At 38.1% G+C, this 72,089-nt stretch overlaps 2 protein-coding genes across 3 annotated transcripts; one reads left to right on the top strand and one right to left on the bottom strand.

Annotated features, from left to right (window-relative positions):
• Positions 1-23,125: 23,125 nt before the first annotated feature.
• LOC107813213 (transcription factor RAX2-like) lies at positions 23,126-24,983 on the bottom strand. Its single transcript, NM_001325904.1, is given in 3 exon segments — positions 23,126-23,845; positions 24,484-24,613; positions 24,757-24,983. Coding segments are annotated over 3 exon segments (945 nt in total). The 5' UTR covers positions 24,893-24,983; the 3' UTR covers positions 23,126-23,166.
• Positions 24,984-36,506: 11,523 nt separating this feature from the next.
• LOC107786631 (protein PTST homolog 3, chloroplastic) lies at positions 36,507-67,059 on the top strand. 2 transcript variants are annotated; one of them, XM_075230386.1, is made up of 13 exons: positions 36,507-36,765; positions 38,232-38,393; positions 60,481-60,617; positions 60,707-60,916; positions 61,673-61,886; positions 62,272-62,335; positions 62,426-62,476; positions 62,615-62,668; positions 63,123-63,242; positions 63,568-63,734; positions 64,570-64,621; positions 65,736-65,869; positions 66,631-67,059. In XM_075230386.1, the coding sequence occupies exons 1-12, from the start codon at positions 36,635-36,637 to the stop codon at positions 65,832-65,834; spliced, it is 1,461 nt and encodes a 486-aa protein (XP_075086487.1). In that variant the 5' UTR covers positions 36,507-36,634; the 3' UTR covers positions 65,835-65,869; positions 66,631-67,059. The 2 variants fall into 2 exon arrangements, with proteins under 2 accessions (XP_075086487.1, XP_075086491.1); XM_075230390.1 differs by having other exon boundaries at positions 36,508-36,765; positions 38,274-38,393.
• Positions 67,060-72,089: the final 5,030 nt, after the last annotated feature.

Raw genomic sequence — 72,089 nt, 5'->3', positions numbered from 1 at the left:
GTACTTTAACTGCTTATTTGAACTTTGTGAAGCAAGCCTAGTTGATTTCCTACTTTTCCTTGTTTTTTATCGGTATAACTGTAGAAATCTTGATGTTAGATGTTGTATTTATCGGTTTGAGCTATGTGTTTACTTTTGAGACTATGAGGCGGTTCCTCGGGAGTTCTTCCTGCATGTTTACTTTTGAGACTACGAGGCGGTACCTCGGGAGTTCTCCCTGCATAATTACTTTTGAGGGCGGTACCTCGAGAGCTCTCCCTCCATATTTACTTTTGAGACTACGAGGCGGTACCTCGGGAGTTCTCCCTGCATATTTATTTTTGAGACTACGATGAGGTACCTCGAAAGATCTCTTTGCTTTTACTTTGGCACTACGAGATGGTATCTTGGGAGATCCCATCTGCAGACCTAGGAGTCCCCCTCTATTCTCCCTTATGTCATTTACCTTCCACACTTCCTTTATTAGACTTTGGTGTATAGAGATACTAGTTTCCTTCTGTAGCTTGTGACTTATGATGTTCCGGGTTTTGGGAAGATTGTGTATTTATAGAGTATTGGTTATTGTAAATGATGAGCGGCATTGATACTAGTTATTCAGTTATCCACTGTTGTTAGTTGCCAAGTTGTACTTTCGTTTTGTTATTTTCCGCAATTTGTTAGGCTTACCTAGTCGTAGAGACTAGGTGTCGTCACGACGATATACGGATGGAGTTTGGGTAATGAAAAGTTGGTATTAGAGCCCTAGGTTCATAGGTGTCGTGAGTCACAAGCCGATTTATTAGAGTCTCGCGGATCGGTACGGAGACGACTGTACTTATCTTCGGGAGGCTAAGGATCTGTTAGAAAAACAAAACTATACTTCTTTGATTAATTGTCGTGCAAAATTTGTTGACATCAAAAAATTCGAAACGTCTATATTCTATTCTTTCTCACAGATGGTGAGGACCCGTACCAGAGGATCTAACGACCACGCACCCGCGCCCCATGCTAGAGCCGCGAGAGGCCGGGGCTGGGTAGAGGTCAAGGGTATCCACGCAGTGTAGCCAGAGAACCCGTACGAGCTGCTACAGAGGAGCCCCCCATAGGTCCAGCTAGAGGGCAGGCACCTGAGGTACCTGTTGCTGTACCAACCCTCCAAGAGACTCTAGCCCAGCTTCTGAGCATATTCAACACCTTAACTCAGGCTGGATTGATTCCACTTGCTCCTGCCACATCCCAGGGCGGGGTAGGAGCATAGACTCCAATGGCCGGTAACCCATAGTAGCGAGTTCAGGTAGACCAGGATCCAGAGATCATACCAGTGCAGCCGGTAGCTCCAGTTCAACCCGAGGTTAAGGCAACAGTTTTTGAGGCAGAGCAGCTCAGACTTGAGAGGTACAAGAAGTACCACCCTCCTACCTTCAGTGGATTGGCGTCAGAGAATGCCCAGGGTTCTCTAGAGGAGTGTCACTGTATTCTCCGTACTATGGGCGTAGCAGAGTCGAGTGGGGTTTCTTTTCCTACATTCCATCTTAGAGGAGCATCCTATCAGTGGTGGCGTGCTTATGAGTTGAGTAGTCCGGCTGAGGCTGCTTCACTTACATGGACTCAGTTCTCGGACATATTTTTGAGAGAGAATGTCCCTCAGATCCTCAGGGACGCATGGGGCGCATAATTTGAGCAGCTATGCCAGGGTGCTATAACTGTGTCAGAGTATGCAATTCGTTTCAGTGATTTGGCCCGACATGCACCAGCCTTGGTTGCCATAGTTCGAGAGAGGGTTCGTCGGTTATCGAGGAACTCCACCCCAGTATCAGGCTTAGCATGGCCCAAGAGTTGGAGATAGATATTTCTTACCAGCAGGTTATGAGTATTTCTAGGAGATTGGAGGGCATGCTCGCTCGGGATAGAGAGGAGAGGGAGGCCAAGAAGTCTCGAGAGTCTGGAACTTACAGTGGTACTCGTGCCCCAGCTGCAGTTCACCATGGTAGGGCTTATGTGAGTCGCCCCGTTCATTCAGCTCTTCCATGCGCCAGTGGTATTCCGGATCCTTCGAGGCCACAGGAGCCTTATTATGCACCGCCAGAATCTAGTGTGCCTCCTACATATGGTGATTTTAGTGGTCAGTCTAGCAGACTTGGCCCGAGCCAGTCACAGCAGCCACGCTCTCTGAGAGCTTATTTTGAGTGTGGCGACACCCGCCATATGGTGAGGGATTGCCCCAAACTTAGGAGGGGTGCACCGTCACAGAATTCTCAGTCACCACGTGATCTACCGGGTCCTCAAGCTATGATTCCAGCACCAGCTATCACCCCACCTGCTCATCCAATTCGAGGTGGAGGTCGAGGAGGTCGAGGTCGCCCTAAAGGGGGAGGTCAGGCCAGGTATTATGCTCTTCCGTCTCGTACAGAGGTAGTTGCTTCTGACTCTGTCATTACAGGTATTGTTCTGGTCTGTCATAGAGATGCGTCGGTTTTATTTGATCCAAGCTCCATTTATTCCTACATGTCCTCTTATTTTGCTTCGTACTTAGGCGTATCTCGTGATTCCTTGAGTTTCCATGTTTATGTGTCTACTTCTATGGGAGATTCTCTTATTATGGACCACGTGTATCGGTCGTGTTTGATTACTCTTAGTGATTTTGAGACTAGAGCCGATTTATTATTGCTCAGTATGGTAGACTTTGATGTAATCTTGGGCATGGACTGGTTGTTGCCCCATTATGCTATTCTTGATTGTCACGCTAAGACCGTGATGATGGCTATGCAAGGATTACCATGATTAGAGTGGAGAGGTACCTTAGAGTATACTCCCAGCAGAGTTATTTCATTTCTTAAAGCCCAGCGAATGGTTGAGAAGGGGTGTGACGCGTATCTAGCTTATGTGAGAGATGTCAGTATTGATATCCCTACAGTTGAGTCAGTCCCAGTAGTGAGGGACTTTCCAAATGTGTTTCCAGCTGATCTTTCGGGCATGCCGCCCGACAGAGATATTGATTTTGGCATTGATTTGTTGCGGGGCACTCAGCCCATCTCTATTCCTCTATATCGTATAGCTCATCCTGAGTTGAAGGAGTTGAAGGAGAAGTTACAGGAGTTGCTTTATAAGGGCTTCATTCAGCCAAGTGTGTCACCTTGGGGTGCTCCTGTTTTATTTGTAAAGAAGAAGGATGGTTCTATGCGGATGTCTATTGATTACCGCCAGTTGAACAAAGTCACAGTGAAGAACAGGTATCCATTGCCTCGTATTGATGATTTATTTGATCAGCTAGAGGGTGCCAGGGTGTTTTCCAAGAATGATTTACATTCCGGCTATCATCAGTTGAAGATTCGGGAGCCAGATATCCCGAAGACTACTTTCAGGACTCGATATGGTCACTACGAGTTCCTTGTGATATCTTTTGGGCTTACCAATGCCCCATCAGCTTTTATGCACTTGATGCACAGTGTGTTCCAGTCCTATATTGACACATTCATCATTTTATTTATTGACGACATTCTGGTATACTCTCGAACTCGGGAGGATCATGAGCAGCACCTGAGGACTATGCTTCAGACCTTGAGAGAAAAGAAGTTATATGCAAAATTTTCAAAGTGTGAGTTTTTGCTAGACTTAGTGGCATTCTTGGGTCATGTAGTATCGAGTGATGGGATCAAGGTGGATCCGAAGAAGGTGGAAGTAGTGCAGAGTTGGCCTAGACCATCATCAGCTACGAAGATCTAGAGTTTTCTTGGTTTGGTCGGGTATTACTGTTGTGTTGTAGAGGGATTCTCATCTATTGCAGCACCTATGACCAGGCTGACCCAGAAAGGTGCTCTATTCAAGTGGACAGAGGAGTATGAGGAGAGATTTCAGAAACTCAAGACAGCTTTGACTACAGGCCCAGTATTGGTATTGCCTACAGGTTTGGGGTATTATACTGTATATTGTGATGCGTTGTGGATTGGTCTTGGTACGGTGTTGATGCAGGATGGTAGGGTGATTGCCTACGTGTCCAGACAACTGAAGGTGCATGAAAAGAACTATCATATCCACGACCTTGAGTTAGCAGCTATGGTTCATGCCTTGAAGATTTGGCGGCACTATTTATACAATGCCCCTTGTGAGATCTACACCGATCACCGGAATTTGCAGCATCTGTTCAAACAGAAGGATCTTAACTTGAATCAACGGAGGTGGTTGGAGCTGCTTAAGGATTATAATATTACCATTTTGTACCATCCGGGGAATGCCAATATGGTGGTCGATGCATTGAGTCATCGGGCAGAGAGTTTGGGAGTTTAGCATATCTACTAGCAGCAAAAAGTCCATTGGCGTTAGATGTTCAGGCCTTAGCCAGCCAGTTTGTGAGATTGGATATTTCTAAGCTAAGTCGAGTATTGGCTTGTGTGGTCTCTCGATCTTCTCTTTATGATCGTATCTGGGAGCGTCAGTATGATGATCCCTATATATTTTTCCTTAGAGACACGGTTCAGTACGGTGATGCTAAGGAGGTCATTATTGGGGATGATTGTGCATTAAGGATGCAGGGCAGGCTATGTGTGCCCAATGTAGATGGGTTGTGTGAGTTGATTCCCCATGAGGCTCACAGTTTGCGGTACTCCATTCATCCGAGTGCTACGAAGATGTACTAGAACTTGAGGCAGCATTACTGGTGTAGGAGGATGAAGAAGGACATAGTGGAGTATGTAGCTCGGTGTCTAAATTTCCAGCAGGTGAAGTATGAGCATCAGCGGCCAGGTGGGTTGCTTCAGAAGTTATAGATTCTAGAGTGTAAATGGGAGCGGATCACTATGGATTTCGTGGTTGTACTTCCACGGACCCAGCGGAAGTTTGATGCAATTTGGGTGATTGTGGATAGGCTCACCAAGTTAGCTTATTTCCTTCCTGCGATAACTACCTATTCTTCCGAGTAGCTGGCTCGAATTTATATTTGCGAGATCGTTAGGCTTCATGGAGTTTTTGTATCTATCATCTCTGATCGGGGTACGCATTTTACATCACAGTTCTGGAAGGGCGTACAGAATGAGTTAGGTACTCGCGTGGAGCTGAGAACAACATTTCACCCTCAGACGGACGGACAGTTCGAGCGCACTATTCAAATATTAGAGGATATGCTATATGCGTGTGTGATAGATTTTGGAGGTTCTTGGGATTAGTTCTTGCTACTTGCGAAGTTTTCCTACAATAACAACTAACAGTCGAGCATCCAGATGGCACTATATGAGGCTCTGTATGGTAGGCGGTATCGGTCTCCAGTGGGTTGGATCGAGCCAGGCGAGGCTACATTATTGGGTACAGACTTCGTTCAGGATGCTTTGGAAAAGGTTAAGGTGATTCGGGATTGACTTCGCATAGCCCAGTCCAGACAGAAGAGTTATGCGGATCGGAAGGTTTACGATATTGCATTCATGGTTGGGGAACGGGTCTTGCTCCGGGTATCACCTATGAAGGGTGTTATGAGTTTCGAAAAGAAGGACAAGCTAAGCCCAAGGTTTATCGGCCCATTTGAGGTGTTGCGACATCTTGGGGAGGTTTCTTATGAGTTTGCCTCCCAACCTAGCAGAATATCATCCAGTATTCCATGTTTTGATGCTCCGGAAGTATCACAACGATCCGTCTCACGAGTTAGTTTTCAGCTCTGTCTAGTTGGACAAGGATTTGACTTACGAGGAGGAGCCAGTGGCTATTCTAGCCCGGCAGGTTCGTCAGTTGAGGTCGAAGAGTAATCTTTCAGTCCGATTTCAATGGAGAGGTCAGCCCATCGAGGCAGCTACTTGGGAGTCCGAGTGAAACATGCGGAGTAGATATACCCACCTTTCACCAGCCCAGGTACTTTTCTATGTTCGTTCGAGGACGAATGATTATTTTAGAGGTAGAGAATGTGATGACCTGATAGGTCATCTTATTTTTTATAACCTAATTATGTGCTTTGAAGCCTTAAATACCTCATTTTTAGCTTTTTTCGATTTGCGTGCACAATCCGAGTATTTTTCCGGAAAAGCTTTTATGTTAAAAATTGAGAAGATATGAAATTTTTGCCTTAAAATCCATTTGAGTTGACTTCGGTCAACGTTTTGAGCAAACAGACCCGGATTCATATTTTGACGGTCTCCGTAAATCCGTATCGTGATGAGGGACTTGGACGTATGTTCGGAATCGAATTCGGAAGTCCCTAGCTCGAATTATCGCACTTTGTTGAAATTTAAAAGTTAAAGGCTTAATGACTTTGAAATGTTTGACCAATGTTTGACTTTTTGGATATCGGGTCAGTATTTTGGTTTCGGAACCTGGTAAAGGTCCAATACTATATTTATGACTTGTCTGTCAAATTTGGCGAGAGACGGAGTTGGTTTGATGTGATTCGAACGTATGGTTGTGAAAATAGAAGTTTCAAAGTTTTCTTGAAAACTTCCTTTGATTTTATGCTAAATTCGTAGTTCTAGGTGTGTGTTGTTTTGACGATTTGATCGCGCGAGCAAGTTCGTATGATATTTTTAGACTTGTGTGTATAATTGATTTAGAGCCCCGAGGGCTCGGGTGAGTTTCGGATAAGCTACGGAGTGGATTGGACTTAGAAAATATTGCTGGTGTGTCTCAATTCTGGTACAGGCCTCTGATCTCGCATTTGCGATATGGCAGCAAACCTGTCAATTTCACATTTGTGAACATAACCTTTGAGAAATTGCGACCAGATCTTCACTTTTGCGATGGGGACTCGGGTGGAGCTACTTCGCATTTGCGATCAATGGGTCGCATTTGCGATCAGGCAAGTTCGCATTTGCTAATAATTTATCGCATTTTCGATGGAAGCAAAGATGTGAAGATCTTCGCATTTGCGATTGATTCTTTGCATTTGCGAACCACAGGTCGCAAATGCGACATCTACAATTAATCAAAATGGGACTTAGACAGGATATTGGTTCATTCTCTCAAATTTTCAAAACAAGAAACCCTAGAGCGATTTTTCAAAGAACCTTTCTTCCCCAAATTATTGGTAAGTGATTCTAAACTAGTTTATTTCAATCTTTCACTACATTTCCTAAGATTTCAACCAAAACTCTTGTGTTTTCATGGTGAAAATTGGGGGTTTTGGATAGAATTAAGGATTTTTGTAAAATGGGGATTTAGACCTCAAATTGAGGTCGGATTCCAAAACAAATTACATAACTGGGCTCGTGAGTGAATGTGTGTTCATATTTTGTGACTTTTACCTAATTCCGAGACGTGGGCTCGGGGAGGCTTTTTGGGGAGATTTTCTAATTTCTTGCTTTAGCTTTGATTTCATTAATTAGATTAGTTTCTTATAGTTGTATTTATGGTATGTAATTGATTCTGGCTAGATTTGGACCATTCAGAGTCGGATATTAGTGAAAAAGGCATTGTTATCGATTGATTGAGCTTGGTTCGAGGAAAGTAGCTTGCCTAACCTTGTGTGGGGGGAATCCCCTTAGGATTTGGTACTGTTGTGATATGTGAGCGCCGTGTACGTGAGGTGACGAGTACGTACACGGGCTATTTATTGTAAAACCCAATTTATTTTACTGAGTATCAACTTGTGTTTTTCCTTTAATTTGAGTTATACCATTTAACTGAGTATTAGACTGTTTTCATTCTTAATTGAGCTATTCCAATATGTGTAGTTATCCTGTTTAGTCTAATGTCGCATGTCTACGTACTTTAACTGCTTATTTGAACTTTGTGAAGCATGCCTAGTTCATTTTCTACTTATCCTTGTTTCTTATTTGTATAACTGTAGAAATCTTGATGTTAGCTGTTGTATTTATCGGTTTGAGTTGTATGTTTACTTTTGAGACTACGAGGCGGTTCCTCGGGTGTTCTCCCTGCACGTTTACTTTTGAGACTATGAGGCGGTACCTTGGGAGTTCTCTCTACATATTTACTTTTGAGACTACGAGGCGGTACCTCGGGAGCTCTCCCTGCATATTTACTTTTGAGACTACGAGGTGGTACCTCGGGAGATCTCTTTGCTTATTTACTTTGGGACTACGAGACGGTATCTCGGGAGATCCCCTGTTATTTACCCCTGTATTGTACTACTATTTTTGCTGTGTTTTCCTTTTGTTAAATTCCAGTATCTTAATATACTGTTATATTCCCCTGCTTTATTTATTATATACCAGTGGGCCTGACCTGACCTCTTCACTACTCGATCGAGGTTAGGCTTGGCACCTACTGGTACCATTGTGGTGTACTCATGCTACTCTTCTGCACATATTTTCGTGTGCAGATCCAGGTTCATCATACCAGCCTTGCTATTAGTTGTGCATTTTCTATTGTTCTAGAGACTTCAAGGTACATCTGCTCGCGTCCGCAGACCTCAGAGTCCCCCTCTATTCTCCCCTATGTCATTTACCTTTCGCACTTCTTTTGTTAGACTCTAGTGTATAGAGATACTACTTTCCTTCTGTAGCTTGTGACTTATGATGTTTTGTGTTTTGGGAAGACTGTGTATTTATAGAGTATTGGTTATTGTACATGTCGGGGCATTATTACTAGTTATTCAGTTATCCACTGTTGTTAGTTGCCAAGTTTTACTTTCATTTTGTTATTCTCCGCAATTTGTTAGGCTTACCTAATCGTAGAGACTAGGTTTCATCACGACGTTATACGGAGGGAGTTTGGGTCGTGACAAGTTGGTATCAGAGCCCTAGGTTCATAGGTGTCGTGAGTCACAAGCCGGTTTATTAAAGTCTCGCGGATCGGTATGGAGACGTTTGTACGTATCTTCGGGAGGCTATGGAACTGTTAGGAAAAACACCTATACTTCTTTGATTCCTTGTAGTGCGAAACTTGTTGACATCAAAAAATTCTAAACTTATGTATTCTATTCTTTCTCACAGATGGTGAGGATCTGTACCAGAGGATCTGACGACCAGGCACCCACGCCCCCTGCTAGAGCCGGGAGAGGTCGGTGTCGGGGTAGAGGCCGAGGAAGTCCACGCGGTGTAGCCAAAGCACCCACACGAGCTACTACAGAGGATTCCAGTAGCTTCAACTGGAGGGCAAGCACCTGAGGTATTTGTTGCTGCACCAGCCCTCTAGGAGACTCTAGCCTAGTTTCTGAGCATGTTTGCACCTTAGCTTAGGCTAGATTGATTCCACTTGCTCCTACCACATCTCAGGCCGGGGGAGGAGCATGCACTCCTATCGTCGGTACCTCAGAGCTGCGAGTTCAGGTAGACTAGGAATCAGAGATCATCCAAGTGCATACGGTAGCTCCAATTCAACCTGAGGTTAGGGTAACAGTTTCTGAGGCCGAGCAGCTCAGACTTGAGAGGTACAAGAAGTACCACCCTCCTACCTTCAACGGATTGGAGTCAGAGAATGCCTAAGGTTTTCTGGAGGAGTGTCATCGTATTCTCCGTACTATGGGCGTAGCGGAGACGAGCAGGGTTTCTTTTACCACATTCCAGCTTAGAGGAGCAGCCTATCAGTGGTGGCATGCTTATGAGTTGAGTAGTTCGGCTGAGGCAGCTTCACTTACATGGACTCAGTTCTCAGACATGTTTTTGAGAGAGAATGTCCCTCAGAGCCTTAGGGACGCATGGCGCTCGGAGTTTGAGCAGCTATGCCAGGGTGCTATGATTGTGTCAGAGTATGCAGTTAGTTTCAGTGATTTGGCCCGACATGCACCAGCCTTGATTGCCATAGTTCGAGAGAGTGTTCGTCGGTTTATCGAGGGACTCCACCCCAGTATCAGGCTTAGCATTGCCCGGGATTTGGAGATGGATATTTCTTACCAGCATGTTGTGAGTATTGTTTGGAGATTGGAGGGCATGCTCGCTCGGGATAGATAGGAGAGGGAGGCCAAGAGGTCTCGAGAGTCTGGAACTTACAGTGGTACTCGTGCCCCAGCTGCAGTTCGCCATGGTAGGGGTTATGCGAGTCACCCCTTTCATTCCGCTCTTCTAGCCATCAGTGGCATTTCGGCCCCTTCGAGGCCCCAGGAGCCTTGTTATGCACCTCTACTGTCTAGTGTGCCTCCTACACTGGGTGCTTTTAGCGGTCAGTCCAGCAGACCTGGCCCGGGACAGTCACAGCAGCCACGCTCTTTGAGTATGGTGACACCTTCCATATGGTGAAGGATTACCCTAGACTTAGGAGGGGTGCACCTCCACAAACTTCTCACCCACCGTGTGCTCCACTGGGTCCTTTGGCTATGATTCCAGCATCTACTACCGCACCACCTGCTCAGCCAGCTCGAGGTGGAGGTCGAGGAAGTCGAGGTCGCCCTAGAGAGGGAGGCCAATCCAGGTACTATGCTCTTCTGGCTCGTACAGAGGCAGTTCTTTCTGACTCTGTCATTATAAGTATTGTTCCGATCTGTCATAGAGATGCGTCGGTTTTATTTGATCCAGGCTCCACTTATTCCTATGTGTCCTCTTCTTTTGCCCCATATTTGGGCGTATCTCGTGATTCCTTGAGTTACCTTATTTATGTGTCTACTCCTGTGGGAGATTCTCTTGTTGTAGACTATGTGTATCGGTCGTGTTTGATTGCTCTTAGTGGTTTTAAGACCACATCCAATTTATTATTGCTTAGTATGGTAGACTTTGTTGTGATCTTGGGCATGGACTCGTTGTCTCCCCATTATGCTATTATTGCTCAGTATTCTTTGATGTAATAACTTTGAAATGTTTGACTAATGTTTGACTTTTTGGATATCGGGTCTGTATTTTGGTTCCGGAACCCGGTATAGGTCCAATACTATATTTATGACTTGTCTATCAAATTTTGCGAGATTGATGTGATTCGGACGTCCGGTTGTGAAAATAAAAGTTTCAAATTTTTCTTGAAAATTTCCTTTGATTTGATGCTAAATTCATAGTTCTAGGTGTTATTTTGATGATTTGATCGCGCGAGCAAGTTCGTATGATATATTTAGACCTGTGTGCATAATTGGTTTAAAGCCCCGAGGGCTCGGGTGAGTTTCGGATAGGCTATGGAGTGGATTGGACTTAGAAAATATTGCTGGTGTGTCTCAGTTCTGGTGCAAGCCTCTGATCTCGCATTTGCGATATGGCAGCAAACCTTTCAATTTTGCATTTACGAACATAACCTTCGCATTTATGAAGAGACCCAGTTGTGCAATTGCGACCAGTCTTCGCTTTTGCGATGGGGACTGAAGGGAGCTACTTCGCATTTTCGATCAATGGGTCGCATTTGCGATCATGCCAATTCGCATTTGCAAACAATTTATCACATTTGCGATGAAAGCAGAGATGTGAAGATCTTCGCATTTGCGATTGATTCTTCGCATTTGTGTGGTTCGCATTTGCGATCGCAAATGCGACATCTGCAACTGATCAAAATGGGACTTAGACGGGATATTGGTTCATTCTCTCAAATTTTCAAAACAAGAAACCCTAGAGGCAATTTTTCAAAGAACCTTTCTTTCCCAAATCAATGGTAAGTGATTCTAAACTAGTTTCTTTCAAGCTTTCACTACATTTCCTAAGATTTCAACCAAAAATCTTGTGTATTCATGGTGGAAATTAGGATTTTTGGGTAGAATTAGGGATTTTTGTAAAATGGGGATTTAGACCTCAAATTGAGGTCGGATTCCAAACAAAATTACATAACCGGACTCGTGAGTGAATGGGTGTTCATATTTTGTAACTTTTACCTGATTCCCAAGGAGGCTTTTTGGGGCGATTTTCTAATTTCTTACTTTAGCTTTGATTTCATTAATTAGATTAGTTTCTTGTAGTTGTATTTATGGTATGTAATTGATTCTGGCTAGATTTGGGGCATTCGAAGTCGGGTAATTGAGGAAAGGGCATTCTTACGGATTGATTGAGCTTGGTTCGAGGTAAGTAGCTTGCCTAACCTTGTGTGGGGGGAAATCCCCTTAGGATTTGGTACTGTTGTGATATGTGAGCGTCGTGTACGTGAGATGACGAGTACGCATGTGGGCTATTTGTTGTAAAACTCGATTTATTTTACTGAGTAGCAACCTAATTTTTTCCTTTAATTTGAGTTATACCGTTTAAATGAGTATTAGTGTGTTTTCATTCTTAATTGAGCTATTTCAATATGTGTAGTTATCATGTTTAGTCTAAATATCGCATATCTACGTACTTTAACTGCTTATTTGAACTCTGTGAAGCATGCCTAGTTGATTTCCTACTTTTCCTTGTTTCTTATCAGTATAACTGTAGAAATCTTGCTGTTAACTACTGTATTTATCAGTTTGAGCTGTGTGTTTACTTTTGAGGCTACGAGGCGGTTCCTCGGGAGTTTGCCCTGTATATTTACTTTTGATACTACGAGGCGGTACCTCGGGAGTTCTCCCTGCATATTTACTTTTGAGACTACGAGGCGGTACCTAGGGAGCTCTCCCTGCATATTTACTTTTGAGACTACGAGGCGGTACCTCGGGAGTTCTTCCAGCACATTTACTTTTGAGACTACGAGGCGGTACCTCGGAAAATCTCTTTGCTTATTTACTTTGGGACTACGAGATGATATCTCAAAAAATACCCTACTGTTTACCCCTATGTTGTACTGCTATTTTTGCTGTGTTTTCCTTTTGTTAAATTCCAGTCTCTTAATATACTTTTATATTCCCCTGCTTTATTTATTATGTACCAGTGGGCCTGACCTGACCTCGTCACTACTCGACCGAGGTTAGTCTTGGTACTTACTGGGTACCATTGTGGTGTACTCATGCTACTCTTCTGCACATGTTTTCGTGTGTAGATCCAGGTTTATCATACCAGCCTCGCTATTAGTTGTGCATTTGCTATTGTTCCGTATACTTCAAGGTACATCTTCTCGCGTCTGCAAACCTCGGAGTCCCCCTCTATTCTCCCATATGTCATTTACCTTCCGCGCTTTTTTTATTAGACTCTGGTGTATAGAGATACTAGTTTCCTTCTGTAGCTTGTGACTTATGATGTTTCGGGTTTTGGGAAGACTGTGTATTTATAGAGTATTGGTTATTGTATATGTCGAGCGGCATTGTTACTAGTTATTCAGTTATCCATTGTTGTTAGTTGCCAAGTTTTACGTTTGTTTTGTTATTTTCCGCAATTTGTTAGGCTTACCTAGTCATAAAGACTAGGTGTCATCACGACATTATACAGATGGAGGTTGGGTCGTGATAAGTTGGTATCAGAGCCCTAGGTTCATAGGTGTCGTGAGTCACAAGCCGATTTATTGGAGTCTCACGGATCGGTATGGAGACGTCTGTACTTATCTTCGGGAGGTTATGGAACTGTTAGGAAAAAATATATACTTCTTTGATTCCTTGTCGTACGAAATTTGTTGACATCAAAAAATTCTAAATTTCTGTATTCTATTCTTTCTCACGGATGGTGAGGACTCATACCAGAGGATCTGACGACCAGGCACCCGCGCCCCCTGCTAGAGCCGCGAGAGGCCAGGGGAGCTGATCTCGAAGGCTAAAGACTCGCGTTTGGGACATGTTGGCATAAGCCATGTGGAGGGAGTCCTAGGCAAGTTTAGCTGTGGAGGCGCAGCCACAGTTGCAGCTATCATCAGATCGACAGAAGCCATTATGGCATTCTGGATCTGGATCAACTGATCTTGACGGAACCAAATGTTGTAGTTTGGATTCTCCACTTGTCTATCATTTTGTGTGATAGTTATCGAATGAGTGGGAGAAGAACCATCAAGATGACCAAACAGATTGTGCCCACGCATGAGCATGGAAATCTGGGCTTTCCATGTCGTAAAGTTATGGCTACCAACAAGCTTTATCGGCAGCTGCGACACGGGATTGAATTGAACAATAACACTAGAGTTGTTGCTAGTGGAGTCAGCATTTGTTACGTTAGGGGTCATTTTAAATGTGAACATGTGGTGGTAGTCAGAGGGTCGGAAAAAAACTCGTGAGAGTCAAGGAACTGCTCTGATACCATATAAGAGCAAGATGAACAAAAAAGATGATTTTATTGAATGATGATGAGCTGATTATATACACAAACAAGTTACAGAGTCCCTATGAGAAAGCTCATCCTACAGTGGTAATAAATCAGAAAACAAAAATAAAAAAAATAAAAAACTCCTCAACTGATGGAAACAAAATAACAATCTATGCAGTAGATACAGTCAATACATTAATGTTATAAGGTAGTAACGATAACTCCTAATAGTGGGAAATCTTGCTTATCGTACATGAATAGCCGTAATTTCAACAATGCTAACCTTAACAAGTTGGCATCTACGTTCTAGTTTATTTTGGATGGTATAATCTATTATAAATTAGAAGATTTATATTTTCTTCACTTAAACATTATTACCACTTTCCTTATTTTAAAATCAAAGTTCTATGATATTGTTAGATTTTGTTCCATAACTTGGCCTGGTTACATCATTTAATTGTACTTCCTTACGTTGTTTGAGTAAAAAAAGATGAAAGATTCCTACTTATCCAAGAATAGTTTGACTACCATGTAAATGACAAGTTTAGAACATCAACGAGAGAAAGGTGCATCTTAATCCAGGAGAAACTTTTGAAGGTATTCTTTTATTTATAGGTTTTTCATCATGTTCTTCTGATCTTTTTGTCTTGCAAATAATATTGTATGGTTGCTCTTAAAATAATAGCCAAAAAATATATATTTTTATATATTTTTTCGACTACCGAATATAAATATTTTATGTCGCATGCTAAAAGCCTAAAAGTGATAATACTCCATCTTTGTTTTGGGGACGACAATAACATACTCGGTGTATTCACAGAGTGTAGGGTCTCATGAGGTTAATATATACCCAAAGGCGGATCTAGGATTCCTAGTACATGTACTACTAAAAAAAAGAGACAAAAATTTATCTAGTGGGAATAGATCCTTATATCTCTTGGTAAATACTCAATCTTTAACCAGGTGCATCATTCAACTTTCTTGGAGCATGGATGCCAACAGTTAATATTAGACCAATTTTTAAAAATATATACATAAAATATCTGGTTTTTTGAGAGAACATGGGTTCACGTGCCCCATAATTAAATATATAAATCTGCCCTTGCTTACTCCCTATTTTGTGAAGTTAGAAAAGTTATTTTTGATAGATGACTAAAAGGTCCAAAATTAATTTTCTAACATGAATAAGACAAAAAGAAATTTGAAGCATTGACTCTAACTAAAGGAAAAGTCTTAAAGTAACAGCAGAAGGGTGTACATCGCCCTTTGTTTTTGTAAATTGTAACCATGGGGAAAGAGTGGCTTACTTTAGTCTCATAAGGCCTAAACTTTCTACCCATGCTTTTGAAAAAGAAAAACAAACATTGTGGAATTTTATGTATCAACTTTTAGGACTGCTTTTAATTACTCAAAAAGTTTTGCAAACACAAATGCTGCTTTACCATGGCATTATGTTGTATATATAATTATTACTTTACTTCAATAAAGTAGGTTTTTTAAAAGTCAAATTGTACTTTTGTTCAAATGCTTAGTTTGGATAAAAACTTATTTAGTTCTTGAAATTCTAAACATTTGCTTGAGACAGTTTACGCGGATAGTGATTAGCTATTGTATCATATTGTTATTTTAATTTAAATATAATATTTATTTTGATTGTTATTTAAATTTTATTGTATCATATTCATAAATCTGTCATTACGTAACGACGAAAAATGTCATTTTGTTAACGACCGATTTGTGTAGTCGCGTCGTTATATTATTTTGTTCTCTCATCTTGCCCTTTTTATTATTAAATAATCTTATTTTATTCTTTATCCTATTTTTTAATATAATAATTATACATCGTATCTTACTTTTTCTTTATAATATTAAAATTTATTCTTTATATTGTTGATGCATGATATCATGAAACGACGACAAACAATACAATCTATCCAAATATTATATCATCAAAACGATATAGTACAATACAATACAGTATAATACTATACAGTACAATATGGAACGATACATAACAACCATCCAAACAAGTTGTTATCTTTTCTTAATGACATCACGACCGAGCGACAAAATAGAAAAAATAACCGGAGACAATAAAAAGCTTATAAGGTTCTTTTTCATTAAAATTATTTACCGAAAAAATCGGATAACGTTAGATTTGTGGATGGATGGCTCTAAGGATATGCGATACAATTTGAAATAAATCGCGTAGAGAAATAAAAATATGTGTATTGTTGACTGTAAGAACGAAAATAATAAGCAAAAAGAATGAATAAGTAAAACAAGCACAAGGGGATTACTATCAATATAAGAAGTGATCTTTTTATATTTCGCCCCTCTAGCTTACAAGGATTCCCCTGTTTATAGAAGTGGGTCATTACCAAAAATAATAAAATAAAACATGTAGTAGAAGACCCATGATGACTTTTCTCTTCCTTGATTCCCGCCAAGATTCTCTTTCTTGGTGTGGTTGCAACGGCTCTTGTCTGTGAGCTCGATACTAGCTCGAACTCGTTACTGGGTCGGACCCTTCGGTCTTGGATCAAGTTCGACCTTCGAGATGGGCGTCGCGCATTTCCGACCTCGAAGCAGTGCCTTGCGGATCGATTCGGTCACGGGCTCGATAGGATTATCGAGCTGCCTCCTCGAGCGACCTTCGGGCTCGAGGTTCGTTAGTACCAACCTCAGAGCTCACTCCCAAAATCTCATTCCGACTTCTTAACACCCGAACTCGATCGAACGTAGGAAGGCCAAAATCTATTTCGACCGTATACAGATAGTCCCCTCGTTTCTCGAAAAAGGATGTGGCAAGAAATGATATGATTTTCCAGCAGCTCGATCAGATATACACTGATGTTTTTATCTGATGATTTCCCAGCAGCTCGATCAGATATACACTGATGTTTTTATCTGATGATTTCCCGACCATGACGTATGTAATGCTCGATCATCTTATGTGTCTTTATAGTCCCTGACTTTATCGAGGATACCCGAATTTTTTCTTCCCCGGTGGGAATTGCCAGTTACCTTCGGTCTTTGGTGACCGGAGAAGATCAATCAGTGATGAATGCGGAGGGGCTTCCTGTCTTTTCAACGAGGCCCAACATGCTTTGAATCGGATAACTTCTGATGGCGTTTTCGCCGCTTCTGTACAAAAATTTTGTAAATACAAATCTTTCTTCTTCTTCTTTTTTTTTTAAAGATAAATGGCCTTTCAAACTAAATAGACAGTTTGAATTTAAATCCATGTTGCCTTCGGGCCTCGTGGGTAGTCCCCTTTGCTTTATCATACTCGAGCGTCCTTCAGCTTAAATAGTCGAGTGTTTGTTTTAATTCAAAGAAATGAGTAGTTTTGCTCGAAATAATATAGCATGTAGGCGTAATAGTCGAGCGAGTGATGGCTCAAACTCAAAATAAAGGTAGCCCGTAGGCTTAGCAGTCGAGTGAATGATTCGAACTTGATGCAATGTAGCCCGCAGGCATAATAGTCAAAGTAGCCCGTAGGCTTAATGGTCGAGTGAGTGATTGCTCGAACTCAAAATAAAGGTAGCCCGTATCGAGCGAATGATTCAAACTTGATGCAATGTAGCCCATAGGCGTAATAATCAAAGTAGCTCGTAGGCTTAATGGTCGAGTGAGTGATTGCTCGAACTCGAAATAAAGGTAGCCCGTAGGCTTGGCAATCGAGTGAATGATTCGAACTCGATGCAATGTAGCCCGTAGGCGTAATAGTCAAAGTAGCCCGTAGGCTTAATGGTCGAGTGAGTGATTGCTCGAACTCGAAATAAAGGTAGCCCGTAGGCTTGGCAATCGAGTGAATGATTCGAACTCGATGCAATGTAGCATGTAGGCGTAATAGTCAAAGTATCCCGTAGGCTTAATGGTTGAGTAAGTGATTGCTCGAACTCAAAATAAAGGTAGCCCATAGGCTTGGAAATCGAGTGAATGATTCGAACTCGATGCAATGTAGCCCGTAGGCGTAATAGTCAAAGTAGCCCGTAGGCTTAATGGTCGAGTGAGTGATTGCTCGAACTCAAAATAAAGGTAGCCCGTAGGCTTGGCAATCGAGTGAATGATTCGAACTCGATGCAATGTAGCCCGTAGGCGTAATAGTCAAAGTAGCCCGTAGGCTTAATGGTCGAGTGAGTGATTACTCGAACTTGAAATAAAGGTAGCACGTAGGCTTGGCAATCGAGTGAATGATTCAAACTCGATGCAATGTAGCCCGTAGGCGTAATAGTCAAAGTAGCCCGTAGGCTTAATGGTCGAGTGAGTGGTTTCTCGTACTCGAAATAAAGGTAGCTCATAGGCTTGTCAATCGATTGAATGATTCGAACTCGATGCAATGTAGCCCGTAGGCGTAATAGTCAAAGTAGCCCGTACGCTTAATGGTCGAGTGAGTGATTGCTCGAACTTGAAATAAAGGTAGACCGTAGGCTTATCAATCGAGTGAATGATTCGAACTCGATGCAATGAAGCCCGTAGGCGTAATAGTTAAAGTAGCCCATAGGCTTAATGGTCGAGTGAGTGATTGCTCGAACTCGAAATAAAGGTAGCCCGTAGGCTTGGCAATCGAGTGAATGATTCGAACTCGATCATGTTTGCATAATAAATCTTGAACATAGAATATCGGTAAGGAGGAGAGCTTTCTTTACAGGTCATTATACATGGGTTCATGTTTTGCATCACGGCTCGGGCCAACTATATAAACATGTTTCGTTTTGACCGTTTGGCCCTTTCAACGTTTCCCGTTGAGACACTATTTGTCATGAAATAACGAAGTAACTTCCTTTGCACTGAACTTGATAATCATCACAGATGCGTTCAATAATAAAGCCCCCCATGTGTACGAGGTTGATTTTAAAGAGGCCTCGGATACTCAGCAGTAGTATCATTTCCGCTATATGGCTGTTATCGATCTCTGGTCGATTTTTGCTTTTTCGTAATGGTCCTAGAAGTCAACTGATCATCTTCGACTCTTATTTTTGATTGATATTGATTGTGCACATCGGTCCAAATAATAGCTGGGTACTCGATCAGATTTTGCTTCAGCCGCCGCGAAGCCCTCGAGCTCCGCTCATTTAGACCTTGAGTGAAAGCTTGAACAACCCAATCGTCTGTGACTGGTGGCAGATCCATTCGTTCCATTTGAAAACGAGCTACGAACTCCCTTAGCATCTCGTTATCCTTTTGCATTACCTTGAACAGGTCCGACTTTCTGGTTTCGACCTTTATGGCTCCGGCATGAGCTTTTACGAAGCAATCTGCAAGCATAGCAAAAGAATCAATGGAGTTAGATGGTAAATTATGATACCATATCATTGCCCCTTTTGACAGGGTTTCACCGAATTTTTTTAATAATACAGATTCGATCTCATCATCTTCCAAATCATTGTCCTTGATGGCACACGTGTAAGAAGTGATGTGCTCGTTGGGGTCGGTCGTTCCGTTATATTTGGGTATTTTGGACATACGGAATTTTTTGGGGATTGATTTTGGGGATGCACTCGAGGGAAAAGGCTTTTGAATGATTTTTTTCGAATCTAGCCCTTTTATCATTGGTGGAGCCCCCGGGATCTGGTCGACCCTGGAATTATATGTTTCTACTTTTTTATCGTTGGCTTCGACTCGTTTTGTGAGTTCCTCAAGAAATTTAGTAATTTCGGGAGTAGTCCCCGATTCTTGCTCATTTGGCTTCTCTATGGCTGGTTCCGTTCTATGGGTGACTTCTCGAAGCGGATTGGGCTCCTGCCTGCTTTGTACCTGAGTTTGACTCTGCAACTGAGCTATCACTATTTGCTGGGCTTGTAACATCTCGAAGATCATGCATAAGCTGACTTCGATATCCTCCACATTATGGGTGTCTCGAGCTACGGATCGAGTATCACCCCGAATGCTCCTTTCCGGTTCGGAACGTTGATTCGCCTCTAGAGCTATTTGTGAATTGACATCCAATGATACTTCGGCTCGAATTTCGGGTGCTTCGATTCGAGCCTCAGCGCCTTCATCGAGTGGCCTTCCGGCCCAGGTGCCAAGTTGTTGGTTTCATCTTGAAGGCCGGCTTCGTAGTCGATAGGTGAAGCCATTGCTGATTTCTAGTTGCAAACTGGCGTGTACTTTAGGTTTATATCAAACGAGCACTGTTACCCTTAGCCCCACGGTGGGCGCCAAACTGCTTACCGAAAAAATCGGATAACGTTAGATTTGTGGATGGTTCTAAGGATATGCGATACAATTTGATATAAATCGCGTAGAGAAATGGAAATATGTGTATTGTTGACTCTAAGAACGAAAATAATAAGCAAAAAGAATGAATAAGTAAAACAAGCACAAGGGGATTACTATCAATATAAGAAGTGATCTTTTTATGTTCAGCCCCCTCTAGCTTACAAGGATTTCCCCTTTTATAGAAGTGGATCATTACCAAAAACAATAAAATAAAACATGTAGTGGAAGACCCATGATGACTTGTCTCTTCCTTGATTCCCGCCGAGATTTTCTTTCTTGGTGGTTGCAACGGCTCTTGTCTGTGAGCTCGATACTAGCTCGAAGTCGTTACTGGGTCGGGCCCTTCGGTCTTGGATCAAGTTCGACCTTCGAGATGGGCGTCGCACATTTCCGACCTCGAAGCAGTGCCTTGCGGATCGATTCAGTCACGGGCTCGATAAGATTATCGAGCCGCCTCCTCGAGCGACCTTCGGGCTCGAGGTTCGTTAGTACCGACCTCAGAGCTCACTCCCAAAATCTCATTCCGACTTCTTAACACTCGAACTCGTTTAATAATAAGCATAATAGAGTACATGAGACATGTTAGTTTTCAGATTATACAGTTATCAAAACCAGATGATTCGTAGAAAAGAATAAAACAACATAAAAGACATGTCTTTCTTGCAATTTCTAATTGGAAAAAATGATCGCCCGATGCACTAAGCTCCCGTTATGCATGGGGTCTGGGACTCCGGAAAGGGCTGAACCACAAGGGTCTATCATAAAGTCTTACCCTCCATTTCTGTAAGAGGTTGTTTTCACGGCTCGAACTCATGACATCCTGGTCATATGACAGCAACTATTTCTAATTGAAAAATAAATTTTAATACCATCTAAATTACTCACCATGTGGCCTTTTTGTTTTCTTCGTTATATTATGTTTGGGTGGACATAGGTGGACCGTGGATCCAAAATTTGAAGTTTATGACTTTCTACATTGAACTCAAGTTAATATATGATTACAAATGGATGCATAGTCAAATATTTATAGATATTTAATAAATCTTTTATAATATATATATATATGTGTGTGAGAGAGAGAGAGAACAAAAACAACTGAATTACCCTAAACTCGTAGATTACAGTGTAAATCCACCTTTGCTGGTGGATTATAATTGATAATAATAATAATAGAACAGCATTGCCCCTTACAGTAAGTTAATCTTCCTACTAAATCGACAAATTTTTTAACTCCACTAAATAAGAGTATAAGACATTCCTACAGAACAATTTTCCATAAGATTTATGGCAATCTTTCTTTAATTAAGTAACAATTAACTTTTCTCATAGCTGGCAAAATCCCAATAAATTAGTCTCATTTTAAATTATCATGTACACAAGAAAACAAAAATGGGTGAAGAAGTCAATGCATTCACCTTTCAAGAATCAAGATCTCCCTACTGTTTTATTTTATTTAATTAATTTCCCTCCTGTGGAGTCCCTAAATTATTCAACTTGTCCTAACTTTTACAGCAAAGGCATCACAATACTGAGATCACAATTTTTTGGATTTTTTTGGACTGTTTCCCTATGAGGATTCTCTTTACATTTTGCTGCAAAAAGACTTGATTTCCCACCTTTTATAAATATGTCTTTTGTTCCCCACAAGCCCGGGGGAGCTAGGGTCCGCCGAATATAATTCAGTAATTTTGTTTTAATCATAAAAAAAATTATTTAATATTATTAATTTGTAACCTAATAACTTAACAAGCAAAAATTCTGAACTTATAAATTTTAAATTTTGGTTCGGCCTTTTTATCCTCGAGTGACATATTTCTCTAATAACAAATAAATTATTAACCATTTACTAATTAATCAAGCCTAAATTAGTCCTAATCATAAGGTTATCAGTGATGGGAACATGGCTAACATGGTTATAGAATTGAGCCTATTAACCATATAATATAATTGTTTGAGATATTAATTATTTAATTACCTTTTAAAAATGATCGATGTTAAAAAATTGTGATTATTTTCTAATCAGACGTCTTAATCAGTGATGTCTAACTAATTTAATTTCTAGCAAGAAACTCGTGGTGTGAATCACTCCTTTTCTTTTGTTAATTTTTTGTTAAATCCTCTGCAAAGAAACAAATTATTTGCATTTATTGCTTAGATTTTTATTTTCAATTTACGAGCCATTCAATCATTGAAGAAGCGATGGTTAGAAACCTAGAATATGAAGATTAACATCAAGCCAATTAAAAAAATAGTTAGGCCATAAAAATCTAAGGTCAAATACTTGACCAGTTATAATTTTTCTTTATTAAAAAAAGAGAAAGGAGAGGAGAGTATTCACAACATGACAACTCAACAAGTTATATATGCAAATGAGATAAACTAAACTGTGCATGTTTCAGTGTTGAAGTTTGAATCTTGAAATATGACGGCTTCTCAAGTTTCTAAGAGACTAATAAGACACTTATACTTGAATAGTTGCAATTAAGACAGCAGTATTAACACACAGACAGGTTTATAAAATGAATGAAAATCACGAAAAAAATGTGATTTAAATTTTAATAAAGACAAAAAATATATTAGGTAATTTTGTATATCTTTAAGTCTTGATATTCGAAATTATTCGGTACTTATCTTACATATACCCGATGAGATATTCGATATGCGAACCTTTTGATTCGAACATATCATTGTCCAAAGAAGAAGGGGATGCACAAAAGAAATCGTAAAAGAAATAATATAAGTTTAGGAGGGATAATATATACATCAATCTTATTCTTATTTTGTAAAGGCAGATAAGTTAAACGCTCTCTCAATCACAGCAAAATCAGAATAGTTACAAAGAACTACTCAATTACATGAAAGAAAATTTCGTCAAATTTCACAAAGTCGGAAGTCTCATACCCAAGAGCCAAGTCCGCACTTGTAAATCTGCAAGTACCCCCCACCCACCTCCCTCACCCTCCAAAAAAAAAGAAACACCTTTCCCAAACTGCAAAATCTTCTGATTTGTACTCAAAAAGGTCAGCATCAATATTCAATATCATCATCAATAGTACATCATGACTTTTTCTTCTATCTTGTTTTCATCAATAAACAAGTTACTATTACATGTAACATTATTATTACTGCTAATTAGCTGCTTAATCTCCTCCAAACTACTATAATCTAATGGATTTTGTTGTTCAACATAACAACCATTTCCATTCATTGGCTTTCCTCCGCCTTCAATCAAGAACTTGGAATTACTCTGATCTTCATTACCAATAACCCCATTATAAATATAGCTATGAAAATCCAAATTTTCATACTCTGCACTCCCATCTGAAGAAGTTGTAGTAGTGGGACCCACATAATTACTTTCTTGAATTTGGAGTAGAGGGGAAGTACTAGCTGTAATGCCTGAAGTACAACTAGCAGCTGCAGCAGTGTTCAAGAAACTAGTTGATGGAATTGTAGGAATAGTTTCATAGCATGGAAAAGTATTGTTGTTGCTATATTTATAAGCTTCTAGTGTTGTTAATGTTGTTGAAGGAGAAGAATATGGTAAAATTTGTGGGTAATAATTATTATAACCAGTGGTTATTTGGTGTTGATTTTGATGAAATGGCCTGATTTTCTGAGATGAAGAGACAAATCCCATGAGTTTCTTTTTGAGCTTTGTGTTCCAGTAATTCTTGATATCATTGTCTGTCCTGCCTGGTAACTGGCCTGCTATTATTGACCACCTGCACTTGTTTTTAAATTTGGGATGTAGTTAATTTTCCATTACCATAAACATAAAAGGCTTATAACTACACTTCAATTCTTGAAAGTACTCATGCATGCAAGGCCATAAGCATATTTTTCCTTTTAATCTTTGCGGGATTATGTTTTTCTTTAGCCGGGAGTCTATCATAAACAGCTTCTCTATCTCAAAAAGGCCGGGATACGGTCTGGTTTGCGTATACACTACCCTCCACAGATCTCACTTGCAGAATTTCAGTGCGTATGTAGTTGTTGTTGTTGATAAGGGAGTTTTATAGATCTCTGATATAAACTTGACTTATTCAACAATTAAGGTTCTTAATACTGAATACATATAATAAACTTTTGGAATTATATGTAACAACAACTGTGCATCTGTCCCAGCCAACTTAGTATCGCGGTGTTCAGAATTTCGTAATTGTGAAAAAACAGTGTATATTTATGTTCCGTGCTGAAAACTGGGAACTCAGTTGAATCAACACAACATAGGCTCTAATGCTACTTGGTTTAGGTGGAAAAAAATTTGAAGGTCAAAAGTAGCAATTGGTCAAAGGGTATGATGGTTTTGAGTAAGTGAATAGATAAAGGAGAAGAAGATAGAACATGTATATATATATACCTGCTTCCAATGCTAGCATAAAGGCTACAAATGACTCTGTCTTCTTCATCTGAGAATTCTCCATGTTTAATGTTTGGTCTAAGATAGTTTAGCCATCTTAATCTGCAGCTTTTTCCACATCTTCTTAGCCCTAATCACAACCAATAATACAACAATTGAAAAAAGTATACAAGAAAAGCAAACCAAGAAACAAAATCAAGAAAAGACCAACATATCAAGATTTTAATATTTGTTTTCTGAAAAAATTAATGCAATTAAATAAAATATATGTACCAGCTTTTTGTGGAAGAGCAATCCAATTGCCTCCAGTGCCAGATTTCTCAATATAATCCTTTAATTTTGCATCTTCTTCAGGTGACCATGGCCCTTTCTTCACATTTGCTTTGTCACAACATGGAGCTCTTCCCATTCTTGATCTTACTTTAATTTCTTCCTTTTTCTCTCTCTCTCTCTATTTATTTCTCTCTCAAGGTTTTGAAATATGGTCTAAAGGGTGGTTTAGAGGACTGAAATTGGACAGCAATATATATTTATTAAGAGAGATACACAAGTCAAAGAACACACCTTAAATTTCAATTTTATCAGTTGTCCTACACTAGCTGAGTGATTAGACTAAGACGACCGAAGTTTCCACCATAAAATATTTTACTACTATATAACAGAAACAGAAATGGAAATTATATATATATCCATCGCTCTGTAAGGTTTACTTGGTCTTTCTTTCATTTTTGTTACTGTTTTTTTAAGACAGTGAAAGAATCCAAAGTCTGCCTAAGTAATGGCATACAATTCAGCAATTGAATATGATTGGTCATAGCCATATATAGGCTAACTCATAGGGTGCATCTATATTACTTATCAAATTTGAACCACCAAAAAAGTACAAAAAAAATCTAAATGCCCCCTCCTACACTAACGAAAGTTATTAGAAGTAATACTTTAATTTAGAGGAAATTTCATAAAGCAATACAGTTTAGTAACTAGTTATAATTCGTAGTTATTATTTTAATATTTACTATTCGTGGCAAATCATTCTTATCAAGTGTTTGTATTCACTGTATTCGCGCAATAAATATATCATGTGTCAACTGTATTTGTTCACGCAATTAATACAATATGTATTAAATGTATTCGTTCGTGCAACGAATACAATTAAGACAAAATACAGAAATACATAAGTATAATAATAAAATTTTATATTATTAATGCTCAAAACATAAACTCATTATTAATTAGCTGTAATACATGTGAGTGAACTTTCTAAATCAAAGATTTGGGTGGCAAAACTCAATATAGATAAATAAGAAATTGTCTTAAATTAGCAATCTTATCTAAGAAATTCATGTTTCCTTATTCAAGATAATGCAACAAGACCCTAGCTAGTTCTATCTATTGACAGCATAATCATTACAACTGGGCAGTTGGTATGCTAGTACTTTCCTATATGATTAGGTTGTTTCAATTTGACCGACTATTAGATTGACGGCTAAAAATAACAACAATAATAAGATAAAAAAGATGGAGATCAAAAGTCTCGTAAGTATTATCTTTTGGCACTAAATTAAGTGTACAATTAATCAGAAGCGGGCCCAGGATTCAACAGTCGAGGCCAACATGACATTCAATATAAGTTTATTATTATTCATAAAGATTCGGAGAACTATGCTAATATCTTACGATTTCTTAAAGACATTTACAAGTATACATATAATTTTTGGCGAAATTTTTAGATGTACCCCTCTAACTTATATTGTGTGTCGACCTCTGGAAATAACAATCATACAAATTCAACCTATTTACTAAGTCCTACTGTTTTCATAAGCTCTTCGTAATGACGTTATTATTCTAGTGGATAAAATTACGTTATTTTAATTGAGCAAAAAAAGTTTTATGACTTTAATGTTATGTTTTGTAAAATATACTAACTTTATTATTATAGTAAGTAAAACAAATATTAACTTTTTACTTTACTGAATAAAGTTTTGTAAATTTATCAATATAATTGAAAAAATTCAGTTATATATTTTAATGTGACAAAAAATACTTTTGTAACAGTAAATAAAGTTCTAAAATTATGTAACGACTCAGCTGGTTGTTCCGAGCAATTGCTTTCGGTTTCAGCAGTTTGAGGTCATGAGTAACTTTATATAGTGTATTATGACTTGCATGCATCACCGGCTCGGATTTTTGAGTGGTTCGGAAATGATTTTAAGGAGTGACTCTCGTTTGAGAAGCTCGAAGTTAAAAGAATTGACCAAAGTTTGAATTTTGAGTATTTGACCTCGAATCGGAGTTTCGATGGTTTCGGTAGGTCGGAATGGTGATTTTGGACTTGAGCGTATGCCCAGATTTGCATTTGGATATTTCTAAGAGGTTTCGACATCATTTGGCGAAAGTTTGAAATTTAAAGGTTTAGAATTTTCCTAAGTTTGACTCCGGCTTGACTTTAAGGCTATCGGGTTCGGATTTTGATTTCGGGACTTGGAATAGGTCCGTTTCGTCATACGAAACTTGCCTGCAAAATTCGGTGTCATTTGAGTTGATTTGATATGGTTCGAACGCTTGGTTGTGATTCTAGAAGTTCTTAAAGTTCATTGTGATTCTCATACGTTTTGGCGTCCGATTCATGCGTCTAAATGTTATTTTGGTATTTCGTTTGTGCGAGCGAGTTTGTGTTATATTTTTGGACTGGTGTGGGTGTTTGGTTTGAAGCCTCGGGGTCTCGGGTGAGTTTCGAATTGATTTTGTTAAATTATTGAGTGCTGGTACTAGTTCCATCGCATTTGCGATTTTTTGTCGTAAATGCAACTACCGCATTTGCGAGGTAGTCTTCGCATTTGCGAACCTGGGCTGCTAGGGAAGGGATCGCATTTTCGAAAAAATAATCGCTTTTGCGAAGTCTATAGAGTTCGCATTTACGAGCTCTGTATCACATTTGTATTGAATGCCTGAGCTGGGTAGGGTCGCTTTTGCGACAAACTGGTCGCTTTTGCTAAGACTTGTGTCTGCATTTTGCGACATTTTCTGTTGCATTTGTGAAGGCGTCAGAACTTTTCAAGCTTCGCTTTTGCGAGTTCCCATTTGCTAACCCAGTGTCGCAAGTGCGATATCTGCCGCCTGCTTATAGCTGTGTATTCCATAACTTAGTTTCATTTTATCATGTTTTGAACCTTAACCTCGATGGGAGGCGATTTTGTGAAAGTATTTCCATACCAAACCATTAGGTAAGTGCCTCTAATCAATTTTTTAATTGTATTTTATGATTATACATTAGATTTAACATCAATTCATGAGAATCTAAGGAAAACATTTAGGGAGTTTGTCAGAGTTTTGAAAAATAAAAATTTGGGATTTGAGAGTCGAATTGGACTCGAATTTGGAAACAAAATACGTATATGGACTCGTGGGGCTATGGGTAGTCAAGACCTACCCTTGGACCCGGGGTTTTGACCGGGCGAGATCAGGGTTGACTTTTTGTTGACTTTTTAGAAATTGTATAAAGATCATAACTTTGTTAATTGAAATTATTTTCTCTTGCATTGTTTGATGTATTTAAGTCATCTTTGGCTAGATTGAGCTGAGCGGAGGTGAATTTGTAAAAGAGAAAGCTAATTTGAGTATCGATTTGGCCGAATTGAGGTAAGTGTCTTGCCTAACTTTGTGTGGAGGAAAATACCCCATAGGATTCGAGTTGATTGTGCTAATTGTATTATGTGAAAGCCGTGTACGCAACGTGATGAGTGGGTATATATATGTGGTAGTTGACCGGTTTAGGTTATTTAGACTCTTTACATGCCTTTAAGTGAATTGTCATGACGTGTTATGTCTCTCATCGTTAATCTACTCTGATATATTTTATTTGACGTTGTTAGCACTCATTATACCTCTAACTCGATATTTTGCACTTATATGTTTTAGTTGAAGTTGTTGCCTTCCTTATTGTCTTGTGACCTCTTAATTGTTGCGTTCCTTCCATGACTTCGTGCTTATCTGTTACTTGTTTTAATTATTGTAATTGCACGCCTTAGTTGTCTCGTGCTTCATTTGTCCTGTTGCTTTTGTAATATTTGTTGGGTTCCTTGATTTTTACGTGATTCCTTCATTGTCGTGTACTCATACCCTATGATTGTAGAAATTCTTGTAAATTGAGTATTGGATTGTTGATATTATTGATTTATTTATGGATCGGGTTACACACCGCAATATGTAAAATAAGGGTGGATTGATGCGGTGAAATAAGGGAGGATTATGATATTGACTGTGATTATATGGTGAGATCGGATTGCGTACCATAACATATATTTAATTATTATTATTATTATTGATATTTACATGGTGGAATAAGGGAGGACAGTGTTATATGGTGGGATCGGGTTGCGGGCCGCAACATATATTTATTTATTGTTATTGATATTTAGATGTGGAATAAGGGAGGATAGTGTTGTACGGTGGAATCGGGTTGCGCGCCGCAACAATTTATGTGTTTTGTATTCCTTGTTGTATTGTATTGGCTTCGGTTACGAGACTTTGAGGATTAATATTTTTGGGTTTTATTGATTTTCGAGGATTGAGTTGTTTTTATTAGTTTACTGCTTTGCCGTCATTTCCTGTTTTCCTTCCTATTACTAGTATTTTGGTGAATTAATTTTCAAGATGAATTTGCTACGCTAGGTCATTATCTCATACCTTGTTGAGTTGTTAGTAACACAACGATTATAAATAAAATAATTAATAACATGCTTACCTTATGTGACTCTTAAGTTAAAACTCGTCGTTTCATTCGGTACCTTACTATTTTTAATAGTCGTCATATTTCACTTTAATCGATTTTTCAACTTAATCTCCTTACCTTATCTGATGTTTCTACTTTATTTAAAAAGGAAATGATATTATGTTTTAATTTATTAAATTCTGTATTCAAATCAGTAGCTTATCTGATGCCTTATTTTATTTGAAAATGTTATTCTCTTCACCCAAAATTTTTTCAAAATCAACTCAGTTCTCATTTACTTCCTGTTTGGTTCAGAAACTGCAATTTTACTTTATTATATATGAATAGATCCCTCGAATATTATTTATAGCATTTGACATAGATACTATGTATCTGGTAGCACGTGAATTTTGTCGTGCGAAGTGATATAGAAAATGTGATCATAAAGTGCCATGTGTGTTAAATGTTTGAAAGTTGTGATTTATGATCTGAAATTACGAAAAGTGGGGTTGTTGAAATTCGTGTATTAAGAATAATTTGATTGGTTGAATCGTCATCGTTTTCCCCACTTGAACACATTCATACTTCATCCATACCCCGACTATGTTATTGCTTAATTACTTGGTTGTTTCTCATTGTCATTCGTGTTCCCCTTATCTTCATTGTTGATTGTAATTTAAATTCTTTCTGCTATTGGCCTTGCATTGATGTTCCTTCCTTGTTAGCTTTATGTCATATACTGCACAGGTTTACATGTCCGGTAGGTGTTTTGACCTGGCCTCATCATTACTCTACTGAGGTTAGGCTTGATACTTACCGGGTACCACTATGGTGTACTCATGCTACGCTTCTACATATTTTTGTGCAAAATCGGGTACTTCGAATCGAGTTGGTTCCGAGACTTATGCCTGTGCAGCCAGAGACTTCAAGGTACACCTGCTGAATGTTCGCAGGCTCCGAAGTCACCTTTTGTTGTATTTTATTTCCAATGTTTCGTATTATTTCGGGAAAGTGATGTATTGTTATTTCTAGTGGCTCTAAGAAAAACTTATGACTCGTACTACCGGTTTTGGAGTACTGTATCATGTTGAGATTATTGGCTTATATCGAAATTTGCAGTTCATATTATATAGGTGTTTAGTAGAATCTGTTATCATTTCGGTAGGTGTTAGGTTTACCTAGTCTTAAAAATTAGATGCCATCACGACATTCTACGAAGAAAAATTTGGATCGTGACAAATTAACACAGTAAAAGTATGCTAACAGAGTAAGAATTTCTTTAAATATAAGTTAAGACCTACAAATGTTATGGCTAATTTTTGTTGTATAGATAGTGATGTAGAGAGATAGGTAGCCATGTGCTAATTGCTACTCCTATCTCAAAAGTCATTTACACACAATTAAAGAGGATGTTGAATTTATATTCAACAGTACCCATCCCCCTCCCCCAACCGCCCATTCCACCCCCTCCCCGGGACCCACATTTACCTCCCCCCTTATCCTTCAAATTCCCACTTCATCACTTCCCAAAAAGGGGAAATTATTGGTGTACTTTTGTTAATTAGTGACTCAAGAATCAGTCAAATTGAACCAAGAAAAAGTCACAATGCTCCAAATTAGAAGTTTTATTGTGTATTTCAAATAATGTGAATTGTAGTAGCAGAGCGTATCTGTTCCCCCGAGGACAAAAACCTAGTCTCTCTTCTAATGTATGACTTTACAAATTAACAAGAGTACTTAAACTATCTTCTAATGGTCTCTCCTGTTTAGTAGTAATCAACATACACTAGGAATCAAATTGATTAAATGTCAACACAATAACGATATACGAAGTATTTTGTGAAAAATTAAATTATACCACTATTATCACCAAGATAAAGTTGAAGTTTCGTGAGCCTGAAAAGTTCATCATTTTTTTATAATCGTGGTGTTCGGGACTTGTGTTCATCTTGACTAATTTTACGGGATATCTGTCATCTCCCACCAACACATATATCGAGTAACTTTGTCCATCAAATCCTGAACAAATAAAAAGAAATCACCTAATATTTTTTCCTTCTATGAAATTTTAACCTGAGGCCTTACGGGTCTGAAATCTCGTCAATGACCAAGTCATTTCGACATTAGATGGAACTATATGTGATTTGAATGTCACATTTGCTACCGTAAGTGTAGAAACGTTGGCGACTTTGGCTCCTATAGTCAAAGAAATCACATAAAAGGGGAAAAGTAAAACAAATACAAGTGAAAGGGTTTAAATAGCCTTTAAGATTTAGAAAGAATCAAATTGTCCACATATAAATAATAATAATAATCTAATAAGCCTTATTTGAATATCTTTTCTTAAACAAGTTAGCATGTAGCCATCAATCAATGTCTATGTGAAAATTATAAACCTCAAGCTCTGAACGTTCACTGTAGTATTACAAATTATGCTTTTTATTTAACTTCACATGAGCCATTAGAATAAGTTTAAAATGACATACTCTATTGATCAAGAAAAGAAATATATAGGAAAAACGTTATATAACAAGGACATGAAATGTGTGTTTAGTGCCTAGGTTGTATCCCAAAAAGTCCAATACTCATTATTTAACCAAACAAACTTAATCAAAAATTCAAGACAAAAGCTAGGCGTGTACATTTAATTGGGCTATGCATGAGTTTAACTTCTATGGATTAATATTGTGAAACAAGTCATCTTATAATAAGGTATTTATATGTAAAAAGTTTTTATAAGTATAATTGATAATTAATTTAATAAAATAATAACTAACCTACTATTAGAGCTTAAAATTCACGAATATTGTAAAAATTTTGCTAGTCAATATATATATAACTTAAATCTTAGGCAAATAGTGAAATGAAGTGCCTCTTTAAAAATAGTTTCGTCCACCCCTCCCCACCCCCAACAAGCAAAAAGAAAAACTTCACCTAATGCATACACCAAGAATAGTAATTTAAATTTAGGAGTCATATGTAAATAAATAAAAAGATTATATTAACTTGGTACCCTTTTTTTGTTAATTATAGAGTTGAATGTGCCAAAATTTTGATTGGACAAAAGATACTGCCAAGACTTGCATGGAAAAGAAAGAGCAGCGATTTGACTTAGAATAGACTATTTAGGAGATAATACTCTTTATGGGACCATTAGATTTGAATTAGACACCATTTAAGATTATATTAGGATAATGTCACTTATAAATTTATTTTTAAAAAATTGTGCCAGTGCAATGACTTTTTCTAAATTATAGTGTGGTCCAACTATAATTTTGTAGATCACAAATTTAGAAAAGAGAAATCTCGAGGGAGGGGTCCCATCAATAAGTATATAATAAAAATATTGACATTTATTAGGATTGGAGCTTAATTCTGACCTCCTCCATTTTGTACTGCTAATAATTTTTCTTAGCAAATGTTGTTGCTACTTGCTACTATAGGACCATTTTGAAAAGCTTCAAACACTGTGTATGACTCTGATTTATTTATTTATTTATAATTAATCAAATCTTTCGTGCGATAAAGATAGAGAAATATAAATTAGTCAACAAATTAATCGGTGGAGGTCAAAATATCATGATCTTTTTTGGGTTTTATTTTTCAAATTTATTTTTGAACATTTCGTGTAAAATTTGAATATTGGATTGAGAATGCTACGGTTGATCATCCAACTAGTACGGACTTTATCTACTATGATTAATTATTCATCTCATTACATTTATTTTCTTATTAATTTTGCATATGTATTGGACTTGAACAAGCTAAGTTGGTTAGAGTTATTTTACCTAACAAAATATTAGTAATAAATGTACTCTTTTTAATCTTTTTTACATCTAATGAATGTTTTGTACTCATAAACCAACTTATACCAACTTTTAGTTTAAGTGTTTTTCCATTCATAACGGATCTTATCTTGTCACTTAATTTTTTTACTCTTTAGTAATATATATAATTATCACAAGTCAAACTTTTCTATCTTGTTTTAACCAACTCAAGATATAATGCTATGTTAGGATTTCATTCATGGAAAATTTTCCCCTCTTAGTTGACAAATTTTTGATTCTTTTAAAATAAAATTTGAAGGATACACTCCTTTGGAAATTAAAGGTTAAAAAATTTTAAGTTGCAAAAAAAATTGGTCAAAAGATTCATAAACGATGAATCTTAATTAGGTCATTATAAAATCTTAGTGATGAATGCAAAATCATGCTATTATCACAATTCATGTGCACACATACGCAATATACACGTAAACTTAGGATATGCTATTTAATCATCTCGTAACGACCATTTTATTTAGTCATCTTTTAAGACGAAGTAATATACATGCATAATTACGTTTAGTAGCGGAACTACATTCAGTGAAGGATAGTTAATTTAACATCTTTCATTGAATAATTATATCGGGTGCATAAGCTAAATATTACTTTTTATTCATATATATTCAAATTTTAAATATTTTTAACGAAATTTCTTTATTTCACCGCTGATAACGTTGTATGCTTCCCATATTATAAGTATATGTACAACTAATTCGTTCCATGCAACGAATGTAAGTACAAATATCGTGTTTTGCAACCCAAGTTCAACCATAGGAATAATTAAAAACACGTCTACAACATTAATAATATGCATCACCATATATATATTATGGTCATATTCGTATCATATTCAAACTGTACTGACTCTTTATCTTTTCTTACCTGGAGGGGGGGGGGGGGGTATTGTCTTCTTCTTTGCTATGGAATCTTGAATTGAAAAATGAAATGATAAAAGAAACAAATGAAATATTAATAAGGAGCTGGAAGCTTCCCTACCAAAGAACAAACTACATGTTACGTGTGGAGTTACGTTAAGATTAACGTACGTAGTCAATCTATATTTACTATTTAATGTTTGAAGTATATCAAATTTGACTTTGGTTCTTTTTTACTTTATTCATTTCAATTTCTTTTTAATGCGTTTAAGAGGGGAGAAAAATCATAAATAGCCTGATTTACAATTGATAATTGAAAATTAGTCACAGTTTCAAAAGTAATCGAAATTTAGCCACTTTTTTATATAAAGATAAAATCTGAACAAAAGCACTCTTAAAAATCCGAAAAAAATCCAGCATAATATATGCTAGAGTTCGAATTTTTTACATATGAGATTCCAACATAATATGCTGGAATTCTATAATGTGTTGGAGTTCCAACATAATATGCTAGAAGTTTATACTAAGGAGCTCTATAATCCAACATATTATGTTGAAACTTTTCGTGTTTCACCTAGGGTATTTTTGTCCAGATTTTATTTTCGCATAAAATAGTGGCTATTTTTCATTGACTTTGCAAACGATAGCTAATTTTTCGATTATCAATCCAAAAACTGACTAGCTCATGCTATTTTCACTTTTAAGAGCCTATTTGTTTCTCTTTATAATATATGGACGCACTTAGCTTATATTATCATGGTTGTGTTCATAGGTATTATTAGGTCGTATTTTCAACCAGAAAGTGTAGGACAAATTTTGGTAGAAGGTAGTTGACATTTAGATGTAGGAGAAAGCCATATGTGAATTAAGAAAACATTTACCAAATTGAATAATGTGAAACCTAGCTACTTATGCTTGAAAATGGTGTTCCTTAAAGAAGAAAACAATACTTGCACAAACACACACATAGGAGAGAAGGATATGGGAAGCTAATCCTTTAAAAAAATAATTTAGTAATTTTATATAAAGTAGTGGCAAATACACCTAAAAGGTTATAACAAAGTCCTCTCTCGTGATAATAACGTTAATCTTTAATATTATTTAATAGTTTTGGCTTCATTCAAAATTCAACGGCCATTGACATTATATTTAGTTTCTAGAACATTTCTCATAATAGTGTTTCATTGTTTATTAGAAGATTAAGTTGATAACAACTTTTAGGTATGCATTGTGGACAATCGATTATGTAAATAGGACTAAAAGAAATATGGACGAAAATGTGAAAACCAATATGATATTTTATTTTTGAAAAAGGAAAAATTCCATAGGAAACCAATAATAAATTTCTCATATTTGTCACCAAGTTGTCGTTTACCAATACAAAAAAAGTTACTATCTCATGGTGGGTTTTATCAATTACTTTTATAAACCTAATAAAATTGTGTAAAATTTGTATGAATTAAAATGTGCCCTCTGACAATTAAATTCGGAGGTTAGCTTGGAAATACCATCAATCATTTATCATTATAGATTAATTCAAGTTTCAATTTCATTTCCACTTCTCACGGTGGTTGGGTTTAAGAGTCAATTTAATAAGGAAAAATGACATGAAAAAATAATAGCCAAAAAAAATCTATAAAAAGTGTATATTTTTTGTATCTATATACATTATGTATGTTATATATAAAAATTATACAAGTTTTATACATTGTTTCGGCTATCAAATGTAAATAGTTTCTGACGCGGGCTAAAAGTGATAATACTATTCAATAACCACTTAATATGGCCCAATTGTGATTGGGCTCACAATATATGACCTATATTTGGGCCTGGGCTATACCAGATTGTCCTTACTACTTCGAAGGGATTGGTAGGGTGGGGCAAGTGCACAAATAGCCATTCTCAGGGATATTATTTAGAGATTAGCCGGTACTTATTTTATTCCGAGATTTTAAACTAAAAATGTTAATTCCAGAACAATTTAAGACATTTTGTCCCAAAGTTTTGAACTGAAAAACTGAAATTCAGGACGCATTAACTAACTCTTAAATAACAACCCTTTAAAGTGGCTACCTGATGTTATTTCTACCTGGTAGGGTAGTCAAACATAAAATGGAATGGTCAAAATAACACGGGCTTACTGGTTTTTCAACAGGTAATTGAAAAATAGTCAGTGTTTGTAAAGTAATTAAAAAATAATAACTACAGTATTAAATAAAATTTGGACAAAAATATCATTAACTGAAATACAGAAAAAATCCAACATAATATGCTCGAAATCTATAAAATAATGTGGAAGACGTAAATACACAGTAAAATCAATCGAAAATGAACATGGTGAACTAAATTAATAGCGAGGCATACAAGCGAGATTAAAAACTACAAAGGCAAAGTACAATTTCAGTCGTTAGGTATAGCAAAGAGAAATGATTATAACTTTTGTATATGAAATTTTACACAATAACTTACAAAAGTTGATAAGCTATGTGTTAAAGTGGGAAAAAACCAATTTAATAGCACTAAAGTTTTCCACACAGTGTTAATAAATCGAAAGAGAAAGGATAACAACGTTTTCAATTCATTTCGTACAAATAGACAAATCATAATTGTGTGGAAAGAAAAAGAAACTGCATTCCCAGAATTATGTGGAAAGCAATCCAATAAAGACATTGTCTGTTTATAATATTCAGTTTTGCTTCATAACTCAAAATTCCCAAATTTTCAAATGCTGCAAAACTCATATGGCTACTCTCTTCCACTTTCCCAAAGTATTCTTTTCTCCTCTCCCGACTTCTCTCTGCTGCACAGGTCATCATTACCTTCTTGTTTACCGTTCAAAACCTGCAATTTGTGCTTCAATTAAAAAACCCAGGTTCCTTCTCATTACCCTTTTGACTTCTCCCTTTTCTGGTGTTTTTTTCTACGTTTCTTGAGTGTAAAATGGTTGTAGTTTGGTAGTTAATTTGGTTCTTGATACTGATACTGCGTTTATTGTTTGGTTTGTTGTACTGAGCTTTTTAGCTCATAGTGTTTCTGAATGCACTAATGTGATGCTTTTTCTTAAAAAAAAAAGTGCTTCAATAAAAAAATTCAGGTTCTTTTTCATTACCCTTTTGGCTATATACTATGTTTGTGGTGTAAGATTAATTATGTGCTACCATAGCAGAGATTAAGATACAATTATATAGACATATGAACATAATCTTGTGTTAGGGTTAGATACACATACCATTCCACTCCATTGATTTAGCAGCGATATCAAACCACGGTTAAGCCTGGTACCTGTTGCTGGTGGGAGGTAGTTGGTATCCCATGAAATTAGTCGAGGTGCGTGCAAGCTTGCCCGGACACCATGATTATAAAAAAAAGTAACAATCTCACAGTCCGGAGAATACGACTGATGGGACGTCAACTGCCATACTACGTATTCAAGAATAAATACACTAGAGTTTTTGTGATAGCTAGGGAAATGGGGGTTGGCCTCTATTTATAGAGTGTGCCTACCCATCACAGACCAATAGCTATTGCGCCTTGCTAATCCACACACATAATAAAATACTAATCAGGCCTTTTATTTAATCTACCACTTGGACCACGTCACTATCCTTTCAGGTTATAACCAATTAACATAACTCCAAATTCCAGTGGTTCATGACACATACTATGTTTGTAGTTTGGTTCTTGGTACTGGTACTATGCTTGTAGTTTGGTTCTTGATACTGATACTGTGCTTGTAGTTGGGTTCTTGATACTGACCTTTTTAGTTGTGATAGACTTTTAATGCACTAATGTGAGTGCTTTTTCTTCAAATCTAGGTTATTTTTGCTTCAATGGAAATTACAGTTCCGTTTTCATCAACCATTTAACTGTATGTTGGTTTTATCTACGTTTCTTGTTTGCTGGTATGTTTGTGGTTTGGTTCTTGTGACTGACTTTTTTAGCTTTTGAAATTTTTTTGAATGCACTAATGTGAGTGGTTTTATTGAAATTATGCCTCAAGAATAAATTCAGGTTTTTTTTCATCACCCATTTGGCTGTACTTTAGTTTTATCTACGTTTCTTAATTGTACTGTGTCTAGCATTTGGTTCTCGATACTAACTTATTAGCTATGAGAATCTTGGTTTCAGTAATGTGAGTACTTTTCCTGAAATTGTGCTTTAATAACAAATTCAGCTTCCTTTTCATGACCCATTTGGATGCATTTTAGTTTTCTCTACGTTTCTTAATTGTATTGGGTTTAAAGCTTGGTTCTTTATGCTGACTTATTAACTATGAGAATCTTGGTTGCACTAATTTGAGTAGTTTTCTTGCAATCTTGGGTTCTTGTTCTTACTTAGATGGGTGCTTGGCGTTCTTTTTCTTGTTTTTGGTGGGTATAGTGCAAGCCGGAAGGTGAAAAGCAATGTTGATCTCTGCAACGACATCAGGGAATTTTTATCTTCTGTTGGACTTCCCGAGGATCATGTACCCACCATGAAGGAGCTGTCACAGCACGGAAGGTGTGATTTGAATGCCATTTATGTTCTTGATTTCATTTTCCAGTTTTGTTTCATTTTGCAGCTTTAAGGTAAATTCGTACTGTTAAAGGATTTGAAGCTATTTGCTAAAAGATGTATGTGTACATGAATGGACTTAATTCATGCCAAATATCTAACTAAAGGTTAGCAGTGAAAAAGAACTTCTCTTACTATGGATATACTATATAGCAACTAGGTTAAATGAAATAGGACAAATGGAGTTATTTGTATTGGAGCTAGTAGCTACTTCTAGCTTTTCTTTTTGAGTTGGAGCACAGGAGAAATAAGGTGCCAACTGGTTTTTCCTTTAGGATAGGTCTTCTCTAGGATCTTACATGTTAACATGACCTGGTAATTAAGAAAGATTTTCTGGCACAATCAAATTTTTCGCTTTAAATGAATCGATTTCATGAATTATCCGCATAAATTCTTATCCATTGTTCTTGCATTTGTTACTCCTACCCATGTTTTAGCAAAGTGCATGCATATGGAAAAGGTGAAATTCTATCAAGCTTGTCTGGAGAATGTAGATATCTGGAGTATTTTTTTAATGTTTACTTCAATAAGTGAATGCATTAGTGTAGCATATAAAGGTGCCATTGGACAAGATGCATGGAATGACGATAAAAAGTTTTAGATTTAGAATCATTTCCGCGTTTGTGTCTGTTGCCCTCATCCTTGGTTCCTGATCATATTGAATAAGGGCAGAGGCCACAAGGATTTTACCTCTACCATTATTCATATAATCATAGGTGGGACCCATGGTTGTGAACCAGTGAAGCAGTTCTCAAGTTAGGTTTCAAAATTCAGCTTCCAAAATCCAAATACCCTTTTTCAACTTTAATTTCAAATACCCTTTTTTTGCCTTCAAATTTCAACCAATTCATGTCTAAATGCTCTTGAATTTCCGTACATGTGCACAAGTTTCTACTTAGCTTTCACTTTGCATTACAAGAGTTTGTCATGGTGTAGAAATGTTGTTAGACTATGACTTGGACCTTGTGAAAGTTGCTTGCTGGATACAAACTCTTTTGTTCCAATGTACAAATGAAGCTAAAGAGGTGAAATTGCACAAAGATGGTGCACTATGGTATGTGAGAGTGTATAAGATCATTGTGAGATTGTTAGGCTTAGACTTAGTATAATACATACATGTATAGTTGTGCACTTTCTAAAGTTTCAGGGATTAATCATTAATGTAATATATAGATTGTGAAGTGTGCTATAAAATAATTCAGGCATGTGTGTTGAGTATTATAAGTTAGTTTCCAGTGGTACTCATTGGGATAGACGAATAGTTATTTGTTTCATTGAGTAACACAAAATTTGCTTCAGTTAAGCATTATGCATCGATAATCGAGGACATGATTAGATTGGTGGTTATCTAGATACAGATAGGAACAGTCACTTTCTAGTGGGTTCTCCACTGCATGTTACTATTTTTTAGTGTCTTCAAAGAGAAAGAAACAAAATGTCGTTTTGAGATCTAGCTTAGAAGCAGAATCAGGCGACGATGGCAATTTACAATCAAATATTGATCAATACAATTACTAAAGAACTAAATTTTGAGGAGGCTACCATATGGAACTTCTTAATGATAATCAGCCGCACTTTAAGTTGCACCAAATCCAATGTTTCATGGGAACCAAGCACATAAAAATTATAGAAAAGATATCGTCAGGAGATATTGACACTAAATTTGTAAAGTCAAAGGATTAGTGTTGCAAATTATTCACCAAGTACTTTGTCTATTCACGAATCAATTATATATGTTGCAAGCTTGACACATACGAGATGTATGTACTGTCACACCCCTTTTTAACCCCAAGATATATATTTTATGGATTGTGGGTTAAAGAGTTTTTCCGATTGAAGTAACAATTTTGAAATAGGGATTATTTTATTGTTCAGAGTCGCCACTTGGAATTGATTTTTTTTCCGGTGTTCCAAGTCACCATTTATTTGAATCCCTAGTTAAATGAAGGTTCGACTCTATTTTTATCGGTCTGCGAAAACAAAGTTCGAGTAAGGAATTTTGTTCACCGGGGAGAAGGTGTAAGGCATTCCCCGAGCCCCGTGGTTCTAGCACGGTCGCTTTATTGACTTAAACTTGGCTTGAATTAATTTTGGACAAACTGTGATTTATAAGATTTTCATATTTTTTTCTATGTCTGCTTTTATTGCTTGATTATTAAAATTATTAAAGAATGACTTGGATAATATTAAATGGTCCTAACCGCACCACGCAAGCGAATGTGCGACCAAGACGAAAAACATTATAGCGCGCCTATTGTTTATCTGCAGTTTAAATACTAAGTTACATAGTTAATTAAGCTACATAATTTAGAAGGAAATATGACAAATTGAAAATTATTTGAAAAGCTGATAATTGGAAATTTGGACCAGCTTTGTTTATTGGGTTTAAAATGGCATTGGGCCACTTTCTTTGTTATTGGGGCTGCTGGGCCAATTTTGGTGCATTTACACTGCTGGCCCATTTTGGACAACTTTAACATTGGGCCAGCCCTTAACTTGTTGTAGTTGGGCCTCCAGAAACTTAGGTTTTGGCCCAGGATACTTTGAAATTGGGGTTTGCATAGACAGCCACCTGAAGGCCAGATTATTGACCCAACCAATTTTACTATAGCCATTTCTACCACGTCATGATTGCATAAACAACCACTTTACTAAACAACCACTTTTATCTTAATTAAGATCTAAATCAGAGTGGCAGGCCAAAAATCCAGCACTAATCAATTTTCAATACTTTAAACATAAAGCATTCAAAACTAACCTCTATAAACATACAAAAAAAATAAAAATGGTTTCAACTACCCATGTAAAAGAAAGTTAATGTTAACTGACTTCTACTCTTCTAGCACTTATCACAATCATAATATTTATTCTTAGACAAAATTGAACATATTCATGTTCCAACAATCCAAACTAAATTCAAATCTTTATTACTTCTGAAAGTATCTGCAATACAAAGTAAAAAAAAAATAAATACATGGATCGCAGAATTGTAAAAATACAACTGTAGAATGAGCAAGAATAGAGTAAAAAACAGCAGCAGAAATGGCTTTAAAACATCCCAGAAAACCAACAAAGATGCTTGAAACTAATGGCTAAACAACTTCACAAATTGCCTGAAGGGTCTTTCTATTTTTCTCAAAGGTTTTGCACTCTAAGAGACTCACAATTTTCACCTACTAAAGATGATTTTATTGAAAGTTCTCTCAAAATTCTCTCCTTTTTTTTAGTCAGTAGAGATCCCCCTGCTACTCTAAAAATATATGTTTTTTATAGACGAAAAACTAGGCATTTCATGATTAAAAATTTGTCTTTTTTTTTTGGACAGATTTTTCAACAAAATTTGCTCTAAAATTCAAAAGGCAAGACTTTCTAGTTCAATCTTGTCCAAAAGAGAGTATTTCAAACAAAATCTGCTCTTCACTATTCAAAGATAGACTTTTGTTCAAAAACTGTCCAAAAGTATATATTTTCTTACCAAACAATTGAATTTTGAGTTTTGTACTCAAAAGTCTCTGAAGCAGTAAATAAGAAACCAAACAAGTACCCTATACTCTCAAGTATTCCTTCATTACCTCATCTTTCATCAATACTGTGAGAAAGCACGAGAGAAAATATATTATTGATATTAGATGAATAATACAATACAAGAGGTCCTTATTTATAGCTATACTATACAAGGACATACTACTCTTCTACCAATGTGGGACAATACTACACTATATACATGCTGTAAACTAACATTCCCCCTCAAGCAGGTGCATACAAATCATATGTACCGAGCTTGTTACATATATAACCAATACGAGGACCAGTGAGAAACTTGGTGAAAATATCTGCAAGTTAATCATTCGACCTCACAAACTTTGTAGCAATCTCTCCTGAAAGTATCTTTTCTCTGACGAAGTGACAATCAATCTCAATGTGTTTAGTTCTCTCATGGAACACCGGATTTGATACAATATGAAGGGCAACTTGATTATCGCACACAAGTTCCATCCGACTGATTTCACCAAATTTCAACTCCTTGAGCAATTGTTTGGTCCAGACTAGCTCACATGTTGCCATAGCCATTGCTCGATATTCTGCTTCTGCACTAGACCGAGCAACTACATTCTGTTTCTTGCTCTTCCAGGACACCAAATTTCCTTCTACTAAAACACAATATCCAGACGTAGAACGTCTATCAGAAGGTGATCCTGCCCAATCAACATCTGAGTATCCAATAATCTGCTCATGACCTCGATCCTCAAAGAGTAACCCTTTGCCTGTAGCCGATTTTATATATCGAATAATGCGGACAACTGCATCCCAATGACTATCACAGGGAGAATTCATAAACTGACTTACAATACTCACAGGATAAGAAATGTCGGGTCTAGTCACTGTGAGATAATTTAATTTTCCAACCAGTCGCCTATAGCTTGCAGGATCGCTAAGCGGCTCCCCCTGTCCTGGCATAAGTTTAGAATTCGGATCCATCGGAGTGTCAACAGGTCTGCAACCTATCATCCCCGTCTCCTCAAGAATGTCTAAAGCATATTTTCTTTGAGAAATAACAATACCTGAGCTAGATTGGGCAACCTTAATACCTAGAAAGTACTTGTATCTGCCTAGATCCTTAGTTTGGAAGTGCTGGAAGAGATGCTGCTTCAGATTGGTAATACCATCCTGATTATTGCCAGTAATAACAATATCATCAACATAGATTACCAGATAAATACAGACTTGAAGCAGAGTGCCGATAAAACACAGAGTGATCAGCTTCATTACGAGTCATGCCAAACTCCTGGATAACCGTGCTGAACTTACCAAACCAGGCTTGAAGAGACTGCTTTAGACCATAAAGTGACCGACGCAAGCGACATACAAGGCCACGAGACTCCCCTTGAGCAACAAAACCAGGTGGTTGCTCCATATAAACCTCATCTTTAAGATCACCATGAAGAAAAGCATTTTTAATGTCCAACTGATAGAGGGGCCAATGACGAACCGCAGCCATGGATAGAAAAAGGCGGACTGAAGCCACTTTAGCCACGGGAGAGAAGATATCACTGTAATCGAGCCCAAATATCTGAGTATATCCTTTGGCAACAAGACGGGCCTTAAGTCGATCAATCTGTCCATCGGGACCAACTTTGACTGCATAAACCCAACGACAACCAACGGTAGATTTACCTGAGGGAAGAGGAACAAGCTCCCAAGTACCACTTGTATGTAAAGCAGACATCTCGTCACTCATAGCCTGTCGCCATCCTGGATGAGACAACGCTTCACCTGTTGACTTAGGGATGGAAACCGAGGACAAAGAAGATATAAAAGCATAATGGGGAGATGACAGACGATGATAGCTCAAACCGACATAATGAGGATTAGGGTTAAGTGTGGTCCGTATACCTTTTCGGTGCAATCGGTGTACTAGGAGCAGGGTCCGCAGCAGGAGCAGGGTCAGGTGCAGGACGAGAACCAGTTGGGCCTGATGGAAGACGCAAACGACGATGATAAGTCAAGAGTGGTGTTCCTGTGGCTGGGGAACTAGGGGGAACAACACTAGACTCCTCAACGGTTGGTATGGATGAAACCTCTGTGGTCGAAGGTGGAGGAGGAGCTATAGTAAACTCCTCAAAGGTCGGTATAGGTAAGACCTCAGATATATCATGGTGGTCAGCAGATGTAAAGAAAGGTTTAGACTCAAAAACTGTGACGTCAGCTGACATAAGGTACCTACGAAGATCTGGAGAATAACAACGATATCCCTTCTGAACACGAGAATAACCAAGGAAGACACACTTGAGAGCACGAGGAGCTAACTTATCTTTCCCAGGGGCTAAGTTATGAACAAAACACGTGCTCCCAAAAACACGAGGTGGAAGAGAGTATAAGGGTGACTAGGGAAACAATACTGAATGCGGAATCTGATTCTTGATGGGAGATGAAGGCATTCGATTAATCAAATAACAAGCTGTGAGAACTGCATCGCCCCAAAAACGCAACGGAACACGAGATTCAATTAGAAGTGTGCGAGCAGTCTCAATAAGGTGCCTCTTCTTTCTCTCAGCAACCCCATTTTGCTGAGGGGTATAAGGACAAAATGTCTCATGAATAATTCCTTGAGAAGTCATAAACTGCTGAAATTAAGAAGATAAATATTCTAAGGCATTATCACTGCGAAAAATGCGAATAGAAACACCAAATTGGTTTTTTATTTCAGGACAGAAACTCTGGAATATAGAAAATAACTCAGAACGATCTTTCATTAAGAAAAGCCAAGTACATCTTGAATAATCATCAATAAAACTGACAAAATAACGAAATCCCAAGGATGAACTGACTCTACTAGAACCCTATATATCAGAATGAACTAAGAAGAAGACAGACTTTGCATGACTCTCAGCACTACGTGAAAAGGAGGCTCGGGTATGTTTCCCAAGTTGACACGACTCATAATCTAATGTAGACAAACTAGATAAACTAGGCACCATCTTCTGAAGTTTGGATAAACTCGGATGTCCTAAACGTCCGTGGATTAGATCTGGAGGATCTGTAACTAGACATGTTGTGTAAGGACTGAGTGAGTTAAGGTAGTAAAGGCCTTCTGATTCACGTCCTGTACCAATTGTCTGTCCCGTACTGCGGTCCTGCATAATAAAAGAATCGTCAATAAAATATATACCACAATGGAGGGCACTAGTCAAACGACTAACAGATGCAAGACTAAAATGACAGCCAAGGACATAAAGAACGGAATTTAGGGTGATAGAAGACAAGGGATTAGCTTGTCCAACTCCTTTTGCCTTAGTTTGACATCCATTGACTAAAGTAACAGTGGGAAGAGACTGTGAATATACAATATTTGACAAAAGTGATATATTACCAGAGATGTGATCAGAAGCGCCGGAGTCCATGACCCATGGCCCAAGAGTGCTAGACTGGGAAACACAAGCAAAAAAATTACCATTAACAGAAGTATCAGTCTGAGCAACTGAGGTTACTTGTGGAGATGTCTGCTTACTTGCTCGATACTGAAGGAGCTCATTATATTCTTCTTTAGATAAAGAAAATCCTTGGTTACCTGGTCCTGGAGTCTCGGTCTGAGCAATGTAAGCATTTTTGGGTGGACGACTATGTAAGGAATAACACATTTCACGAGTGTGTCCAAGTTTGTGACAATAAGAACACTTGGGTCTAGATCTTCCAAAACGACCTCCTCCTCGTCTATGCTCCATAGTTTGAGATGCCCGAACATCCATTGTCTAGGATGTAAGAACAGAGGAATCAAGTATCTGTGATGAGATCACTGGTGGACTTGGTGCTGCAGCAAGGCGGAGTAATCGAGAGAATAATTCATCAACTGTCGGGACAGACGGACTAGCCAAAATCTGATCGCGTACTGAATCAAGATCATTAGGAAGTCCAGCGAGGGTAAGAACGAGAAACATCTTCTGTCGCTGCTCTTGTTGTTTTTCCACACTAGCAGAAACTGGCATCAACTTCTCAAATTCCTCCATGACTGTCTGTACTTGACCCAAGTAAGTAGACATATCCAATTCCTGCTTCTTTAAGTTTGTCATCCGTGATATCACATCATAGAAGCGAGATATGTCATTAGTGTATAAGGTGCGTGCCTTTGCCCAAACCAAATAACATGTCTGGAATGGACGAAACAAGGGCATCAACTTGGGATCAATAGATCGCCACAAAATGCTACATAACTGAGCATCGATTTTTGCCCAAAGTGCTATTGCCTTTTCATCTCCATCGCTAGACTGTTTGATTAGATTATCTTGAACACCTTGACCTCTACACCATAACTCGACAGATGAAGCCCAAGCTAAGTAGTTTGAACCTCCCATTAAAGGTTCTGAGGTAATAATAGCACTAGAGCTTCCAGAACTCATGTTTCTAGACCCAAAAGCATCAAATCCCAAAGACATTGTTGCAAATTATTACCAAATAAGAGAAAGAATCAACTGTAATCCACTGAAACAGTGTACGGAAACACAGAAATAGAATACTGAAATACTGTAGCTGCCGGAATCTACTGTAGCTGTTGGAATAGTACTGTAGCAGGCGACTCAACTGTTCTGAAGGAAGATTTTAAAAAAATGGCCGGAACTGGTCGTACGCGCCGGCGCGTGAGCTTCTGGTGGCACGTGAGGAGGCTGCTACCGGAGTTTTTCACTGGGGTTTGGTCGCCGGACAGTGACGACTCTTGTGGTAGTGTTGGATTTTGCACAACACCGATATAAATGAAGCAGATAGAAAACAGCCTTAAAAATGTACTGATTTCTCTTTCCCGGAATCGCTGGAATTTATGCACAACGATAAGTCTCTCACAATTGCTCTGATACCATGTGAGAAAGCACGGGAGAAAATATATTATTGATATTAGATGAACAATACAATACAATACAAGAGGTCCTTATTTATAGCTATACTATACAAGGACATACTACTCTTCTACCAATGTGGGACAATACTACACTATATACATGCTGTAAACTAACAAATACAAAACCTTTATACTACTTCAACAAGTACAAAAACAGAAAATTTAGCATTTCAAACTTCAGAAACTAATGCTAAAATAATTAATCTGAAAAATAAAAATAAAATAAATAAATAATCAGCCATGAAAAAAGAATAGGATTTTTACCATTTTACAATTCAAGTGGCCGAAACAATGGTGGTATGCCAACTCGGTAGAACTTTGAACTTCGAGCACGATTTTCTTATTGATAAATCGTGACCGCAAACTCCGGTGAGCCGAAGATCAGTCACGATATCATCAACAACAAAGTCGTGTTTCGAGTTCGAGGCCAGCCTAAGCAGAGGCGAGGTAGTGATGGCGGCGGCGACAGTGGTGTTCAATGGGTAGGTCTTGAGGAGTTCTATCCGTTGGTGTAGGTCTTGAAGAGCTCTATCTGTTGGTGTAGGTATTGCGAGGTGGTAGTGGCCGGAGCTTCAAGAATTTGGGCAAAGAAGTGACGGCTAAAGTTTCCTAGATCTAAATTTCAAGGAGTTTGAGGGTTTTTGAAGGATTTGGTTTGGAGATATGGAAAGAGGAGGTTGTGGAGATTACATGGTGTGAATTTGGGGGTGTTTGGAGGTGGTATGCCGCCGGTGGCAGAGGGGCGACGGCTAGGGAGAAAGAGAGAGTGAAGAGAAAGGAAGGAGAATAAATATGGGTGGAAATGGGGGCAATTTTCAGATTTTTGAGGCTTTAAATACCTAGGCAGATAGTGAATGAGAGCCATTGGATCAAGCTGGAATGGATGGATAAGATTTGATCTTGCTTCATTTACTACGTCGTTTCGATCCGGGTCTTGGCAAGCCAACAATTGGACTGGGTCGGCCGAATTGGGCTAAAACATTGGGTATGATTTTGTGCATAACTCAACTAAAAATGGCATTAATCCAAACCTTTAAACCCCTTAATAAAATAATTAATAATCTAATGCTAAAGTCTATAAAAACACACAATAAACCTAAAGACATTGTAATGTAGGAGAAATAGAAAGAGCAAAAGTTAGATATTTACAGCTGCCCCTCTTTGCTCGAGAACACGAAGAGTTTTCGTGCAAAGAAAGTGAATGCCATAGCTAATTTTGCTCGTGTGTAACTCCAATGAAAGCATTTGTGTTTTGAAAAACGTGACCGAACCTTGCTTCCGAGGTTGCCTACATATCCTTGGCTATAAAGGAATCAGGTCAGTGTAGTTCTGGGAAAATTTTGGTATTTGGGACTACCGGACACTGGAGTTAAGACTGTTGTTGTTGTTGCTGTTACTCTCACTTGCTGCTTGCATCAAAAGAAAAGGAGAAGATAACTACGTATGTCTGCAAGCTAAGAGTTACAAAATTCCTATCTATGTGTCTTCTGGAGTCAAATCTTGATTCTTGATCTACTCGATTGCGTTGACCTTAGATTGGATCTTGACGCCCTTTGAAGAAAAGATTATGACTCACTCTCAATTGCTTGATTTCCCGATCAGAATATGAGAAAATAAAACTTGAGAAGCTGGGTTGCTGACACGTTATCAAAGCTAACTCCAACTATCTTGTGATCGAAAGACTTCTCTTCTGATGAGAAACTGAACTGCAAGCTTCAATCGTCACTTGTGCTTAAGGCGGAGCCTGCAAACCCATAAAAAATGAACAAAACGAACACAATTTTTCTGGCCAGTTTGGACTAGGGAAATTTTGTGAGTTGTTAGAGAAAGTTATAAACTATCTAACTTATTGAAAGGAAGACAAAGACAACAGTATAACCTAGCTATGTGAGGATATGCAACCATGGGCTAGTACCTTGTGTTACCAAAAGGAAATGTAATCAGGGGTTGGTACCTTGTATTACCGAAAGGAATGTAACCAGGGGTTGGTACCCTCTATTACTGAAAGAAATGTAACCAGGGGTTGGTACCCTCTATTACCGAAAGGAATGTAACCAGGGGTTGGTACCCTCTATTACCGAAAATAACGTAACCAGGGGTTGGTACCCTGTATTACTGAAAATAACGTAACCAGGGGTTGGTACCCTGTATTACTGAAAATAACGTAACCAGGGGTTGGTACCCTCTATTACTGAAAGAAATGTAATCAGGGGTTGGTACCTTGTATTACCGAAAGGAATGTAACCAGGGGTTGGTACCCTCTATTACCGAAAGAAATGTAACCAGGGGTTGGTACCCTCTATTACCGAAAGAAATGTAACCAGGGGTTGGTACCCTGTATTACTGAAAATAACGTAACCAGGGGTTGGTACCCTGTATCACTGAAAGGAGTGTAACTAGGGGTTGGTACCCTGTATTACCAAAAAGAAATGTAACCAGGGGTTGGCGTCCTGTATCACTAAGGAGAAATGTAACCAGGGGTTGGTACCCTGTATTACCGAAATGAATGTAACCAGGGGTTGACGCCCTGTATCACTAAGGAGAAATGTAACTAGGGGTTGGTACCCTGTATTACCAAAAAGAAATGTAACCAGGGGTACGCGGTGGGAAAGGAGAATCAACAAGATAGGATGCTCTGTCCCAACTAACAAGAGTAGGAAGATTCCAGATTTAGATATGAAAATAGGCCATTCCGGACCTTTTATTCATGGAACGAGAAGACCGATGCCACTTCTTTTTCTTTGAACCCACTCAATAAAAAATCCTCCTTTTCTCAAAGGAGAATTGAAAAAAATAATATTTTCATACAATATCTTAATTGAACCCTATAGTGAATTCAGATATGCTGCGCTAGGAGCTAATGAAAGTCATCTAGCTCATCTAACTCAATAGGCTACTGGTGCTTATTATGTTCCCAATCTATGAATAAAAGAAAAGTTAAATTCCCCGGGTGAAGATTCACCGAACGGAGAATAAGCTGTAAATCTGCATTTGTTCTTATCATGTTCTTTGTGACGACCCGAAACATCAAAATTTTATTTTTGAGGAAAAAATGGTTCATCCGGGGGAGAGATTTAGCTTCAAGAAATAGTAAACGGCATTCGTATGTATATCACCCGAATTTCTTGATTCACGGCGTCGAGTATTTGCACTTTAGATCTCATGACTCGACTTGTAGACGGTGATACCGCCAAAGGCACCCTGTATTATCGAAAGGAATGTAACCAAGGGTTGGCGCCCTGTATCACTAAGGAGAAATGTTACCATGGATTGGTACCCTGTATTACTGAAGGAATGCAACCAGGGGTTGCTACCCTGTATTATTGAAGAGAAATGTAACCAGGGATTGATACATTGTATTACTAAAAAGAAATATAACCAGGGGTTGGTACCATGTATTACTAGGAAGAAAATACAACTAGGGGTTGGTACCATGTATTACTAGGAAGAAAATACAACTAGGGGTTGGTACCATGTATTACTAGGAAGAAAATACAACTAGGGGTTGGTACCATGTATTACTAGGAAGAAAATACAACTAGGGGTTGGTGCCCTGTATTATTAATAAAATATTGAATCCCTCTAGGCGAAAAGGTTCTACCCAAATTAAGCTACGAAAAGCAAGTATGGGCGAATAGTACTTCTACCCGGAAATATGAGCTGGATCCCCCTAGACGAAAAGGTTCTACCTGGGTTAAGCTACGTAAAAGAGCCTGAGCGAAGAGTACTTCTATCCGGAAATATGAGCTGGAACCCCCTAGGCGAAAAGGTTCTACCTTGGTTAAGCTACGTAAAACAGCCTAAGGGAAAAGTACTTCTACCCGGAAATATGAGCTGGATCCCCCTAGGCAAAAAGGTTATACCTGGATTAAGCTACGTAAAACAGCCTGAGCGAAGAGTACTTCTGCCCGGAAATATGAGCTGGATTCCCCTAGGCGAAAAGGTTCTATCTGGGTTAAGCTACGTAAAACAACCTGAGCGAATAGTACTTCTACCCGAAACTCTGATCTGGATCCCCCCAGGTGAAAGGTTCTACCTGGGTTAAGCTACGTAAAACAGCCTGAGCGAAGAGTACTTCTACCCGAAAATATGAGCTGGATCCCCGTAGGCGAAAAGGCTCTACCTGGGTTAAGTTACGTAAACCAACCTGAGCGAAGAGTACTTCCACCTAGTAAAAAATGGTTTCATAATATATATTCTTAGACAAAATTGAACATATTCATGTTTCAACAATCCAAACTAAATTCAAATCTTTATTACTTCTGAAAGTATCTGCAATACAAAGTAAAAAAATTACCTGGATCGCAAAATTGTAAAAATACAGCCGTAGAATGAGCAAGAATAGCAGCAAAAAACAGCACCAGAAATGGCGTTAAGACAACCCCAAAAAACCAACAAAGATGCTTGAAGCTAGCGGCTAAACAACTTCACAAATTGCCTGAAGGGTCTTTCTATTTTTCTCAAAGGTTTTGCACTCTAAGAGACACTCGCAAAGCTCACAATTTTCACCTACTAAACATGATTTCACAAAGCTCACAATTCCGCCTTTAAACCCTCCATATTGATCTCTCAAATACGTTAGGAGTGGTGTTGTTCAACAACTACCTAAATGCGTACTCTCTCAAGAGCAGTACACACTAAATAGGCACAGTCAATTAAGGGCCCTTAAACCATCAACAATAATAATATAGTTGAACAAGTAGAGAAAAACAAAGGGCAAATTTATATTAAACGCAGTGGAAAAATCATCCTTCAATAGGTTTCATCAAACCCTAGATGAGAATTTAGCTACGTTGTTTGCACAAATACAAGATTAGAATTTATAACAATGGAAAATTAGGAAGAAAGAAGAAAAAACGTGAAGTTGAATCCTTCTCCTTGCTCCAAGCGCGTTCTTGCCTCTCCAAAGTCTTCTCCCCCTTCAAACGTGGCTAACTTTCATATTTATATGGTTTAAGGTTGAGTTGAGCCGAAATTGCTTCTCCTGATTCGGATTGGAAAAGTTGAATTTTTCTGCCTCGGTCCTTGTCTGGCGAAGTGACCGTCACTTCGCTTTCTTGGACTTTCCTGGTTTCTTCTGCTCCGGTCCCAGTCTGGCGAAGTGAACCTCGCTTCGCTGTCCATGACTTTTCTTTTCAGCTCTTTTTTCACCAATTTTTCTCCCATTTGATCCTTTTCCGCGTAAGTTTATCCCTCCCTACACATAAGAAACACATAATGAGCATATTTTCACTTCAAAAGCGATGTGAACTCACGTAACTCACACACGAAATAACACACAAACACACTCAAAACATGCACTTTTCATCCTTTATCACCACTCCACACTTAAACTCTTGCTCGTCATCGATCAACATAAAAGTAAGCACATAGGCAAGAAACACCTTTCAAAACATACGCAAGCATCACACCAATGACAATGGTTTATATCAACGCTTAGATCCCAGCATATGCACTCTTCATACCTTTCCTCAAGTTTTAAACTCATTCCAAGATTATTTAAAATATTCGTGCGGCTCTTTCTAACATTCTCGCCTCAAAATTGGACTCTAATGCATTCCACACTATGACTCGCTCCTTGTGCCAACTAAAAAATCAAGGTCTCTATCAATCCTTTGCAAATCATGTGCCCTCACTAACAAACCACAAAGAGAAAGTAGTCCACACACTCAATATAAGTTCAAGTATAGTTTAAGGACTCAAATATATAAAGAATTCGCTCACTCTCACAAAGAAACTCTTATGTCACCCACGTTAGTACCATAGGCTTTCCCATAGTGTAAGTCTCTACTAATTTAAGCTCGTAAAGTCTGGGATCAAGTAGGAATTTATAGGTTGTAATGTAGGCTAAGGGACGAGTAGGATATATTTGAGAAAATACTGACTAACCCTCTTAAGCACTTTAATACACTTCACTTCACTTTTAAGAACCTTCTTGTCTGGACCAATTCGATGTCTTGCCATGAAACCATACACATTTAGGCCTTTCTTCATTAAGCACATCAACATATAGATACTTGCTAACCCAGACAAAGATATGAGAGGTGTTATTCTTTTTTTTTTTCACTCTCTTCAATTTGGTATTTCTGGCTAGTATTTTTTTTTTGTTTATACACAAGTGCACCTTTTCGGCATTTCTATGGTTCCACTCAAAAGCTACCCACTCTCTTTCTTTACTCTTCTAGCTACTTAAGTGCTTACGCAAGTAAGGTCCAACAAGATTTGATTAAGAACAAAAGGGATTCAGCTTGTAATGTGGTTGCCAAAGAAAAGGTCTATAGGCTCAAAAGGGGTGAGTATGGATAATATTAGCATTGGTAGGCAAATAGGCTAAATGGTCAATCAAAGAAAACCTATATCACTTCCCAAACTTACAAGACTTAATCATTTCGCTTCGACTCACACACGGGGTAAGTTCTAGACTCACAAGGATTGCACAGAGTACACTAAAGTCTCATCTCACACAATGCACATGACTCACTTAGGACGGCTCGGACCTGACACTCGAGTTAAAGCAACTAGCACAATCATCATAAACTTTCAGCACACAGAAATTAATCACAAGAGTCTAGAGATGAGCCTCAGTGTTAAAGAAAGCCACACATATTGTCAAGGCATGTAATTATAGAGATCATGAAGTAAGTACTTAGTTCAAATGCTCCAGACCTAAGCCTCGATATAAAACATGTCAAAAGCACAAATTACTCAAGCTCCTTCCAATTCCATTGTCAGTTCAACTAGAAAACAAAATGAAAGGGAAACAAAAATTTTTTTCTTGTATTTTTCTTTAGACTTTAGTCCCTCAAGAAAACTGTCTAGGTAATCCATCGTCGGGAAAAATCCATAATTCTTTACAAAGTATGAAAACAAAGATCTACCTAAAAATACCCGGTTCAAGAAAATGGCATCCTTGTGAAAGAACCGTGGTTTAAAGAAAACCCGGGATTAAGCCACTACAAAAAAAATTACTACAATTATACAATTACAATGGCTATAAGAGTGATCATGCAGTTCAAGATGTATCGCTAGCAATTAAGCACATGCCACAAAAATTAAAGTCTGACACTCCACCCCACAGGCCCACACTAAAGAATGTGCACTGTCCTCAGTTGCACAATATCACAAAAATACAAATAAGCAAGATCAAAAGTAGAGCGGGTGTCAGAAACTCCCTCAAAATCACTCGGGTCGTGATGAGGACCGGCATTGACCCTCGGTCACAGCGGCTAGCCCTGGCTCCTCTGCAATAGTGCCATCAGTAGCACTCAAATCAAATGTCTGGAGCCCCTCTGCATCAGTCTGTAACTTGATAGTTATTTCATGTTAATTAGCACAATTCAACATGTGGGTAAGGCAACACCTCGGTCATGCCTAAGTTGGCCGCAGATACAATTGAAGTTCATAAGACACCTAACGACCACTCCACACTTAAGATATGTTCGTATTGCCAATAGAGGTATGTTAGCTACTCAGACTTAACTAAACGTCACCAAAAAAATTCATTCGGGCAATTCATCGAACACTTTATGTGCACAACTTTTGTTAAGTTTTATTTGGTTCAATTTGCCAATAGTGTCATGACCTAGGGAAACATGAGAGTTTTTATTTTATTTTATAAACTAACTAGAAAATAGAAAAATAGAAAAAAAAATAAAAAATAAAGAAAATACCTGGGGTCGCGCTAGGACCGATGCGCGACCTGGAGACGTGCCCCTTTACCTGGTTCAGCTATGCCCGGTCTCGGTCTCGCGAAGTGTTGGGCACTTCGCTGTCCCCTCTTCTCTTTTTCTTTCTCTTTTGGTCCCAGTCTCGCAAAGCGAAAAACTTCGCTGTCCCCAACAGTTTTCTCCTCAACATTCTTGGTCTCGGTCTCGTGAAACTAGCTTCGCTTCGCTGCCTCCCCACGTTCGTTTTTTTTGTGACTAAATGACAACTAGACGAAAACAAGAAAATTGGGTTGCCTCCCAACAAGCGCTTGATTTAACGTCGCGACACGACGCAGACTTTCCGTATTATACTTCACTTACATATTGAGGTTCGTTCAATTGTATCACATCTTTCTCTCCTTTTCCGTCACTCATTCCAAGGTAGTGTTTCAACCTTTGTCCATTCACTCTAAACCTATCCGTCCCATCCTCGGACTCAATTTCTGCAGCTCCATTTGATAGCACCTGCACTACTCTGAATGGTCCCGACCATTCTAGACTTCAACTTACTCGGAAACAACTTCAATCTCGAATTGTATAGCAATACCACTTCTCCAGGTTTAAATTTTGCTCAAGAATATTTTTGTCATGCATCATCTTCATCCTCTCCTTATATAGCCTTATGTGCACTTGCTTTTGGCCCGACTCATCAATCTTTTTAGTGAGGATACTCAATTGCGTCATCACAGTAGCCATGTTCTCAACCATGGAGTTGTTTGGGTTTAGGGCTACTGAGTGAACTACCAGAGTGATTGTAGAGTCCCTTGTCATCCATCCTGAGTTTTGAGCCATTTTATCAAGCAAAACCTTACACAATGACTCCTTTCCAGAGGCGCGAAAGAGCTTTGTGGGCTGTTGAGCCACGGGAGCAAGGGCTACGCGAGTTGTTGAATTGTGGGAGCCGCGCCAAGGAGTACTATAATGTGCTTAGTAGTGAGGAAAGAGCTTCGGACGATATGAAGGCCGTGAGGGTCATGGTGTGGTCGACTAGTGTGTGTCACTACAAAGTTAGGCACCAGAGGGTGCAAGTACGGAGGCACATTCCAAGTGAACACCGAAAGGAGGTGAAGTGCAGAGGCACGAAAAGCTGTAAATATTTAATTTTTGCTCTTTCTATTTCTACTACATTACATTGTTTTTAGGTTTATTGTGTGTGTTTATAGACTTTAGCATTAGATTATTAATTATTTTATTAAGGGGTTTAAAGGTTTGGATTAATGCCATTTTTCAGTTGAGTTATGCACAAATCAGGCCCAATTTTTGAGCCTAATTTGGCCGACCCAGTCCAATTGTTGGCTTGCCAAGACCCGGATCAAAACGACGTAGTTTCATAATAAAACTACGCCGTTTCACTAAATGAAGCCCATTTACTATCTGCCTAGGTATTTAAAACCTCAAAAATCTAAAAATTGCCTCCATTTCCACCCATATTTCTTTTCTCCTTCCTCTCTCATCTCTCTTTCTTCACTCTCTCTTTCTCCTTAGCCGCCGTCGAAAAACGCCCACCGGCGGCAGACCACCTCCAAACACTCCCAAATTCATACCATGTAATTTCTACAACCTCCTCTTTCCATATCTCCAAACCAAATCCTTCAAAACCCTCTCAAACTCCTTGAAATTTAGATCTAGGAAACTTTAGCCGCCACTTCTTTCCCTAATTCTTGAAGCTCCGGCAACTACCACCTCGCAATACCTATATCAACGGATAGAGCTCCTCAAGACCTACCCATTGATGTCAACTTCACCCCAAGAACACCATTGCTGCCGCCACGGCCGCGGTACTGCCGCCATCACTACCTCGCCTCTGCTTAGGCTAGTCTTGAACTCGAAACACGACTTTGTTGTTGATGATATCGTGATTGATCTTCGGCTCACCGGAGTTTGCGGTCACGATTTATCAATAAGAAAATCGTGCTCGAAGTTCAAAGTTCTACCGAGTTGGCATACCACCATTGTTTCGGCCACTTGAATTGTAAAATGGTAAAAATCCTATTCTTTTTTCATGGCTGATTATTTATTTATTTTATTTTTATTTTTCAGATTTTTATTGTCTCTGATTAATTATTTTAGCATTAGTTTTTGAAGTTTGAAATGCTAAATTTTCTGTTTTTGCACTTGTTGAAGTAGTAGAATGGTTTTGTATTGATGAAAGATGAGGTAATGAATGAATACTTGAGAGTACGGGGTACTTGTTTGGTTTCTTATTTACTGCTTCAGAGACTTTTTGAGTACAAAACTCAAAAGTCAATTGTTTGGTAAGAAAATATATACTTTTGGACAGTTTTTGAACAAAAGTCTGTCTTTGAATAGTGAAGAACAGATTTTGTTTGAAATATTCTCTTTTGGACAATTGAACTAGAAAGTCTTGCCTTTTGAATTTTAGAGCAGATTTTGTTGAAAAATATGTCAAAAAAAAGGACAGATTTTTAATCATGAACTGCATGGTTTTTCTCCTATAAAAACATACTCCCTCCGTTTCAATATGTGAACCTATTTCCTTTTTAGTCCGTGCCAAAAAGAATGATCTCTTTTCTTATTTGGAAATAATTTACCTTTATGTAATGATTTATAGCACACAACATATACGTGCCTCATTTTACACCACAAGTTCAAAAGTTTCTCTCTTTCTTAAACTTCGTGCCCAGTCAAATGGGTTCACATAAATTGAAACGGAGGGAGTACATCTTTAGAGTAGCAGGGGATCTCTATTGACTAAAAAAATGAGAGAATTTTGAGAGAAAAATTTCAATAAAATCATCTTTAGTAGGTGAAAATTGTGAGCTTTGTGAGTGTCTCTTAGAGTGCAAAACCTTTGAGAAAAATAGAAAGATTCTTCAGGCAATTTGTGAAGTTGTTTAGCCATTAGTTTCAAGCATCTTTGTTGGTTTTCTGGGTTGTCTTAAAGCCATTTCTGTTGTTGTTTTTTGCTGCTATTCTTGCTCATTCTACGGCTGTATTTTTACAATTCTGTGATCCAGGTATTTTTTTTTTTACTTTGTATTGCATATACTTTCAGATTGTGATTGACTCTCGAAACGTGCTAGAAGTCAGTTAACATTAACTTTCTTTTATATGGGTAGTTGAAACTATTTTTTTTTGGTATGTTTATAGAGGGTAGTTTTGAATGCTTTATGTTTAAAGTATTGAAAATTGATTAGTGCTGGATTTTTGGCCTGCCACTCTGATTTAGATCTTAATTAAGATAAAAGTGGCTGTTTAATAAAGTGGTTGTTTATGCAATCATGACTTGGTAGAAATGGCTATAGTAAAATTGGTTGGGTCAATAGCCTTCAGGTGGCTGCCTATGCAAACCTCAATTTCAAAGTATCCTGGGCCAAAACCTAAGTTTCTGCAGGCCCAACTACGACAAATTAAGGGCTGACCCAATGCTAAAGTTGTCCAAAATGGGTCAGCAGTGTAAATGCACCAAAATTGGCCCAACATCCCCAATAACAAAGAAAGTGGCCCAATGCCATTTTAAACCCAATAAACAAAGCTGGTCCAAATTTTCAATTATCAGCTTTTCAAATAATTTTCAATTTGTCATATTTCCTTCTAAATTATGTAGCTTAATTACCTATGTAACTTAGTAATTAATTTAAGCTGCAGACAAACATTAGGCGCGCTATAATTGTTTTCGTCTCGGTCACACATTCGCTTGCGTGGTGCGGTTAGGACCATTTAATATTATCCAAGTCATTCTTTAATAATTTTAATAATCAAGCAATAAGAGCAGACATAGGAAAAAACATGAAAATCTTATAAATCACAGTTTGTCCAAAATTAATTCAAGCCAAGTTTAAGTCAATAAAGCGACCGTGCTAGAACCACGGGGCTCGGGGAATGCCTTAAACCTTCTCCCCGATCAACAGAATTCCTTACCCGAACTTTGTTTTCGCAGACCGATAAAAATAGAGTCGAACCTTCATTTGACTAGGGATTCAAATAAAAGGTGACTTGGAACACCGGAAAAAAAAAATCAATTCCAAGTGGCGACTCTGAACAATAAAATAATCCCTATTTCAAAATTGTCACTTCAATCGGAAAAACTCTTTAACCCACAATCCATAAAATATATTCTTTTTGGGGTTAAAAAGGGGTGTGACATGCACTCACTCGAGGAAGAGTGTCAAATAGTTAAACTTGGTTTTAGTTGAATATAAGCTGGTGTAATAGAGTATGTAATTACTGGGTTGTTGTTGTTGTGGTAATAGAGTATGTAATCAGTGCTAGAGTATGTGCTTCAAATTGAAGATTTTACTAGACAACTGCTTCTTGTAAGCCTCTAACTTTCGGTTTAGTCGTTTGCAAGGAAAGAGGAAACAGGAAGATTATAAGTTACAATTCCGAGAAAATGGAGGAGATTGATAAAAAAAATCCGAGAAAATGCAGAAGGCGGAGATCAACTCCCAATACTTAAGTTAATAACTCCTTTTAAGAAATAAACTGAATTGAGGCAAAGAGAGGACATAGAAATGTACATGTAAGAGCTGTAGTGCATCCATAGGTCGTTATGAGAATGTATGCGTGTTGTTGATTCTTTATATTGCCTTCTATTTTCATTTTTCTTTGTTGTTCGTCTCTTGGATATGGACCTCTCTGTTCTAACAAAGGGAACTTGACAAAGTGCAAACAACTTATCTCAACTATTTGATTGGAGTTCCAATAGGCTTGGTGTTAAGAAAGAATCTCTTGCACGTGTGTGAAGAGACTAACAAACTTGCGAAGCACGCACCTCAATAGCCCTGCCTGTGTGAATTAACGAACTTAGAAGTACAAGTGTACAATTAGCTTAAGCTGGTTTTCCACCTATTTTTTAGTGTTCGGCCATTTCTAGCAAAGTATAAAGGACATATTAATTGCCGATTTGGGGTTCTGATGGAAGATACTGCAAGGTTGGCTAGAGATTTCTTGTAAAAGTAGTAGCCCTACTGAGTTCATAATGAGAACATTTTCATCATTGAGTCGTTTGGACTCTTATGTATTATTCTCATCATGAACATAAGGGAAGAGTCTTATGAGATGCAAATCTCGTGTACGGTTTTGAAACGGAGATACTATCATCCATAACCAGTAAGTAGTTGTGCTTGTGTAGTGGTTTTAAGTTCCTTGGTTAGTAACAATAATCTTTAGCACATTGGTTTTTGTTCTAATAGTAACAATAATCTTTAGCACACGGCAGTCAATGCAGTGCTGATTCCTGGCGGATCAGGTAATCTTCCTATAAACTCCATTTCTAAAAACCCAGCAATCATAGACTCAGTTGGTTTATTTAGTCTTGAGTTTCCAGCTGGCCAGTTTGGCAATTTTCCATGCAGTGCGAGGTGGCGGTTATCCTTTTTTGGAGGATAAATGGATTTGAAGGAACTCATTCTTTTGTTTGTAATGAGTTGATGGTTGATATTAATGATACTTGTTGTAACATGGAAGTCACTTGTGTTCTAAACTGCATTGGTTGGGGTGGTTTCTTGAACTTGTGCTCGATTCGCGTGTGTCTCTTTAGTGCTTGATTCCACTTGTATGAACTTTAATACAGTCGCCCAACACCACCATTTTTCTTACATCAATGTAATGTTACTGCAAAAACTTCTGCTAAAGTGTAAACACTTAATTTTTTTGGGGTTTTAAGTTTTTAAGAACCGGATTTTTAGGGACATTTCTGCAGGAAGAATATGGGCCAAGCATGCTAATGGTTTGGTGCATTAGATCCTGGATTATTATACAAGAAATAACAGGTGAAGTTATGACTATGGAATAAACGCATTACTTGAATAACTAGAATAAAAATAATGAGAGTTACACTTCATCAAGCAAGCTATTTGCTGTTCCGTACTTCTTTTTAGTCTCTCTCTCTCTCTCTCTCACACACACACACACACACAGAGGTCAAGAAACAAGTTTAAGCTTTAGCTATGTGGTTTTCTCATACATTCTACAGGCAAGACCTCGCTAACATTGTTAGAAGAAGAGGGTATAAACTTCTCAAGGAGCTTCTCTCAACTTCCAAGCCACCAAACTATGAGGAGTGCAGTGGAGAGGATGGCCTTGTTGAAAAAAGTGAAGATGAATCGTTAGGTCAGCAGTTCTTGGTCCTTGTGTATTTTAGGTTGTAACAGCATACCCCATTTTGAATTTTTCTGATTGACAACCTGCGAATTTAAAAGGTCAGGATGGAAAGATGATAGACATGGCTCATGATGTTTCCTTACCAAATGAAGCGTCTGCAGTAGATGAGTACACGAATGATGCAAACAATGACAAAATGCTGAACTCTGATGAGCAAAATTCTAGTGATCAAGAACCTTCAGGCTATTCCTCCTTGGAAGAAAAGGTGGCCAATTTTATTCAGAATGGAGAACTGGATAGTGTAGAGGGTAAGTTATGCTACTCGAGGGTACTTACCTTTAATTGCATGGAAAGTGCACTTGCTACTTTTTGTTCAACAGAAACAAGATATACATGTTCGTCCATACCCCACTCTCCAGTCACCTATATATACTGGACCTCATAGGTGCTCCAGAAGTTAAGTAAAAAACAATAATCATGTCTCATTTGTACAAAACTGTTTTCTACCCCTTTGAACGCTCTCCTAATTTCTTTCCCTCCAATTTAAACTATTACGCGACATTGTTCTTCCCTAGCGAACCAACCTATACACAAATTCTGACAATCATCAAATCAGCTGCAAATACTCTTTATTTATTTATGTAACTTTCTTCTACTCCTATAAATATGATACTATAATAAGTTAACTCCTTAGAATGAGATAGGGAGTTATCTTTACCTATATCTTCCATAATCAGTATGTTCATGTTTCATGTGCGTTCTTATTTGATTTTCTGCAAAAATGCTACCCTTGGGCCTTGACGGATTAAGACTTACATCTTCCCCTTGCCAAATATAAAAACGTTCACCTAATAATTATATCTCTAGTAGCATTAGTTGTGATGCATACTGTATCTGCTGTTCTCATATGCTAGTTTCCAGTTACTAATCTTTGCCACTGGCTAAGGCCTTGGATAAACTGTTAAGTTCTGGTGATGTGAGCTTGAGTAAATCTGTCGGGTTCTAAAATGAGATCCAAAGAGTTTGTGTAAATCTAACTGCTTTGTTTCTGCTTGATTTTTCAGATAGTAGCTTTGAAATTTTCAATGAAAGAGGTTTTGAGCAAATGGTGGGATCTGTTGTAGGGCAGAATGTTGTAAAAACAGAATCTACTACTCCTAAGGAGCATAAAGATCTTGTTCTCTGTAACAATAATGGTGCTGAGATATTTAATGGAAATTCCATGCCACCATCAACCCAGCATGCTGAACATCCTAGCGGGCAGAGTTTCCGAATGAGGTATGCATTTCTTGCAATATTTATGCTTTCATCTGAGCTTATAGGTTCTTCATTTTCCACTGGGCTTTTAGTAAACTATCTTTGGGTTCTTCATTGGCATCGCTTCATCTTCTGCTATTGTGTTTACCAATATATAGTCATGCTTTGAAATAGTCAGTATATATAAGTCCTTTATGTGTCTCATTCATGCTGATTCAATAATCCACCTTGATGTTTTTCCACACAATCAACAAGCCGATAACTTTTTCTTCTTTGAAAAGTTCAGATTTCCTGTCCGCTTCTTGTCTGTGAATTGTATGTTTTTTCACTGGTTCTAAGATTACACATCAGATATTAAACAAAGATGCTTCTTGTTCTGTTATCTGAATGCACCTTGATTTTGCAGGAATAATAGTCTTTCAACTGAAGACTTAACCATGACTGAAGGGAGAAATAGTGCTGATGTTGAGGTGCTAAAATTCTTCATTCTGATTGTTTGCTTTTTATTTGATGCCACTCTTGACTTGGAATTTCCTTTGCCTTCACATTTTATCTGTTAGCCCCCAAAAGTGGAGAATCAAGCTGAAATTATTCGTCTCAAGTTCATGCTGGTACCACTCTTTGGATAATTTACTGTTGAAATTTTGCTTACCCTACTCGGCTTCAATTTTCCTTTTGTCCAGAGCTTTTTATATATATTTTTTCCATAAGAATGACCAATGCCTTAAATGGTTTTTTGCTGTTCTTAGCATCAGAAGGAGCTGGAGTTAACTCACCTGAAGCAGCAGATTGAAGAGGAAAAGGTATAATTTTTCGTCTTACTCCCCCCCATTGTTCAGGAGTAGTGAGTATTTTTCTTTTTCAAGTGACGGCGAGAATGAAGATAAATTTTTCTGCATTGCAAACATGTTGCCACTCAGTTGCCATCCTTCTATGTCATCATAACTATTGGCTTATGAACTCTCATGCTCAGTTTCTTCAATACATCTTGTAATGTATTAACTGTTACTTGACATTTTGATGACACCATCTATACACAATTAACACAATTCAACAAACTATGGGAAGGACCATTGGGTAATGGAAACTTGACTGTTCTTTCTTTTGGACTTGCTGTGGCATCTGAATTGAACTGTAGTTTATTCTTGCTGCTGATACTATTGGACTTGCTGTGGCATATTGTAACATGTTACTCAAATGAACAATTGGTTCTTCATGAAGTAGCAAAGTGTAATTTTCTTAATTTTCTACTTCCAGTGTTTACTGTCTAGTCTGCAAATCAAAGCTGAAAGAGAAATCAGCGAAGCACAAAGACGTATTTCGGAAAAAGATGCAGAGCTAAATGCTGCTGAAGATAGCCTTTCAGGACTGAAGGAGGTATTCAAGCAACTTCTTGTATCAACACTTATTGGATTTCAAGATTCTTGGCTACAACAACCAAAATATAATATAAAAGATTATTGGGAAATTGCTACATACGGAAGGTTTTATGAACTTCACTAGGTATATCTACCAGAAGTTTTCAAAGATGTTGGCTTCATTAAAGCTAATATCATTTAAAGAATAAAAAGCATGATAATTTGTTGCTGAAGCGTGAGTTAGGCTGATCAGGGTAGTGTATTTGATACAGCAGAAGCAGTGTTATCTTGATTTTTACTGGTGGAGCTATGGCTTATTGATATAGTACATTTATCTCTGTTAGGTTGAAATTCAGTATTGGGCGGATGGGGAAAGTGTTGAGGTGGCTGGCAGCTTCAACGGGTGGCATCATAAAGTAAAAATGGAACTACAAGCATCATCCACCATTATAGATCCCATTGACCAAGATATACAAACATCATCAGATACAATAGATCCCGTTGGCATGAGGTTTTTATTATGTCTATTTCTTCATCTTTTGGGTGATTTTTAATGTATCACTGTCAATTATATTTAGTTTCTGACTTAGATACGGTATTGTATTTAGGTTATTTCTTATTCATCTCTTCCAATTATTTTGGGACTATTTATGCACATTGCTTAGTTTGGCACTGGTCTTAGGATATTCATGGCCGAAGGCTTGTGAACTTGATATTTTGCCGTCTAATATTAGCAAAGAGCTATAAGGTAAAAGCTTTTGTAAAGAATGAGAAAAGAAGAGATGTTGGGAATGATTTCCTCGCTTATTCCCTCAATCATGTTGGGGTTTGAATAGTGTCTCATGTCAAACATCATGTTGTTTTCCTTGGTCCTTTGGTCGGGTAGGTGCCAAATTTCAAACAAATTATAATTGCCTGCCACCCCCCCCCCAACCCCACCCCACCCCACCCCACCCCAATTTTGCCAAGTCCACAAATATTATCGGGTGCTAATCTGCTATGTTGCGCGGACTCTCCAAAATGCTGCCGCACCCGTGTCCGATCCTCCAAAAATACACTACTTTAGAGTATCCGGCACGCACCCGGCAATATTTTCAGAGAGTCCAAGCAACATAGCTAATTTGTACTTGGCTTCTCGGTTCCTGATAGACTCGAATTATTTCTTATTTTTTGAGTCTTCATGTATTTTCATTTGTTTACAATAGTAATTTAAATATGTAAATGCAGAAGCAGAGATCTATGGACAATCCTCTGTGTGATAGTTAGTCTGTTTAGATATTGACCTCAACCTCCTTTGTTACTGCTACTGTAATATGATGAATAACATGATAAAGGATTCTTTCCAGGAAACCTCGACTATGGAAAACCGTGTTATGGCTGTATCCAGGGATATATGAGGTACATTATCTACAAACTACAATATGCTAAAAGCAATAAAAGCTGGCTGCGCAGTCATTTCTCTCCTCATAGTTGTACTTGGAATAAGTAACTTCGCTTCTGCTTGTCATGCATTTGTTGTCTATAGACAATCTATTAGGTGATTATTAGTTGATCTTTAGAAGATCTTAAACTCTAAGCTCATTTGTTGGTATTCTTCGCCGAGTCATATTCATAACTTTGCAGTCAGGAGGGGTGCAGGCAAGTGAATTCGAGAATTGAGGTTGAGTAAAACTAATAACCACAATGGAGTTTTATTCATAGAATGTGTTGATAAAATAAACGTTGTATTTTTCTTACAGTAATAAATTAGATTCAGCACTTGTTTCTGTGGTATGATTTTTGTCTTCGATATGCTCAATCAGTTGCTAGAAGAAAGAAAATGATGTTACTTGGTTAGATTTTACATAGTCAGTGAAATATATGAATATTCAAACTATTAAGTCGGAAGCAAAAAACAATCATTAGAAGTGTATCCAGTTTATTTTAAGTCCTAAAACAAACAGAGATCCAGGGGTGGTATGCTCCAGTTTGCAATGTTTGGAGTAGGATCATTGAATCTATTTTCAGATTGTCATTGAGGTGAAATCCACAAACCAAAATACTATTGAAATTCTCCTTTCCCACCTCGACAGACACACGCATGTACAAAGAGAAAAGGGCAATGAAAATGAACGAAGGAAATAGATGGAAGAAAAGAGACTGACTTCTCAGAGTCAATTGAAGGGGTCCACTAAATTCTTTGCCCATTTCTGACATCATAGTTCTATGATTAAAGTGCAGCCATTGTGCTTACTGATTTTGATTTTAGGAAGAAGTTTACTGCTATAATGGTTCTGGAATGAATCTTCCCATTTACTCCAGAAAAATCAAATTTCATTACTCCTCAACTTTTAATAGTCTGACAATCTCACTTAAGCAAGGACTTCTTAATTTAGAACGTCCTACAACGAGCAAGCAAGTTTAGTTCTCTGATAAGTTTCTACCATTATTATTCAATTACAGCTTTTCTGTTCTCCTGCTTTATAGATGTTTGATTGTGTCTTACATTGTTCAACGACTTTATTTCCTACAGATAAAATTCGTTGTTGATGGCCACTGGACAACTGATCCCCAAATGGAGTCTGTTACAAGAGGTGCAATACAAAATAATGTACTACGTGTTGATAGATGAGTTGGGCTATTGCATTCCCACATGCACATACAGAGGTACCTTAGTAGTTTCTTCCAACAATTATCAGTTAGAGCCAACATTCCGTTTCTTTGTTTGTCTTTGTTTACAACCCTCCCCTCCCTCACCCGGTCGGAATGCCACTGTCTCTATTTCTATCTTTGGAAATTGGTGGTATTACGGTTGTCAGTATATTTGTGGCATCTTTCTTATTGCTCGGCTCTTGAAGATCATAACAAAAAGAACTTAGCTATAGGCCTAGGATTTCTTAAATCCTTCATTGTGGGCATTGTTTGCTAACTGTTTGATCAGGGATAGGAGCCCTTGCTCAAATTGATAATTGTGTCAGTTGCTTGAGTTTGTTAAGTAACTTTGTCAAGCCATCATTTACCATAGTAGATTATTATTTACTCGCTAATTGTGTAAGTTGAGGTTGATATTGGGCTTAATTTCTCCTTATTTTTTAAAATTCAGGATGCTTAATGATGCAGTTAAAGCTATCCTTTTTATTTCGATGAATTATACTTGGTGTCCTAATTGCCTAACCAATTTACAGAATCTTTTCGCTTTCTTATTCAGATGATAACATGCCAACACCTATCTCAGTAACCAATTCTTGACTACAATTTGCTGTGACATATTTGTTTTAGTAAATATAATTAGAAATACTAGTGGCAGTTAAGATATCCTCGCTCTTTTAATTTGTATAAGCTTCGATTTTCTTAGACTTCTTCCTAACATTTGCTAACATCTTATCGCCCCACCCTCCCCCTAAACGTGGCACACCTCTTCCCTGTAGACGATGGCCATCAGCAGGAAGATTATGCAGTCCACGGATCATGTTGCATTTATGTTGTTGCAAATCAATGAGCTGATCCATGCAACTTGAAGGTCACGGGCTTCTTCTACTTGTAAACGCCTCAACCCATTTGAAGACCGGGGAAGTGGACTACTTGCACAACTCAACAGCTGCTGTTGAAAATGTCTAGTTTTTGCCTGTAGAGTTCTTATATGCACAAAGTTGAGCCAGGGGCAGCAAAATGTAGCCCAGTAGGATGATTTTTTATATAGTTGCCTGCGAATGGAACTGTATAGGAGGATATTTACCTACAAATTATCATCATTGATTGTACAGTAGTGAAATCTTTGCATGCCTCCTATGTTCACATTTTTTTTTGTTAATTTTAAACATTAACAGAACTAGTATTCAGCAATTTTTTTGTTCAAAGATTGCAAAACCAAATTGTGCCTGGGATTCCACATTAAACTAGAGGTTGGAAGCAAACATGAATGAGGGACAGGTAGCTAAAAATGGTAGAAATGACACCACACAGCTACTCTAAACGGCTTCTATTTAGGAATTAATCAGTGCGTCTTGAATCCTCAATTCTAGAGTCTAAGTCTAAAATTTTTGCCTTGAAACTTGGTCCATCATCTTGTGTTATATGTCGTTTTTTCTTTTCTTTCTTTTAGAGTTAATTTTTTGGAGCATAACTGTTAGTCATATATGATAATAGTTGATTAAGTAGTTAATCTTTTTTTAAATCATTTGGTATTCAAAACTCATTGACTTTGACTAATTCGATCCACATCAGATAGCTCCATTGAGAAAAGTAAAACACTCTTTATGAGAAGTTTTTCATTTTCTATATTGGCTGTCGCCAGAGCGACTTGAAACATTTTTCATTCAAAGCGCTCAATCTTGAGGTAACTAATTAAATGAAGGAATCTCAATCATGTCATCACATTCATTGATGATGCTTAATTCTTTTTTTGGGTGGAGTGTTCATTATGGTCCCGCAAAATTTAGGAAATTCGGAGCCTTCATGCAGATGACGTGGACCGCATCGCATGGAAATTTGGAAATCTTGCTGAATTCTTATTGTATGGCCCTAAAACGTCAAAAGTCGAGGAACAGTCATGGCGAAACGATGACTATGATTCATTAGGTCATTTTTTATGGCCCCGTAAAATTTTAGGGGATTCGGAGCCGGTCGCCAAATTCATGCAGATGTCGTAAAATATAGCACACGAAAATTTGAAAATCATGTTGAATTCCAGTTTTATGGCCCTAAAATGCCAAAAACGAGGCACAGTCATGGCGAAGAGATGACTATTATCCATTAGGTCATTTTTGATGATCCCGCAAAATTTTAGGGGATTCGGAGCCGGTCGGTCGAATTCATGCAGATGGCGTGGACTATAGCACATGAAAATTTTTAAAATCCTACTAAATTTTTGTTTTATGGCCCTAAAATGCGAAAAAATAAGGAACGGTCATGGCGAAACGATGACTATTGTTCGTTAGATCATTTTCGATGGTCCAACAAAATTTTAGGCGCTTCAGAGCCGATCGCTCGAATTCATGCAGATGACATGGACTATAGCATACGAAAATTTGGAAATGATGTTGAATTCCTATTTTATGGCCTAAACGCCAAAAACACGAGGAACAATCAAGGCAAAGCGATTGCTATTGTTCATTAGGTCATTTTTATGGTCCCATAAAATTTTAGGGGATTCTGAGCCCGTTGCCCGAATTCGTGCAGATGGCGTGGACTATAACACACGAAAATTTGGAAATCGTGCTAAATTCCAATTTTATGGCCCTAAAACGATAAAAAAATGAGGAACGTCATGGTGAAGTGAGGTCAATTGTTCATTAGGTCATTATTGATGGTCCCACAAATGTTTTGGCTATTCAGAGTTGGTCACCTGAATTCATACATATGGCATGAACTATTCACGAAAATTTGGAAATCGTGCTTAATTCTTTTTTATGACCCTAAAAGGCCAAAAAAGAGTAACGGTCATGTCGAAGCGATGACTATTGTTCATTAGGTCATTTTTTATGCTCCCGCAAAATTTAAGGCGATTCGGAGCCGGTCGCCTAAATTCATGCAGATGGAGTGGACTATACACGAAAATTTAAAAATCGTGCTTACTTCCTGTTTTATTGCCCTAAAACGCAAAAAATGAGGAACGATAATGGCGAAGCGATGACTATTATTCATTAGATTATTTTTGATGGTCCTACAAAATTTATGGCTATTCGGAGCAGGTCGCCCAAATTCATGCATCTGGCGTGGACTATACACGAAAATTTGGAAATCGTGTTGAATTCTTACTGCCCTTAAACGCCAAAAAATGAGGAACAGTTATGGCAAAGCGATGATTATTGTTCATAAGGTTATTTTTTTATGGTTCCGTAAAATTTTAGGTGATTCAGAGCCGGTCGCCCGAATTCTTGCAGGTGGCATAGACTATAGCACACGAAAATTTAGCAATCGTCTTGAATTCCAGTTTTATGGCCCTAAAACACCAAAAAAGAGTAGCGGTCATGGCGAAGTGATGACTATTGTTCATTAGATCATTTGATGGTCCCATAAATTTTACGCGATTCGTAACCGGTCACCTGAATTCATGCAGATGGCGTGAACTATAGCACACGAAAAATTGAAAATCGTGCTAAACACCCGTTTTATGGCCCTAAAACGCCAAAAATCGAAGAACGGTCATGGCAAATTTTAGGGGATCTGGATCCAGTCGCCCGAACTCATGCAGATGGCGTGGACTATACCATATGAAACCTTTTGAAATCATGCTGAATTCCTATTTTATGGATCCAAAACGTCAAAAAATGAGGAATGGTCATGGCAAAGCGATGACTATTGTTTGTTAGATTATTTTTGATGGCCCCAAAAACATTTATGTGCTTCAGAGCCGGTTGCCCGAATTCATGCAGATGACATGGACTATAGCATACGAAAATTTGGAAATCATGCTGAATTCCTATTTTATGGCCCTAAAATGCCAAAATAACGAGGACCGATCATGGTGAAGCGATGACTATTGTTCATTAGGTCATTTTTATGGTCCTGCAAAATTTTAGGGGATTCTGAGCCGGTTGCCCGAATTCATGCGGATGGCGTGGACTATAGCACACGAAAATTTGGAAATCGCGCTGAATTCTAGTTTTTGGCCCTAAAACGGTAAAAAACAAGGTAGGGTCATGGCGAAGCGATGACAATTGTTCATTAGGTCATTACTGATGGTCCCATAAAATTGTAGGCTATTCAGGGGAGAACCCCATGATCCTTCCGTGTGGAAGGGTTGCTCGAATTCATGCAGATGGTGTGGAGTATACACGAAAATTTGGAAATCGTGCTTAATTCCTGCTTTATGGCCCTAAAACGCCAAAAAATGAGGAACGATAATGGCGAAGCGATGATTATTATTCATTAGATTATTTTTGATGGTCCCACAAAATTTATGGCTATTCGGAGCAGGTCGCCTGAATTCATGCATATGACGTAGCACACAAAAATTTGAAAATCGTGCTAAATTCCTGTTTTATGGCCCTAAAACGTCAAAAAAGAGGAATGATGATGGTGAATCGATGACTATTATTCATTAGGTCATTTTTATGGTCTCGCAAAATCTTAGGGCATTCGAAGGTGGTTGCCCGAATTCATGTCAATGGCGTGGACTATATCACATGAAAATTTGGGAATCGTGGTGAATTCATGATTTATGGCCCTAAAACGCCAAAACATGAGAAACGAACATGGTGAAGCGATGACCATTGTTTACTAGGTCATTTTAATGGCCCCAAAAGTTTTTAGAGGACTCAAAGCCAGTCGTCCGAATACATGCAGATGACGTGGACTATAGCGCACAAAAATTTGAAAATCATGCTGAATTCTTGTTTTATGCCAAACAATAATGAACGGTCATTGCGAAGCGATGCCCATAGTTCATTAGGTCATTTTTTATGGTCCCACAAAATTTGAGGGGATTCGGACACGGTTGCCCGAATTCATTCAGATGGCGTGGAGTATAGCACACGAAAATTTAAAAATCGTGTTGAATTCTTATTTTATCTCCCTAAAATTCCAAAAAATGAACACGGTCATGGCGAAGCAATGATGTCATTTTTTATGGTCCCACAAAAATTTAAGGGATTTAGAGCCTGTTGCGTGAATTCATGCATACGGCGTGGACTATAGCACACGAAAATTTGGGAATCGTGTTGAATTTCTGTTTTATAGCCCAACGCCAAAAAATGAGGAACGATCATGGCGAAGCGATTACTATTGTTCATTAGGTTATTTTTAATGGTCTCACAAAATTTTAGTGGATTCGGAGCCGGTCGCCCGAATTCATGCAGATGTCGTGGACTATAAGCACATGAAAATTTGGATATCGTGTTGAATTCCTGTTTAATGGCCCTAAAATGCCAAAATATGAGGAACGGTCATGGCGAAATGATGACTATTACTTATTAGGTCATTTTTGATGGATCTGTAAATTATAGGGATTCGTTGTCGGTCGCCCGATTTCATGCAGACGGCGTGGACTATAGCACACGATAATTTGAAAATCGTGTTGAATTACTATTTTATCGCCATAAAACACCAAAAAGAGGAACGGTCATGGAGAAACTATGACTATTATTTATTATGTCATTTTTTATGGCCCTACATAATTTTAGGGGATTCGGAGGCGGTCGCCCGAATTCATGCAGATGGCGTTATAGCACACGAAAATTTGAAAATCGTGCTGAATTTCTATTTTACAAAAAAAAAATGAGGAACGGTCAAGGCGAAGCTATGACTATTATTTATTATGTATTTTTTATGGCCCCGCAAAATTTTAGGGGATTCGAAGCCGATCGCCCGAATTCATGTAGATGGTGTGAAATATAGCATATGAACATTTGGAAATCGTGTTGAATAACTGTATTGTGGCCCTAAAACGTCAAAAAATAAGGAATGGTCATGGAGAAGCGATGCTTATTGTTCATTAGGTCATTTTTGATGGTCCAACAAAACTTTAGAGGATTCTGAGCCGGTTGCCCGAATTCAGGCAGATGACGTGGACTATAACACACAAAAATTTAAAAATCATGCTGAATTCTAGTTTGATGGCTCTAAAACGCTAAAAAATGAGGAACAGTCATGAAGAAGCGATGACTATTGTTCATTAGGTCATTTTTTGCTGGTCCGAAAAATTTTAGGCGATTCAGAGACGGTCGCCCGAATTCATGCAGATGCCGTGGGTTATACACAAAAATATAAAATTCGTACTTAATTCTGATTTTATGGCCCTAAAATACCAAAAACGAGGAACGGTTATGGCGAAGCGATGACTATTGTTCATTAGGTAATTTTTATGGTCCTACAAAATTTCAGGCGATTCGAAGCCGGTCGCCTGAATTCTTGCAGATGGCGTGGACTAAAGCACACAAAAATTTGG

The sequence above is a fragment of the Nicotiana tabacum genome, chromosome 2, assembly GCF_000715075.1.
Source record: "Nicotiana tabacum cultivar K326 chromosome 2, ASM71507v2, whole genome shotgun sequence".
NCBI lineage: Eukaryota > Viridiplantae > Streptophyta > Magnoliopsida > Solanales > Solanaceae > Nicotiana > Nicotiana tabacum.
This window is presented reverse-complemented; position numbering and strand designations above follow the sequence as displayed.

Coding starts and splice junctions, on each gene's coding strand:
- LOC107786631 (XM_075230386.1), top strand. CDS start 36,635: ATGGCTACTCTCTTCCACTTTCCCAAAGTATTCTTTTCTCCTCTCCCG. Junction 61,887..62,271: donor GGGCAGAGTTTCCGAATGAG/GTATGCATTTCT, acceptor TTGATTTTGCAG/GAATAATAGTCTTTCAACTG. Junction 63,735..64,569: donor ATAGATCCCGTTGGCATGAG/GTTTTTATTATG, acceptor GATTCTTTCCAG/GAAACCTCGACTATGGAAAA.